The sequence below is a fragment of the Bos taurus genome, chromosome 11 (assembly GCF_002263795.3).
Source record: "Bos taurus isolate L1 Dominette 01449 registration number 42190680 breed Hereford chromosome 11, ARS-UCD2.0, whole genome shotgun sequence".
Taxonomy (NCBI): Eukaryota; Metazoa; Chordata; class Mammalia; order Artiodactyla; family Bovidae; genus Bos; species Bos taurus.
In genome coordinates this window covers 103655860-103719950 of record NC_037338.1, presented here as the reverse complement: position 1 = coordinate 103719950, position 64091 = coordinate 103655860, and the positions used below count along the sequence as shown (strand labels likewise).

At 59.9% G+C, this 64091-nt stretch overlaps 2 protein-coding genes and 1 long non-coding RNA gene across 5 annotated transcripts; 2 read left to right on the top strand and 1 right to left on the bottom strand.

The window, feature by feature from the left end:
- Window positions 1–3699: 3699 nt before the first annotated feature.
- QSOX2 (quiescin sulfhydryl oxidase 2) lies at window positions 3700–28648 on the top strand. Its single transcript, XM_002691616.5, has 12 exons — window positions 3700–4056; window positions 12808–12908; window positions 14289–14337; window positions 14861–14966; window positions 15101–15191; window positions 15932–16077; window positions 17261–17395; window positions 17634–17763; window positions 19956–20078; window positions 20991–21141; window positions 24260–24448; window positions 26359–28648. The coding sequence occupies exons 1-12, from the start codon at window positions 3723–3725 to the stop codon at window positions 26901–26903; spliced, it is 2100 nt and encodes a 699-aa protein (XP_002691662.2). The 5' UTR covers window positions 3700–3722; the 3' UTR covers window positions 26904–28648.
- Window positions 28649–29337: 689 nt separating this feature from the next.
- Window positions 29338–38752, top strand: LHX3 (LIM homeobox 3). Of its 3 annotated transcripts, none has more exons than XM_005213339.5 (6): window positions 29338–30134; window positions 34428–34599; window positions 35165–35367; window positions 36104–36255; window positions 36370–36541; window positions 37248–38752. In XM_005213339.5, the coding sequence occupies exons 1-6, from the start codon at window positions 30047–30049 to the stop codon at window positions 37664–37666; spliced, it is 1206 nt and encodes a 401-aa protein (XP_005213396.1). In that variant the 5' UTR covers window positions 29338–30046; the 3' UTR covers window positions 37667–38752.
- A 17760-nt stretch (window positions 38753–56512) lies between these two features.
- Window positions 56513–58139, bottom strand: LOC132346646 (uncharacterized). The gene is made up of 2 exons (XR_009496574.1): window positions 58014–58139; window positions 56513–56665 (listed from the first exon to the last, which is right to left on the bottom strand). It is a non-coding gene; the product is annotated as an uncharacterized lncRNA (long non-coding RNA).
- Window positions 58140–64091: the final 5952 nt, after the last annotated feature.

Genomic DNA, 64091 nt, shown 5'->3' with positions numbered 1-64091 from the left:
AAAACTTCTCGACATTTTACTCCCTTTGAAGTCAGCATCCATCTCACAAACCTGAGAATTTCCTCTGATACCTGCCGACCGCCTGGCAGCACAGACAATATGCCAGGTGGGTCTCAGTGTCCCGAGAGCAGGCACCTCTCCCGCCGGAAGGAGGGGCACATTGAGGAGGGTATGGGGTGGGGGCACCTGGCTTCAAGTGGGGAAGTGGGGCCTGGCTAACCCATGGACGGAGAAGGCAATGGCACCCCACTCCAGTACTTTTGCCTAGAAAATCCCAAGGACGGAGGAGCCTGGTAGGCTGCAGTCCATGGGGTTGCGAAGAGTCGGACACGACTGAGCAACTTCACTTTCACTTTTCACTTTCACGCATTGGAGAAGGAAATGGCAACCCACTCCAGTGTTCTTGCCTGGAGAATCCCAGGGACGGGGAAGCCTGGTGGACTGCCGTCTATGGGGTCGCACAGAGTCGGACACGACTGAAGTGACTTAGCAGCAGCAGCAACCCATGGAAGCCGGTTCTCAGACACAGCCCACCACCTCGTCTGAATGCTTCTGCGTGAGGCTGTGGCTGCATTTCGTAACCGAGGCATGCTTTTCCTAAGAACTTTTCATTAAACCAATTGCGTGCTGAGGATTGGAGACACTGGGGTGTTGTTTTCAAGGTCAGCCTCCCAGTGCTGGGCTAAGCCAGCACATATGCCCACTGGCTGCCCCAGAGAGCCAGGGTCCCAGAGATGTTCCCTCACCCTCCTCAGCACCTGGACGGGGGACACAAGAGCCCTAGAGGAAGAGCTGGGAGTGACAGTGGGATTTACACCTGGGGCTGGGAAGGGTCACAGTCCTTCCAGGGGACTTGGAGTGTCTGCTAAGGCCTGAACTGGATGGCATCATCGACGTAATGGACTTGAGTTTGAGCAAACTCCGGGAGATTGTGAAGGACAGGGAAGCCTAGCGTGCTGCGGTCCATGGGGTCGCAGAGTCAGACAAGACTTAGCGACTGAACAACAGCAGGGCCTGAACTGTGTCCCCCCCTCCACCCCACAAAGTCCTAATCCCGACGGGATGGCGTTAGGAGGTACCTTCAGGAGGCCATCACGGTTTGATGGGGTCACGAGGGTAGGGCCCTCACGATGGGGTCAGTGACCTTATGAGATGAGACCGTGGAGACCCCTTCTCTCCCCGTGCAGCACAGAGGAAGGGCCAGGTGAGCACAGGCGAGAAGCAGCTGGCCATCTGCAAGCCAGGAATTGAGTCTTCACAAAAAACTGACCATGCCCGCCCCTGATCTTGGATGTCCAGCCTGTGAGAGATATTAATAGATGCCCGTCTGTGGTTTAAGCTGCCTGGCCTGCGGTGTTCTCTTACAGCAGCCTGAGCAGACGGACGGGGTGTTCAGAAGCTAAGCCCCTCCTGCAGAGGGAAGCAGGTGTGCAGGTGAGCTTAGACTCCCTCCCGACATCCCAGCCTTGACCGCCTTTACCAACCGTGTGACCAATCCTGGTCTATCTGCCCAATAATCACCATGTGGCTTGTGGTCATGCCTGTGGTCAGTGGTTGGGAGGGAGGACAGGGAAAAAGAAGCCTGGGCCGCCAGGGAGCCAACCACCCTTGACCCAGACCAGGCCCACTCACCGCGTCCATCCCATCCTGGATTCTCGGTCTTGATCTCTGCGTGTCCTTCCTTCTCCCACTGCCCTCCCACCTCTCTGCTGCTCCTTCCCGCTCCCTCCTCACCTCAGCCCTGCATCTGGAGGCCCGGGGCTCAGCGTGTGGCCAGCCTTCTCCAGTCCTCACTTACCGTCTGAGCCCCATACTCACACAGCCAACCAGTGGCCTGGTGCCAGCTGCAGATGGTGCCAAGGTCTGCGGAACTCAGCAGGTCCAGGTGCACCCTGGCCTCCACTCTCAGCCCTGCATTGCCCTCCCAGCACCTCCCCTGCAGCCTCTCATCTCAGCGAGGGCGGCTGCACAAGCCCTGCAGCAGATGTGACCTCCCGTCACACGCCTGTCCCACCTTTACACACACGCTAAGTCCCGCTCTTCTCACCAGCACCGCCACCCCCCTCTCGGGGGAGCCCTGCCATCTCTCGGAGGGCTATGGCAGCCTCTCGGGGGCGCCCCCTCCCGCCCCTTCTAGCCGGCGGTCAGAAAGGCAGACCACACGACCCTGATCAAAACCCTCCCTCGACCACCTTCGCACTCAGGGCCAGGGCCCTCCTCTAGGGAGGCCTTGTGGGGTCCTGCTCTCAGCTGCTTCTCCAGCTCCATGCCCCGCTCCACTTGCTGTCCTTCCAGCACACGCGCCCCTTCTGCCTCAGGGCCTTTGCACGTGCAGTCCTCTGCCTGGGCTGCTTACCTCTCTTCTTACCTCTCACCCGCAGTCTCCCTCTCTGGGAGGACTTCCTGACCCCCTGTATACAGCAGCTCCACCCTACTCGACTGCTCTTTATAGCACTTATCTCCACCTCACAGGCTTGTTTGTTTTGGGTCTTTCTCCTGGCCAAGTGACACTTGGGCTTGGCTTTGTATCCAGGGCTTGGCGTGTAGCAGAAGCCCAGCAAGTGTTAGTGAAGAATGAATGAGGAGGGGGCACACGTGTCTGCACCAGGGGGCTCTAGTTTGGATCCCCTTAACCAGGGTTTTCTAACCTTCGAAACATAAACAACAAAACCCTTTTCAGACAAAATCTTACACACCATCCCACAATGCAAAGAGCAGAGGGGTGACTGCTCGGCTATCAAGTAGTTTGTGTTCAAATCGTATCATTTACGTATGTAACTGTCGATCCCCTGTGATAGCGAGGTGGCCTGGAACGTGGGAATCTGAACTTCCAGGCCCACAGAGGACGGATGCTGACTCATGTCCGTTCTGTGGTCCACTTCCTTTCTTTTCTGTTTTCGGTCACACAGTTCAGAGAAAATCTGATATGCACAAAACAATTAGGAATAGCAATAGAAAAAACAGGTCTCGCGTTAAATTAAGCAAACAAATCATAGGAAGCTTTCTTTCCTAGGTTTGCAGGGCAATCAGTCGTGAAGGTTCTCAAGTTTAGCTCTGTAACACATCCACGGGGTTTGTGCGGTAAGTTTTGCAAGTTTTCCAAGAGTCAAAAATCTCAGATTAAAAAAAACAAGGTCAGGGTTGCAGATCCTCCGAAGCCCCAGGTAGGGTTGCCAGATTTAACACAGGAAGCCCAGTAAAATGCGAATTTCAGTTGAACAGCGAAGCGTTTTTAGTCTAAATGAGTCTCATTAAATTTGCATTCCAGGTATGATACATATTTAGACTTAAAAACACCTCGCTGCTTATCTGAAATTCACATTTAACAGTGCTTCCTGTACCTTCATTTGCTAAATCTGGCGACCCTAACCCGGAACGGGGTGGGGCGACGGGCGGTTTGAGAGGTGTCTTAGCAGCCAGTGAGGGTGGGGGCGGGGGCGCGAGGGGGGCGGAGCCTGTGTCTCGGAGGCGGACGTGAATGGGCGGAGCCTGGCCTCGATGGGCGGGGTCGAGGGCATGGCCATGGCGGGGCGGGGCAGAGCCTGGAGCTTGGGGTCCGAGGCCGAGGGGCGCCTGGAAGGCGGGGCCGAGACGCGCGGGGGCGGGACCCGGCCGCCAGGGATGGGGGCGGGGCGGGGCGCTGGAGGCGGGGCCCGGCGCGCGCGGCGCTCGTGACGGCGGTTGCCAGGGTGAAAGGTCAGGCGCGGCGCGGCACTCCCAACATGGCGGCGGCCAGGACGGCGGCGTCGGCAGCGCGCAGCCCGGGAGCTCCGGCGGCGGCGGCGGCGGCCCGAACCCGGCGCCCGCCCTCGGCGCGGCCCGCGAGGCTGCCCCCGCTGCTCGTGCTGCTGGCGGCGGCGGCAGGGCCGGGCGCGGGCGGCGCGGCGCGGCTGTACCGCGCGGGCGAGGACGCCGTGTGGGTGCTGGACAGCGGCAGCGTGCGCGGGGCCACCGCCAACAGCTCGGCCGCGTGGCTCGTGCAGTTCTACTCCTCGTGGTGCGGCCACTGCATCGGCTACGCGCCCACCTGGCGGGCCCTGGCCGCAGACGTGAGAGGTGAGGCGCGCCTGGCGCGGGGGCCCGACCGCGGTCTCTGGCCTGCAGCCTACGACCCCCGGATTCTCTCCTCAGGTCCCTATCCCCTGGCCCTCTGGAGGTGCTCCGCCTCGGCGGCCGCTGGCCTGCACCCTGGGTTCATCCCTCGTATGACGCCCCCCGCCCCAGTGGAGATCTGGGAAGTCGGCTGTCAAGTCAGGATGACAGGAACCCCTCTCCCGCCACCGCCCTCGCTCAGCTGGGGACACAGAGGCCTTCCTCGTTTGTCCAGCCCTCCAGACCCTCTTGTTGAGTCTCTGAAAGCTTCAGCAACCACCTCCGCCCCAGGTCTTTATCCTAGCTGTGTCCTGACGTTCATCTCGTCCTCAGTAACTCCACCCGGCTGCCTGGAATCCCGGTTCTTTGAGGCTCCCGTTCCTGTCCCGGGCTGCTTTCCCTGTAGGTCGTTCTTCATTCTCCTTTGGTTTGGAGAGCTGAGCATATATGGTGGCTACTCAAAGAGGTCCAGCTGTGCTGGAGACTTCTCTGTGGAAGCAGAAAAAGACCTTCCCGCATTTCATTGGTTGGTTCCTTGTGCGTGGTCACGCAGCCTTGGACCAATCTGACACCCACCAGACTTCTGGTCACGTTCCCACACTTTATTGACGCTTGGCACTTTCTCATCCCGGTGCGAATTGCTAATCAGCCACTAAGTTCTTGGCGTGCTGTACATTGCACAGTTGTAGCCGTTTAAGGGTTTTGCAGCAGTCTTCCTACAAGCTGGCAGCGCTTCAGAAGAGAACACGAATTGCTCTGAAGTGGGGGCCTGTCCCCAACAAGAGCAGGGTTTGGCAGGACTTTGCTGAGGCTGAGCTGACCTCTAATTATATATTTCAGAGGGCAAGAGAGTAACAAATGGGCTCTTTTCCTGAATTGCAGTTTTACAGCCAACCCTGTTGGGATTTTCTCATATCTAGACAGATTCGTAAGGAAACTTAAAAAAAAAAGTCTAAATCGGGCTTTTGTATGTGATTGTGATTATCTTTAGCGGCTTCTCTTGCCTCAAGGTATTGGGACTTCTTGATTGTAAAGCGTCTGTTCTTTGATCTAGTGTTTTCTTGAGCCTTCGCCGCTGGTCAGAACTGAAGTCAGAGACTTCGTGAAATGGACGGTCTGCTCCATAATAGGTGTCCTTTAAGCCTTTGCTGTGCCATCAAGCAAGTACTTTTAATAATAAGAGGACTTGGCAGTTTTCTTTTGTCTTTGGGAGGCAGCAACAGATACGGCAATTTTCACGCTCGTCGCTCTGGCAAGACGCTGTCATCACTTGTTTTGCACATTTTGATTTTTTTCAGCTTAGTGTGTGAAATACAGAAGTTGTCAGTAGGATTTGAATATTGCAAACCATTGCATGGTTCAGCCAGCATGTGAGGAGCCTTGGGCATTGTCCCTGCAACTCAGAAGGGAAGTTATTTTTGAAACAGAAACTATTGGTTGCTGAAAAAGTTCATTCAGGTTTCTCTGTATGTTCCCAGACACACCTTTTGGCCAATCTGGTAGTAAAATCTATTACCTAGTGATGTGATTAGCCTAACTGTTGGCTAAAGAAGATTATCTTAAGAGAGTTGGGGGTTTCCCAGGGGGCACTCGTGGTAAAGAACCTGCCTGCCAGTGCAGGAGGTGTAAGAAACGCTCAGTCCCTGGGTGGGGAAGATCCCCTGGAAGAGGGCATGACAGCCCAGTCCAGTATTCTTGCCTGGAGAATCCCTTGGACAGAGGAGCCTGGAGGGCAATGGTCCCTAGGGTCGCAGAGTCAGACACGACTGAAGCAACTTAGCACGCACGCCAAGTTGGGCGTTCTGCAAGTGAAGGCAGGAAGAGCAGGCCTGAGACAAAAGGAGATGTGACTGAGAGTGAAAAACAGCTGTGGCTCCAAAGACGGGGGGAGGACGGGGTCCTGAGAGCTGGGCTGCCGGGGCTCCCTGAGCACGAGCTCTGACCGGAGGCAGAGCCTGGGCACTGCGCAGTGTCCACGTCAGGTCCCCAGAGAGAGCTAACCTGGAGACCTTGTGGGCCCAGGCTGGGCAGGCGGAAGCAGAAACTCTGGGCGTGAGGCCTGGCCTGTCAGCGTAAGCCCCAGAGGTGGAGGATCCCTGTCTTGAGGCCACTGACCACGCCAGGCACCTGCAGGAGAGGGCCTGAGGCTCGAGGCGGTGCAGGGACCCCACCCCCCACCCCCCGCCATGGCTGTCTGCACATAAGAACGCTCCGCTAGGGGAACCTGCTACTCGGATCCTGGGCTCCCGCCTGACTGACCCAGGGTCCTTCCCGTGCCTCGTCTCTGTGAAGTCCCTGAGGAGCGTGTTGAGAAGAACTGCCCACACCCTCGATGAGGAGGCTAGTACAGCCCCTCCGCCCAGCGCCTTGCTTCTGCCAGGGGCCCTCCCGCAGGGGCGGGGGTGCCCAGCGCCCACACAGTCCAGTCTGCGCGCAGTCATTGTTCCACTCTCACGGCTTCAGGCCCAGTCAGCCTTTTGTGAACAGGGGGTTCAGTGAGCCCCTGGGGCACGCAGACCTTGGCCTGGGCCCGTCAGATGCCTCTTCCCTCCCCTCTTGAAATGCCCTGTCCAGCCCACTCAGCTACTCTACCCTCCACTGCCACTCTCGACAGCAGCATGGCTTCTAGAAGGTGGCTGCTTACAGTACAGCCCCGGCTCCCTGACTTGAGGTTGCTGGCTGGGGCTGGTCACTGAGCTGGAGGAGCGCCTGCTGCCCCCCGCTCCAGCGCCTCCTGAGTGGCCTCCTCCACTTGCTCAGAGTGGGCAGGGGTCTGCAGGGGGCCGGGGCTCCTCCCCTTGGCGGGCCCTCTCTGTACACAGCGTCGGGGCACCTTTGTTTTCCTAAAAGATTTGGATTGAACTTGAGCTCTTTGCTGACATTTTTAAGATTTTGAAAATAATTGTTTTTCCTTCTATGAAGGTGGCTTAACAAACAAAAGAGGTACTGTGGGTGCAGCCAAACGTCCTTCCAGCGTTTGTGTAGATCTGGCTTAGGCCTGTCACTTCTAAGTCCTTCACAAAACAAACCCTGCTGTGCCCCTGAAAATCCTCTTGCCCGGAGCTGTGATGTTAGCGCAGTCTCTGCGCCACCTCCTTTTGAGGTGAGAACTGAGACACCTGGTGGGGGTGGGCAGCTGCCACCTGGAGATGCCTTCAAGACAGCCACGGAGACTTCCTCAAGGCCCGAAGTGCCCGTCGGGGCTGCCGGGTCCTGGGCGTCTGTCTCCCGTGTCTCCTCCGCTCCGTCTTGGGGGCACAGGGGAAGGTGTTCTGTCATTGGCCCCAGAATGGTTTTTTTTTATACAAGATCGTTCTTTTTTTAATGTAATTTTGTTTGTTTATTTCTGGCTACCCTGCGTCTTTGTTGCTGTGCAGGCTTCTCTCTGGTCGCAGTGCTCGGGCTCCTGACTGCAGCGGCTTCTCTCGTTGCAGAGCACTGGCCCTCGAGCGCAGGCTCAGTAGTTGTGCACAGGCTGAGTTGCTCCATGGCCTGTGAGATCTTCCTGGATCAGGGGTCAAACCCATGTCTCCAAGCAGGCACATTCTTTACCACTGAGGCACCAGAGAAGCCCACCCCCAGAATTCTTGATGAGAGACTCAGACGAAAGCAGGACCTGGCAGGCAGCACCACCGCACAACACCCATGTGGCCACGCCGTCGAGTGGCAGGCCGTGGGTGCCAGGGCCCCGTGGCACGCGCCTGGTGCATCCAGGGCTGGCCAGGCCCCTGCTTGCCTCCCACCCATCTCAGTCACCAGCTAGTCTCCTCATTCGCATGGCTGCAGGCTTCATGCACGTGAACTAGACCAGCTGATGGTCCCCACAGCCGCTCCCTGTCCTCTGGGAGAAGCCGGGGGGCTGAAGGGGGCAGGGTGCTGATGGAGCAGGACCCCACCTGGACCCTGGAGAGGCAGGTGGGCGGGGGCATGTCCCCCCACGGGGGCTCTGCCGCACTGAGATTTGTCTGTGAGACCCAGGCTTCACTGCAGCCGGACCCAGAGGGACGGCGCCGCCGCGTGCCCCTTGGGACACTGAGCAGAGGAGCCCTGCTGGCGAATGTTGCTGGCTTCACGGGCGGCCGGGGGACCCTGATCTCAGGGCGGTTCCCGCCCGCGGCCTGTGCTGCGCGCCCCCGCCCCAGCCCACAGAGCCGGCCAGCACTCCCACGTGTGCTGTTACACTGTGCGTGCCGCAAGGCCTGCGAGACCACAGACAGTGCTAGCTTAAGCACACCTGCGTGCAAACACACCTGCGTGCAAGCACAGGGATGAGACAGCCCTGAAACAGTCGCGGCCCTCTGCCCCCGGAGGCTGACGCAGAGCGTGACTCCAGGCTGCTCTGGGGGCTGCTGGAGAAGGCGCGCTCCTTAGCACGAGGCTTCCTCTCTGCCTGGGCCTGTGCGTCCTGAACTTGGAGCTTGCCTGAAAGGCCCTTTGCTCTGCCTGGAGGGGCCTCCCGGGGGCCAGAGCGCCCTCCAGTGGCGCCAGCATGGGAGCCAGCGTGGCCGCCTCACCCTGATGGCCGGCCCTCCCTCCCAAGGGTGAGAGGACCAGGAGGCCGCAAGGAAGCGAGGGGCGGGGTTCTCTGAAACCCGAGGGGTTAATTAATCTGAACTGTAACCGTTTTCTTCAAGTGATGGATGCTTTACCATAAGTGTGACTTGTATAGACGTTCTATTAGAACTTGCCAAGTAATGGTGGGAAGTTTAATCCTGTGAGGATAAATAATATAGTTACTTGACAAGGAAACTTGAGATAAATTGTAGTTCTCTGTGTAGACATGCTTAGTTAAAAATAGATGGGCTTGTGAGCGGAAGTGAGGAGTGGCCCGGAGCTCACCGCTGCTCCCTGTGGAGGCCCCCTGCCCGGCTGGCAGCTGGGGGTGGCTGGCGCGGGCCTAGTCCTGAAAGCAGGCGATTTGCATTCAGTTGAGGGCGCTTCCCTCCTTTGTGTGTGGAGTCCCGACAGGTGGGAGAGGCAGGAGGAGGGGAGGGCACCAGCTGAATGAGCGCAGACCCTGAAGCTCACCCTTTGAAACGGTTTGCATTCTCCCTGATAAAACAGACCGGCTCCCTTTTGTGCTGCTGTGAAAGCCGCCCATCTGCCGGGATGCCTGTGGTGGCTGTTGGTGCCCCCGTCACTGAAATCTCCCTCATCTGCCTCCTTCCTGCGCTGCACAGGCGGCCTCTTTCAAAGGTGGTCAAGGACCACGTGAGGCGTCAGCAGGCCGGGCACCTGGCCCTGCCCCGGGCCGCCGCCTGGATGGGGTGCACACGTGCGGACCCCAGAGTCCTTGGCCCAGCAGGAGCTGTCCTGTCCCCGCCAGCTTGCGGTGACCTGTGTGCGTCTCAGAACACTCTCTGCGTGCGTTCCCTGTCCGCGTGGACCCCGTCCTTCAGAGGGGAGGACAGACAAGGCGCAGGAGTGCCAGCGGTGTGAACAGCTGGACGTGGGGGCAGGTCCTAGGAAGGTGAGTGGGACGCTGGGGTTGGCGCCCGGCAGGGCCGCTGGGCGAGGGGCCCGCCACGTGGAGGGCCAGCAGGTGCCGTGTCCAGAGGGCCCAGCCCCGACGGCCACACGAGCTGCAGGAGTGGCTTCCAGCAGAGGCCCCTTAGCCTGGTCTCTCTGTGGAGTGTCCCCGGCTGCTCCCTGCAGGACTGAGGCCCAGAGACTCGCTGGCCAGTGGGGGTGCTTGTGGGGAGGGGAAGCACCCCGTCTCGCTTCGGTGGGGCGGGCGGGCTCTGAGGGGTGTGGGGGCGCTGGCTTTCCGGGACCATCGGCCGTTGAGAAGCTGGTGTCAGCTTGTGAGCAGGAGGGACAGCCCTCCGGCTGGCTTGCGCCCTGGGGCCGATGACCGGGCCAGGTTGACCCCGAGCCGTCTGGGCTCCGGGGACGCGGCAGCCGGCCCTAACCTCACAGTCGTGCTGCCTTCCAGGGCACTGACGTGACTGCCCCTGGCCGGTCACCGCCCGGGGGCTCGTTTTCTTCTCATTCTCCTGTTAGGACACATTTGAAACTTGAGCCGAGGTGGGGCTCGTGTCCTCTCAGTACCACACGGGCCTGCTCCCCAGGCTCCCCAAGCTGAGTCCCCAGGGCTGTGCCTATGTTGACTTTCGCTTCATGACCATTAGTTAAGGGCTCGGACCCAGGCTGCAGTGAACTCACAGACCTCACTGGGGAGCGACGCAGAGCGCTTCTGTGCAGCAGGAAAGGGAACCCGAGGGCTTCTTGCCCTCCAACGTCGGCCAGCTCTGTCCTGGAGGGCTAGTCCTGCTGGCCGTGGGCTCGGTCCTCTCTCACCCCAGCCGGGTCCATCAGTAAGCAGGTCAAAGGCGTGTGTGACTCCTCCTTCTGCAGTGATGAGTCATGCTCTTGGCTTTTTGAAAATTACACCCTGATGCTGACTTAGGAAGGACTCGGTGCAGGGAACCCTCACACTTGTAAATTTACGAAGTGTTTCATTTACTAGAGATGTCCCAGGAAAGATCAGTCCAGCGTAAGTTTTTCTTAAACACAGAGCGTTTCAGCGCAGTCGGACTGATGCTGGGGCCCTGCTGCTATTTCAGGGGACACCTCAACTTTTCACTGTTACCCTGGGAATAAGCAGGTGGTTAAAAACCTGGGGAAAGCCAAGGCCTTTCTTTTTGAAGCCACTGGCAGGTGTACCCTATTTTTAAGGGCAGGGCCCACCTACTGGGTGCCTGGGATACTTGAAGGAGTTTGGGAGGCTGGAAAAGCAAAGCTGGTACCAAGCGTCGCCCATTTCTGCTGCTCTGCCCAGGGCATCTGTGGCCAGGACCCGGCGGTTCCCGAAGCCAGGCTGTCCCTCCCCTCCTCACCCCGGGAGGAGGGCTGGGCCTGGGGGTCGGTTGCATTTCAGGAGGGGCGCCTGGCTGGGGTGGCCTCGTGACCCTGAAGAGGAAGGCGGCTGAGCCCAGGCCAGTGGAGTGTCCGCCCGAGGGGTCTGTCCTGTGCTAGAGCGGCGCGCGTCGTGGGGGGACTCCGGCTGGGGGGCTGGGGTGGGGGCCAGGCCCCCGGGGGCGGTTTGGAGGTCGTGGTCACCCCCTCACAGGCCTGCAGGCTGAGCCCGGGACGGCGGGGCGAGCCCCTGGAGCCTGCAGTGCTCCTTCGCGGTCGGGGGCTCTTGAACCAGAGCCCGGGTGAAGCCAGTGCCCTCTGGAGTCAGGAGGGCCGCGCCCGGGCCTGGGGCCTTCTCTGCCTGGCAGCCAGTGCGCCTGGCAGCCCCGATGGGCGCTCTGTGGCCTTCTGCCCCGGAGTCCAGGGAGGCACAAGCAGAGCAGGCCGCGGGCCCCATGGTGCACAGACGTGGAGCACACGCTCCCCACAAGCACCCTGAGGCTCCGTGTTCTACATTTCGTAAGTAGCGCATGCTTATTGAGAAAAGCCTGAAAAACAAGAACGTGGGGCCAAGTCCCACGAGAAAGCGGCACCGTCGTGAGCGGCTCTGAGTGTCTCCCGTCTCTCTCTGCCTGGGCCCGGCTCCGCGTGTGCGTGGTGTCAGCTCCTGGAGCCGTGTTCCGTCTCCTCTCTCTCTCGTCCTGGAACAGCCTTTTTTTTTTTTTAAAGATGGAGCAAAAGCTTGTCATGGAAATTCTCAGTAAGCCTTGATTCCCTGTGTTTGTGAGCTGGGAGGAGGTTGCAGAAGTGAGACGCTCTGGCGGGATGGACAGGCGCCGAGTGGAGAGGACAGGGCTCCCTGCTCACAGTCGGCCGCTGGGTGGGGCGCAGCGACCCGAGGCCGTGCGTCCTGCCCGCATCTGCGCTCCGGCCTCACCGATGGGACGAGAGCGTTGACTGTTCTTCCTTAGTTCCTTGTAATTTGAGATTCCAGAAAGACGTGACCTGTGGTTCAGGAGGGCTCTGTGATTTCTTCCATCCTTTCAAACGCCTTCAGGATGAGCCGGCTTCACTGCGGCCACTTAAGTGGAGCACTGTTCTGTCATCGGTCGTGAAAGGTGGAGCTGTGTGTCTTGTGTGTTTTTCACTTGATCTTTTGCTTTATGTTAATATCAGTACATACTTTTTACAGTTGCAGAGGAAGAAGGCACGTATTTGTAAGCATAAGTGTAACATTAGATGGAACAAAAGCAATCATGAGTTGCCGATGTATACAAGCCTTGGTGTCCGTGTAGTACTTAGGCTGGCCTCTCTCCTTCCTGGCCTGTCTTTACTGTAACTCTGAAGTCTTAGTCTTAAGCAGCACTCAGAGAAAACTCATTTGCCATGACTTGTAGCCAAGTGAGTGCTTTAGACTGGTGGTGTCTGTCAGAACTCACCACAGCTCAGGGACGGACAGTCACAGGTTCCCCCTCAGAAGTCACCTGACCGCAGGACGCGGTGAGCAGGGCTCGGCCCGGCCCGGCCCCTTGGGCTCGTCCTGCTCGGGCACTGCTCTGCTGCCCTGTGTGTGCCCGACCGCCAGCCCTCCTGCTTCCCCTGCAGGCTGTCCCCAAGCCCGCCGAGGAGCCAGCGAAGGTTTGGGACTCTTACTGTCCCGGAGAAGGGAGCAGGTCTTCCAAAGAGAGACCCTCACCTGGGGGTGTTGGGGAGACCCTTCCTCTGAAGCTGGCGACTGAAGGTGACCCCCCATCCTTACCCTCGCCCGTGTGAGCTGCGCTTGGGGTCTCCAGGGCTCAGCTCCCCCGGTCCTCGCCAGGACGGGGCCCCTCTAACAGTCTTGCTCCTGCTTTTCAGACTGGGCGGCTGCCATCCGCGTCGCCGCCCTGGACTGTGCGGAGGAGAAGAACCAGGAGGTGTGCCGCGCCTACGACATCCACTTCTACCCCACCTTCCGGGTGAGCGCCGCGCCTCCACCAGCCGCTCGCACGGCCTGGGGGCTTGGGGAGGGCGTCTCCCAGCTCAGGGGCTTCTGTGTGCAGGGGTCACCTCTCATTGCACCCCGTTGGATTGCAGGGTCACACTGGGACTGTGCACTTGCCTGCTCACACCCAGCGAGGCCTGCAGGCACGGGAGTGGCCGGCGCTGCCCTGAGAGCGCGTGCCCAAGTGAGGCGGGGCCCGCAGGTGCCTTGCCCAGGGGTGGGGGTCTGGTGCCTGCCAGCTGTGCCAGTAGCCGTGGCCGCCCTGCAGACCAGCCTGTCCCCATCTCTCCCGCTAGGGGGCGACTGGAACCTGAGCAGTGCACCCAGCTCTGTGTGTGTGTGTGTGTGTGCGCCTGTGTGTGCGTGCACACGTGTGCCTGTGTGTGTGGCCCCTCGCCTCACTGGAGCGCATCTGAGGAGGGAGGCCGTGCCTTTGGAGGTGGCCTCTGGGAAGCTTGGGGGCCCCCTTCCTCTCAGCCCTGAACCCGCGCCCTGTGTGCACAGCGCCAGCTGCTTCTCCCCGTCATGCTGACCTGGTGACCTCGTGTGTCCGTCTCTGGCTGGGCCCTGCCCACCAAGGCGCCCTCCCCTGGAGCGCAGTTCCAGGCTTGGGTCCGCTCAGCGCCTTCCTATTGGGTTTGCCTGTTGTGTCTCGGCTTTCCCCACAGGGTGCTGTGCTGCGTGTTCGGGGGCCCCCCCTCAGCTAACAGGATGCTGCTGGGACCCCCACACGCTGGGTGTGGCTGGGGCCCAGCCCTGGCGTGCAGTGCTGATGGGGGCCAGGGCGTGGCCTCTGTTCGGTCCTGGCCCATCTACCGCTGTCCCACCTGTGTTCTCCGGGCTGGTGTACAAGCCCCGTGTGTCTTCATCACGCCCCTTCGTCCAGCTGTGAGAGGGGGGTGTCGTCACCCCAGCCGTCACTTTCTCCATTGTCTTCACTGAGTCTTTCAGTGAAGAAGGTTTTTAATGTTCACGTACAATGCTTGTCCTCTGCCGGAAGACCCCTGTCGCAGAGCCTGTCTTCCTCCCGGGAGTCTGTGCACTGGCGCACCATGAGCCTGTGGGGGCAGTGCCAGCCGCGGGGGTCCTGTCGGGGTCCCAGCCCTGTCGGGGCAGAACCCCTGTGTGCCCGGGTCTGGTTGGTACTGAGCAGCCCTCGTGAGTCTGGAAGAAACACTGCCTTGCACAGAGGCCCGTAGAAGCGTGGTTTCATCATCAGTCAGCGTGAAGTTCCTGGCGCAGTGAGAGTGAAGCTCTCAGCCGTGACGGCCGTCTTGTTGCTTGAAGATGAGACGTTGCACAGGCGCCGGGCAGGGCCGCTCCTTACTTGTGTCTGTTGGTTTTCTCCCCTCAGTATTTTAAAGCGTTTACAAAGGACTTCACAACTGGAGAAAACTTTAAAGGTAAGGACACACACGTCGTCCTCCACTCTCCTAGACTCCTGCGTCCCTCACAGCGCGCCGAGGGCTGGGCGGGCCTGCCCTCCCCCGCTTCGGCAGGTTCGCCTTGAGGCTGTCGGTCCTTTCTTCCCCGGAAGGGTTAAACAGCCACAGTTTCAGCAAGAATGTTTGCTTTTGGCAAATACAGTGGTTAAATTTTTTTTAAGTAAACGTTTTTGAAAACAAAAGTTTGGAAAAGTGCACGCGTCACAAGGGCACCGCAGTGAATTTTTGTGAGTGACCCCCTGCCCCCTGCCCCGGAGCCCACAGGTGAGGTCGTTCGGCCTGCCTCTGAGCTTGCTGTGGATGGACATGTGCCTGTGGCCTGGCTCCACGCCGGGGGCGCTGGAGCTCAGCAGTTCCCACGCTGGTCCCGTGAGGTGGTCTGTGCATGACTCCACCGTGTGTGCCTCGCGCCCTGGGGGCCCTGGGATGGGGTGGGCGCTCGGCAGGGCCGACTCGCCTGTGACGGGGGTCCTCCCCACAGGGCCCGACCGAGAACTGCAGACAGTGAGGCGGACCATGATCAACTTCCTGCAGAACCACACAGACGGCAATCGGCCCCCCGCCTGCCCGTCCTTGGACCCCATCAGGTGTGTGCTTCTGTGGAAAAGGCAGCACGTTTCAAGTTGAATTTAATTTTGTAGAGTAGAGACGTGCATTGAGTGATGTGGGCACTGGTATGCGATGGCCTTGAAGACACTAAAAGGCTCTGTCTTCTTAAAAGGCCCAGTGACGTCCTTTCACTCATCGACAAGCGAGGTGACCGGTACGTGGCTGTGCTGTTGGAAGATGACAGCTCCTACGTCGGACGCGAGGTACTGTCTGCACCCGTCTCGTGTCGGCGCTGCGGTCAGACTCCGTGACAGTAGCGACTTCCGCCTCAGCTCTTGGAGTGTGTGTTCTGCACTCATTAATTCTCGGAATTGCCCATGTGTTATTCAGCAGACTCACTAGAGAAGGCTCGTTTACAGAGAAGACCGTTGGGACGGGTTGGGGGGCTGCCTCCCAGAGGAGACAGAAGCAACTCCCGCCTGCCGCCGCCTCCCCTGGGGGGCCAGGTGGGCTCACGGCGGACGTGGTCCCCGGGACACACAGCGTCCCTGAGGGTGTCCTCTGTCCAGTAGGCGTTATGGTCCAGACTCTCTCTGCTGTATTCTGGACTCCCAACTTTGGCAAATCCAGTGCCCTTCAGCTGGCTGACCGGGAGGGGTGCTGTCAGCCTCCCAAAGCAAGCCCTGTGGGTGGAGGGGAGGCTGGGGCGTGGCCCCCACTCGCCTGGGGGTGACCGGCCCCGTCTGATGGGGTGGGCTTTGGAGGGGGTGTGGGGAGCACAGTTCTGACCCCTCTCAGGGTCTGCACAGCTGCTGCTCTTCCTGCCCTTGCAGCCCCGGGGGCCTGAACGTGCAACACAACAGGGGTGTCAGTGGCGGTCGGCCTTAGGGAGCAGCTGAGCTGAGAGGCTGTTAGTTTCTGTAAGAAGGCACGCTCGTCAGCGTGGCGTTTCCTGTGGACCCCGCCACCCACCAAGAAGGTGACGTGCCGTCTCATCGCCCAGGTGATCTTGGACCTGATTCCATACGAGAGCATCGAGGTGAGGCGGGCGCTGGGTTCCGACACAGCCTTCCTGCAGAAGCTCGGCGTGCCCTCCCTTCCCTCCTGCTACCTGATCTACCCGAACGGGTCGCACGGACCAGTCACCGTGTAAGTAGCATCTGCTGCCCTCCCGCACTGCGTGGGCACTCACTGGTCTGGGGGGACTCACCACCTGGTCTCCAGAATAGAAAGCGAGGGGACCGGCTCTGGCCCCACACGTGGCGGTCGCCTTGTGAGACCCACAGAAGCAGCAGGATGCCGCTGGCCTCTGCAGTGGGGCCCGTGCACCGTGAGACAGGCTCAGCTGGAAAGGAAGTGAGTTGAGTCGAGGCTGGGAGGGCATAATGGGTGAGAGGGGTGCCTCCTGGAACTTGAGCTGCCTGCCAGGTCCCAGCCACAGCCAGTGGCCAGGGCCAGCCCCACCTGCGTCCACGGAGCGCTTGGTGAGTCACCATGTGGACAGCGCCTCCCCCGCCCCAAGACGTTCACTGGGGCACTGAGGGCACCCTACCCAGGAGCCTCAGGCATGTGTGGTTCCTGGGCTGTCTGGTATTTTCTAAAAAACAATGGAATTCAGGGTAAGCAAAGAGGTCTCTGGGGCTTGCAGAGCTGGGCACCCAGCTCAGCAGACCTCCTCTGAATACACCCCTGAATACACTGCCATCTCACTTCAAGGAAAAACACGTGTTTTACATTAAAAGTGTCTCTGTAACCTCAGAATGAAAAGACAATGGTTTTAGCGATAGCTGCTATACCTTCCCTTTGGGAATGAAAACAGGCTCTGGACCCTTCGGGTGACCCCTGAGCCACCTCGGGAGGGTGGAGTCCCACAGCAGATGGGTTGCACCGCTGTGCTTGGGAGCCCCTCGCTGCCGGACCCCAGACGCCCCGAGTGGAGCTGGCAGCCTGCAGGCAGAGGGTCTGAGGTCAAAACCCACAGGTTTGGACAAAACTGATCCTGGCAGGTGCTCATACCAACTGTCCGGGCCATCCTAACCTCTCCAGCAAACAGGAATGAAGCCTAGTGCTTTCACACCTGTAGGTCGGTGCTGTTTCTGGATTTGTCTTATGGTCCCAGGTTGGGCAGCTCCCTCAGGCCCGGGCTTTGTCACCATTCTGCCCGCCTCCTGCCTCAAATATCTGCAGTAAATGCTCAGAGAATGACTGGTCTGAGTGGACCACATCACCCTCGAGGGGCAGGGGGCTGCTCTGATCCTCTTGCCCTGAGACACCTCCCGATGGGCCAGGCCCTGGAGCCGGCTTGAGCCTGCGCCTGCCCCCCCTCTTGCAGTGGGAAGCCCCTCCGGTCGTTTTTCTCCTCTTACCTGAGGTCACTGCCGGGAGTGAGGAAGAAACCAGGTTCCCTTCCTGGGAGACCCAGCAGAGACGAGAGCTCGGAAGCCGTGGTCTGGAGGGACTTTGACAGGCGAGTGTTCTTCCCCAGGAAGCTGCGGGAGCGGCCGTGGGTAGGGGTCCGGGCCCAGGGCTCCTCTGGGTGGCTCGTTCAGAAGCCCACCGCCCGCCTGCTGGCCTCTTGGGGATTCTCCCTGTTGTCTGCTGGTGGGGTGTCCTGGGGGCGTCCCTCTGGGTGGGGTTGGGCTCAGGAACAGGGGGTTTCTAGAGAGAGGGGTGGGTTCCCCTGACCTGGCAGTGCTCGCTCCCAGGTCAAAGCTGTACACGGCCGACCTGGAGTCAGGGCTGCACCACCTCCTGAGAGTGGAGCTTGCAGCACACAGGTCCCTGGCCGGCGCCGAGCTAAAGACGCTCAAGGACTTCATCACTGTCCTGGCCAAGGTGCGTGGGCGTCTGACTTGGGGCAGGGCCCCCTGGCCACAGGGAGCCGGGTGTGCCTGGGGACGCACGTGGCAGGGACAAGAGTCCTGCTCAGGTGGAGTCCCTGTGTAGGGTGCTGGAGACGAGCGCCGGGTGGGGGCGTGTGGAGCAGAGAGGAGGGGATTGTGCGGGAGTGTGGCTCGGTGTGTTCTAAAGGGCTCAGTGGTGTAAAGGGCTTGGTGTGGTCTGAAGGGCTTGGTGGTCTAAAGGGCTCAGTGTGGTCTGAAGGGGGCCATGCCAGGCCAGATGTGAGTGGGCGGCAGGCAGCAGGATGAGAAGGGAGCACGAGGGGAGCAGGGAGTGGGCGGGAGGCCTGTGTGTCTGGGGGTCGGTGGAGATGGAGGGTGGTGGGTTTACAGGGAGGAGACGCCTGTGGCCGGTGCATTGGGTGGGCCCTGGGGGTGGGCCAGGTTGGCATGCCCACCTTTAGTAGTAGGTGGGGCAGGGGTGGCTTTGTGCTTGCTCGGGTCTAGAAGTGAGGAGCTGTCGGGCGGCATCCATTTCCTGCTGAGAACTCTGAGTTCCCGAGCTAAGAGTCCGGGCCCGTGGTCTGTGGGCACAGGTTCAGGCAGTCGGGTGTCCCTGCCCCCTAGGGAGAATCTGCACCCTGTTCTGCTGGCCCGGCAGCCCTGCTGTGGCCCTCTGCTCTCCGACCTCAGAGAGAGCCCAGGCCCTTGGGTCGCGCCCACCTGTTGGTCACCTTTGATCCTGCACTGCCTCGGGAGGAATCTGCTTCCAGAGGCCACTCTCTATAGCCTCTGATGTGATCTGACAAGATCTGAGATACTGTTTATTATTGCCTGAGAGATAAGGAGACTTAGTTTGAAATGATTCCTGTTGCCAAGTGTGCAGCCCCAACACATGCATGCACACACGCTCAGTTGCATCCAGCTCTGCGACCCCAAGAACCGCAGCCCGCCAGGGCCCTCTGCCCACGGGATTCTCCAGGCAAGATACTGGAGTGGGTTGCCATTTCCTCCTCCAGGGGATCTTCCCCACCCAGGGATCAGACTCGTGTCTCTTGCGTCTCCTGCATTGGCAGGTGGATTCTTTAGCAGTGGCGCCACCTGGGAAGCCCTGCTGACACAGTAGCTCCTAAGCGATAATTTGGCTGGTCAGAGTTTACTTAGTAAGGTCGTTTAAAAAAGTAAAGAGCTAGAACTTATGTTTAAGGGAATAGAAAGCTACATGGTGTGTTGCAAATGAATAAATGGAGACTGTCGAGACGGTTCTCCCCCCACATGACCTCAGAGGTCAGAGCTCTCGCGCCGTTCTCGTTCCTTTGAGAAAGTGCCCCCCTGGCTGCCCAGCTATTAGCGTGTCAAGATGGGGGTCTCGCTCTGCACATGAGTTCTTTGTCCTCGTCTTTTCTGGTGTCAGGCTGGAGGGCACGCATGGCCTATAAGATTAGCATAGCTTATTCTTAACAACTTTCTGAAGTTTACTTAACTTGAAATGCTGGTCAGTTGATACTGATGCTCTATAACCGATGGAGGAAAAACCCAGACTTGGCAGAGCTGAAGACGGGGCGTTTTTGGTCCCAACGCTGTCGTTAGGGCAGCGTCGGCCCTTAATTTGCACGTGTAATTGGCAGCATCTGAGCGAAGGTCCTCACAGGACAGCTGCGGGCTCCTTGCTCGAGGCTTCCCTGGCGCCGTGGTGCCGCCAGCATGGCCTGAGTGTCCATGTGCAGCTGAGCAGCGGGTGGCACTTGTTTGCACGGAAGCCTCGAGTGTGCGTACCTCTCCAGTCCAAGGGCAGAGCCGGTGGGGGGTTGGGGGCTGCTGGTGGTGGCAGGGAGTGAGGGGAGCAGCGGATGGGTGTAAGTTACGCTGAGGCACGCGGACTGAGCGAGTCGGCAGTGATTTCGGAGAGGCCCCCCGAGCCCTTGGCAGCGTGACGAATGAGGTCCTGGGTGGCCGTGGGCCTGTCGTCAGGTGTGAGGGCAGTGGTGGGGCTGGAGAAAGGGGAGGTGCAGCCCCCAGGCCGCCTTGTCTGTGTTCTGGAGAGACTCCCACCTGGTTCTCGGGCAGCCGGTGGGTCAGGTTGGGGCAGGCCAGGTCGGGGCAGGCCTGGTCTCGGCCCCTGGGAGGCCATGCCTGCCATGGGGCGTGCTCTCTGAACAGTCCCTGAGCGTGGTCCTTCCTGCCCAGCTCTTCCCCGGACGACCGCCAGTCAGGAAGCTGCTGGAGATGCTGCAGGAGTGGCTGGCCAGCCTTCCACTGGACAGGATCCCCTACGATGCCGTGCTTGACCTGGTCAACAACAAGATGCGGGTGAGGTGGCCCCTTTGTAGAGGGAAGTCTGCCTGGGAGCCCCTCGCCGCCCCTGTGTCCCTGGTCTGCAGTCCTGGTTTCCATGACGACCTCCCGTTGCTCCCCAGGCCAGGGTCTGGATCAGCTGACTGAGACGATGAGGGGTTTCCGCAGGGAGGCAGCGCTAGGGTTTCTCTTTCAATTTTTAGTAAACTCATCTAGATCTCACACCTGGAAAAGGAGTAAATAAAGACAACATGTCCGGCAGGGATGCCCTGGTTGAGCTGCCTGGCCGCTGCAGCCGCAGGCCCAGGGTGTGGGCTCCCTGGGGTCTGCTCTGGCCGCCTGACAGGTGCCAGTGTCTGGCCTGGCCTCCCCTCCATGGGCCCCAGGCCGAGTGACCGGAAGGTGGCTGAGAGCAGGAGCATGGCCCCGGGGCCAGGCCTCTGTGTCGCCTGCAGGGCCTGAGGGGCCGTTTGCAGCCTGCACTCATGGGCTGTTACAGGCTCAGGCCCATCAGCTCGCTGCTCGTTAAGTGAAGATCCTGTTTGTTCTGGCTGAGAATTGTCTGACAATTGAATTCCTTTATTATCATTATTAGTCTTCTGTAAATCTCATTACAACTAATTCTAACCTGAAACAATGGCGGGCGTCCTGCATGCTTCCTCTTGCTGGTTCATCACGGCCCAGGTGGATGCTTCCCTTCTCCCAAAGATGAAACAGTGGGCCACGGCTCCATGTTCTGAGAAGTCAGTAAAATAGAGACTTTTTTCTCCGGTTTGTTCCTGGATTTAACCGTACTCGTAGTTGATAAAGTTTTCAGACAGATACTCCCTGTGTAACCACCATGCAGTTGAGACAGGACAGTCACCAGCAATTGTTAATTTTAACAATTCAGTATCTCTCCTTCTCTCCACACCCCTCTCTGCCCAGATTTCTGGGATATTTCTCACTAATCACATAAAGTGGGTTGGATGTCAAGGAAGCCGACCGGAGCTGAGGGGCTACTCGTGTTCTCTCTGGAAACTGTTCCACACTCTGACTGTTGGAGCCGGGACCCACCCAAAGGCCCTGGATGGCACAGGTGAGCAGCCCCCCTGCCCTGGGTCACCTGCATGGGCACCATGCTGCCTGCAGAGGGTGCTGGGCCCTCGGGTGCCCGGGTCTGTGCCGAGGAGGACGGAGGCGTGTGTCTTTTCAGGAGCCCTGCTCAGCCCCTGCCCCAGCGCGGGAGGCACCCACACGCGGCCCGTCCATCTGCCCTGGAGGCTGGGGCCTGGCTGACCCACGGGCTGTGCGTCTCGGGGCTGGGCGTGTGCTGGCCAGGAACGCCTCTCGGTGTCGGCGCCTCTTTTTTTTTTTTTTTGGGCTTTAAGGAGTGTGAGACCCGTTTGGGGAGGTGTGTGGTGTCTTATTTATAACAGGTCGCCTGGAGCAGTGCGCACTTCGTACACACAGCATCTGTGGGCAGGCGCTCCGGTGTGCCCTGGCCAGGGTCTTCCGTCTCAGGTCCCCCAGAGCCTGAGGGCAGGGTACCAGCCAGGGCTGGGGTCTCCTCTCAGGGCTGGCGGGGGATGATGGAGGGCTGGATGCCCTCCCCAGGCTCGCGCCCTGCGTGGGTGGCGGCTGTCCCTCGCCGTGCAGCCTGCCCACGGGCAGTGGCTGTCCCGGAGCCCTTGGGGGCCTGTCTGTCACCTCCGCCGTGTTGGTTCATTAGAAGGAAGCTCCCAGGCCCACGAGGGGCAGGGGTGACTCAGACAGGGCGGCAGGAGGTGGGGCCGCGCTGCGCCCTCGGGTCACTAACAGCGTGCTGGGCCTCTGGATCCTCTCTGGACCGTGTGGTGTGTGTGCCACAGTTGGCGCAGGGCCCTGGCAGCCTTGGGGTGTCTGCTTATCTTGTGGTTTCGTTCTTTAATCATCACTGACATCTGTATTGAGTCAGAGTGGAGTCCTTGGATCCACATGGTCAATATTCTTTCCAGTAAGATTGTAAAATTATTTTAGAGTTCCCCTTTGCTGTGTAACAGACAGACCCCAAATGCTATGGCTTGAGCCCAGCACCAGGTTTTTGCTCCAGGTTCTGGGCCTCAGATCTTGGGACAGGTCACCTGTGGGCCTGCTGAGCGGGTGGGAGCTGAGTGCTCTAGACTCGGAAGCTGGGGCCCCGGGCAGTACAGCTCCCCTGGGGGCCAAGGAGGGGCTTCAGGGCCTGGGTGTCACTTCCGCCACAGCCTGTGGTTCAGACACCCCCGGCCCGGGCTGGGGGGACATGGCCCACCTGTCGGGCACAGCAAGGGGGCCCACGACCTCTTAAGGCATCCCTGCCCCTCCTCACTTCCAGGGGGCGTTGGACGTCTACGCCCCGGGGCTGGGGGTGGGGAGGTGCTTTAAACCATGGCTTCTCTTGAGAATCACACAGAAGAACGTGTTGGGTGCGTTCAGGAGGAACCTGGGGCTCCAAACAGCAGGTGAGCTCAGAGGCTTAGTGCTGCGGGCGGGCGCTGGCCAGGGCCCTGGAGCCTCCGCTGCCCGGACCTCGTGCTGACGGGGGACACTCCGCAGAGGACACGGAGGTGGTGACCAAGAGGGAGGCCAGCAGCCAGGACGCTCTGCAAAAACACCGCGGGGCCGCTGCCCATGGCCTGTGGGCGGCCGGGGACAGGCACACAGCCCGAGAGACCTCGGGCATCCGTCCCCTCGGTCGGTGTAAATGGAAGCAATATCCGAGGAGTCTGTCTCCCGCCGAAAGAATTGGGTCAGACTGAGACCCGGATTATGTCTTGGAAGGTTTTTCCTCTCCTTATTGCACGCTTAAACCCCATCGACTAAAAAGCCTGCCGCGCCTCTAATCCGCCCCAGGTAGGGTTTATGGTTCTTGTCCACTTTAAAGATTAGGGCGGCCCGAGTGTGCAGAGGTTCGGTGGGGACGAGGCGGGGAGGATTACCCGCCAGGCACGGCAGATGTCGGCCCAGGGCTCACGGCTGGGAGTGCAGCCCGGCCACAGTGAGTCCTCAGCCCGCGTGGGTGGCCTCGCGCTGGGCGCCCCCGCTGCCCACAGGAACACGGCGCCAGGCGGTGGCCACGTGCTGCTTGGGGCCTTCTCTTAGGGACGCACAGGACCTGCCAGGCTGATGCCCCTGGGGCCTCTCCCGGCAGGCTGGCTCCCCGGCTCCTGCCGGCCGTGGGGAGAGAGGGCTCCTGAAGGCCTGCTGTTAAGATGATTCAGTCTCCGTAACTGCATCTCCCCACCCCCCCACCCCCCACCCCCCGTTATTTTGCTGCCTTTCTTCTAATGCTGACGTCTAATCTGTTTTAATCTCACGGTCTCTTGTGTGCACTCAATCCCCCGCGTTAGTTGTCTGGACAGGACTCTGGTCCCGCCCTGCGGCCACCGCCCGGGGCTCCTTGGGCTCGTCCGTTCAGCACGGTGCGTGCTGCACCCTGATGTTGTGGGGTTGTTTTCTTCAGATGGACTGCCCCCATCCCCAGGGCCTTTACGCAGGCACCGGGTCCCATTAGGGTCTATTGACACATGGGCGAACGCCGTCTGTGCGGCTGGTAGATAAGAGGGTTTCCTCACACCGAGAGGCTCGGGCTGTTTGAATGAGGGCAGGCCTACACTGGCCTGCTGCCTGGAGGCCCGCTGCCTGGAGCCCGGCCGCTGCTGACCCATCCGGGAAAGACTGGCCACAAAGACCGGGGCTGGAGTCACGCCTGGAGGCACTTCTGAGGCCATGTCCACACTCGGGCTTGCATCTAGCAAGGATTTCAAAGCAAAACAAACGAGATTTTGAATGAGTAGCCGCCCCGGCGCAGGCCCAGCCTTGGGGGCTGCTTGTAGGGCAGGAGGGATGGCACACGGGACATAGACCCTGGCCTCTGGGCTGGTCTTGGGGCTGGGGGTCCTGGTGGACGTGGCCGCTCCAGGCTTCTGGCTTGTTCCCTGGGGACCAGCATGGGCCTTGGAGCAGGTCCAGCAGCTGGACACAGGCGGCCGCCTGCCCATGGGGTGTGCACGTTTGGTGCAGTGTCAAGAGGGTGAGCAGCGGCGTCTGGTGGCCATGGACACCTGGGAAGGAGCCAGTTTCTCCCTGGGGGCTGGCCCGCGGCCCACGTCAGGCACTCACTCGTCCCGGCTCCCCTGACAGCTCTGCTGACCCTGAGGTGCTGGCCACCGTCGGGTGCCTTGGTCCCTCCACAGGTCTCGAGGACGACCCGCAGGCTGTGCTGCAGACCATCAGGAGGTATGTCCACGTCTTCTTCGGGTGTAAGGAATGCGGCGAGCATTTTGAGGAAATGGCTAAAGAATCAATAGATTCCGTGAAAACCCCGGACCAAGCGATTCTCTGGCTTTGGAAGAAGCATAACCTGGTCAACAGCCGCTTGGCAGGTGAGCAGAAGCCACTGGGTGGCCCAGCCTGCGCGGGGCCTGGTGTGGGCGGCGGGGGCTGCCTGCCCGTGGGGCCACGGCCGGGCCGTCTGTGGGATCAGGTGTCAGTCTCCTAGTGACCTTGCCAGCGGCTGGCAGGCCACAGCCGTCCCCAGCTCCCGTCCCCAGCTCCCGTCCCCAGCTCCCGTCCCCAGCTCCCGTCCCCGGCTTCCCAGACGCTCTCGCACTGCAGGGCTCCCAGCTGTGTGGACGTGGACGTGCCCTTGCCTTGGGGAGCCCACTAGGCCCCCAGTAAACGCAGTGGTGGGAGACTGGGAATACAGTTCATTGTCAACAAGGGATTTTAGTGTCATTAAAATCTGCCCTCAGATCTTAGACCAAACTCCTCAGAGTGGTTTTGTTTGAAGAAAAACTGGGGCGCACATATTTTCTCAGAGTTAAGTAACTCAAACTGTTCCTAAATCACTGGCAGATTAAAATTAGGCTTAAATGTAATCCGCCGAGAAATAAGTCTTAATAGAGATGAATAGAAAATGCCACTCAACTGTTGGTTTTTATTTAATCCACTGTATTATAAAAACATATTACAACTAAAGCACTAAAGAAAATTGGTTTTTCTGGACGTGGGGCTGAGGGGCTGCGGGTCCGGTCACGTGGGAGTCGTGCCTCGCCCACGGCTGTAGGTGGAGGCCCGTCCGCCATGGCCCTGGTTCTGACGGCTCCACGTCCAGGGCGTCAGGGCCCTCCTGCCCCGGCTGTCCCCGCCCCCCTCCCTCACAGGGGCCTCGTCGTGACCCCGTCGTGGCAGCGCTCAGCCCTGGCGCAGTCGGCGAGGCCCCAGCCAAGCTGCCCTGAGCAGGCTCAGTGTGCCGTGTGCAGTGCTGTGTGAAGGCGGCCTGAGATGGGGTCGCTCCTGTGACTCTGTGTGTCCCCCAGCCCCTCCGTCCCGCCTCTGGGGTGAGGTCTGTGTGGTTCTGTGGAACACGCTCTAGCAGCCCCTCTCTGTCTTGGGGGGTGTGTTTCCAGACCCCAAAGGGGAGCGCCCGGGCCGTGAGGCCCTCATGGCCCTGTGGCTGCTGCCCAGCGCAGCCTGTCCTGAGCACCCCACTAACGAAGTGGCTCCTTGACGTGTGTGTCCAGAAGGACTGGGTGGCAAGGCGTGCCCGGTCAGGTCAGGGAATCCTGGGAGTCCATGGGGCATACTTGCTGCCCCCTGGGCCTGTGGGAGCCCCGGGGTCCAGGGCCGTCACTGCGTTGCGAGCGAAAGGGAAGCGGGGGCTCATAAGTGCGGCTGTGCGTGCGGGGCCGCCCGGCTCTGCCTCCAGGGCCGCCACTGCACTGCGAGTGAAAGGGAACCGGAGGCTCATAAGCGCAGCTGTGCGTGCGGGGCCGCCCGGCTCTGCCTCCAGGGCCGCCACTGCACTGCGAGTGAAAGGGAACCGGAGGCTCATAAGCGCAGCTGTGCGTGCGGGGCCGCCCGGCTCTGCCTCCAGGTCTCGCCCCCAAACAACGGCTGATGGCCCAGGCCGTGCTCTGCCCGCGTGTGTGCTGAACAAGGGAGCGAGTGAGCCAGAGGGAAGGTGTAGGAGAGGGTCCTCTTGGAGGTCTTTGTACCCATGGGGCACCTTAGGGAAGGGAGGACCGCACCTCGTCACGGGCCAAGGTCAAGGGCGCTGAGCCGGGCACTCGCCCAGCCCCTTCTGGGTGTTTGGGGCAGGGTCTGGCTAGGGGAGTGGCAGTGCCCACATGAGGACACTTCCTGTGCTGCAAGTGCTTCAGGGAAGTGGGCGGCTGTGCAGGGTAGGGTGGGAGGGACAGGGTGGTGGGCGAAGGGGGAGGCGGGCAAGGCCCCCAGGGTGCGGGACAGGCGGCCGGAAGATCTCTTCACCGCGGCCCTCCTCCTCCTCTAGGGCATCCGAGTGAGGACCCCAAGTTCCCAAAGGTGCCGTGGCCCAGCCCAGACCTCTGCCCAGCCTGCCACGAGGAGATCAAGGGCCTGGGGACCTGGAACGAGGGCCAGGTGCTGCTCTTCCTGAAGCAGCACTACGGCAGGGACAACCTTGTGGACACACACTCCGCGGACCTGGGGGGCCCCGGCGAAGGCGCCCCGGCCCCGGGCGAGAAGCAGGAGGGCAGCCAGGCTCCCCCAGAGCAGCCCCCCGCAGACCACGGTGCCGAGAGCCTGCGTCCGCCCAGCCTGCTGCCCCCCCGGGCTCACCTGTCTGAGAGGTCGCAGCCAGGCCTGGACCTGCTGCTCGGGAGCCGGGCGGGGGGCGAGGGCCGCCGGGGCGCCGAGGCAGCCGCGGCCTTCCTGGGCATGGGCTTCTCCAGCCTGGACATGAGCCTCTGCGTGGTGCTCTACGTGGCCTCGTCCCTCTTCCTCATGGTCATGTACTTCTTCTTCCGCGTGCGCTCCAAGCGGTGGAAAGTCAAGCACCACCATCCTTCCGTGTAGGACGTGGCGAGACTGCGGAGCCGCCTCCAGCGGGGCTGCCGCTTGTGCTCTTCAGATCAGGGACGTTGTCCACACTCCGGACCTGGCGGCCCCTCGAGGGGTCCTTCCGCTCCCCGCCTGCGTGGCCCAGATGTGTCCCCTACAGATCCTAGAGCAAAAAGACTTCACTCTTCCAGGTCTGAAAACGGAAGTGGGTGGCCAAGCCCCGGAACAGGACTTTGCACCCGCTTTCACCTCAAGTTCCTTGACTGCAGGGCCTCGCTCTGGGAGTCGGGGAGAAAAGCCCACACCCTCCCCCAGCCGCCGGGGCCCACTGCCCGCCACCCTCTGCGGCTCTGTGGAGCCGGGCTCAGCGATTCCCTGCGTTTGCGCCTCTCAGATGCTGGTGGTCTCTGGGGCGCCGAGGCCGCTCAGGACCAGGGAAGGGAAGCCCCGAGTGTGGGGGGTGTGGAGGGGAGGCGGGCCCTTCGGGGGCGCTGTCTTTGTTGGCCAGCCTGGTGACACGAGGCTGTAAGGGGGTCCTAGTCTGTCCACCACGCGGACCCAGAGCGCTGAGCCCCACTGTGGCAGGGGGTGCTCTCTGGGGCCTCCGGAGGCACCCTCATCCTGTGCGGTCATCCCCTGGCACATACAAGTCCCCGCGAGAGCCCTGCTGTCAGTGGGAGGGAGATGGTGGCCCGCGGCGGGGCAGACTGTGGTCTTGGCCAAGCTTCATTTTCTGGAGCTGTTTCACCACAGGCTCCCAGGCTTTGATGATTTAATTGTCTAATATTGAATGGTTTTAACACATTATTAAAACCCAAAAAGCTTAGAAGTAAATTTGCCTCTGAAAATGTAAACTAAACAGAAATGACCACAGCAGGGAGCATTCCCTTTGAGTGTGAGTGGGTGTGTGCGTGTGACACTGGTGGGTGTCACGGTGTCTCCCACCACGCCTGTTCTGCACTCCGGTTCCTGTGTTTAGTGAGCACCCTGACCGTTTGACAGTTTGGGGAAGAGGGGTGGCCGACTCCTCGGACAACTGCCTTCAGCTCTGTGGTCCCCTTCAGTGGGAGGTGTGACCCGAGGCCTCTGGGCAGGGAACGCTCCCCTTCTCTGCCGAGAGCTTTCTTCTGTTGGACACTTTTTAATCCTTGGAAGCCTTTGTGTTTTAAAAGCCACGGGCTTGTCTTAGTGGCTGAGCTGTGTGCCTGGGTTACTGAAGACACCTATTGTTTCTTTTCAACTTGAAAACTGGGCCAGTGTACACACAGCCCAAAGGAATATGCTCAGAACCATTAATTAAACTGCCTTTGGTTTGCGCCAAATGTCGTTTTCTCCCCTAAGTACATTTTCCCAACAGCAAGAGTTGGGACGGTGCTGTGGGTGGGCGGTCTTGTGTACCTGACAGAACCCAGTGACGGGCGACATCGGCGTTCAGGGTTCCTGACAATATTCCAGGTTGAGGGGCGGCAGGTCAGGGTGGCCGCGGCACTGTGTCCCGTCGCTGCTCAGAGCTGGACGCTCCCTTAAGGCAAGGGTTAAGTTCCGTTTTCTAAAGTTGTAAGTATTGAGACTAATAAATATGATAGTTGAATAATTTAAATGTATATTTATTTTTAATGGAAGGATTTGGATTAAAAAGAAGCTAATTGACGTGGAAGTGTCACTGAAATTTCTTACCTGCAAGAAAAATAAACATTTTGTATTTAAGTAAACTCTAATGTGCACATTTTAAAAATAAAGAAATCCGATATTTGAAAAAATTGTAATTGTTTAGAAGTAAAACTAGCTCTACCAGTGATGGGGTGTCTGGCAAGGGTGTATGGACTGGACCTCTGAAATTTCACAATGTCCAGTATTGAATCAGAAACTCTTTGGAAGACAGCTCAGGGATAGGCAGAAGGTGAAAGACGGGAAGTCCCCAATAGTTAATCTTCTCAAGGCCAAGCTGGACTGAGGGAGAGCGGGACCACAGCCCCTCTCCCGCAGAGGGGAAGAGGGAGGGGATGGCGACTGAGGTGCCTGGGAATCCTGCTCACAGGTACCGCAGGCGCCAGTTCCAGGGAACCTTGAGGACCCGCAGACCAGAGTGCCCAGCAGCCCCTCCCCTCAGCTTTGCCCCTGCACCTGCTTAGTGCCCCCGGCGCTGAACTGTTGATTCTTTCTACCGCCTCCCACACCTTGTTTTGTGGTGGAGAGGTCTCCAGTGGCCAGTGTAGCTTGGGGGAGTCCTGGCTAAAGTTTCTGTCAATTCGCCTTTCCAGCTGGGCAGCAGGCTCAGTCGGGGGAGGTGGGCGGCCGCGCCTCCTTCAGCACCGCGGACAGCGCCTCCACCCACCCACCCCGCCCTGAGGGTATGGGCAGCCCCCTGGTGTGCCAGTCGGACAGGGGTGTGAGTGACCAGCGGACACTCTGCCCCCCCCCCCCGCCCCAGCCCGGGTGTGTGTGGTGCTGGTGCCAATGTAAGTACCATCAGGTACCCCTGTCACTGGGGTGCCTTGGCACTCTTTGCCCGTGGGTCCTTCTGAGTAGTTGCTGTTCGAGGCGCCCTTCCTCAGGCTGCCTCAGGGGAGTGGGAGGTGGCTGCGGCCTGAGACCTAGGGGCATTGCATGCTGGGGAGGTCGTGAGTGCAGAAAGTTCCTCAGGCCCGAAACAACAGTTGAACAGGGCAGTTCCTGAGGCCAGAGCCTCAGCAGGAGCCTGGACTGGAGGCCGATGGGGGTCTGAGGGTCGGCGGCCTGGACGATGCTTCCTGGAGGCCGCAAGCGGGAAAGAGCAGGAACTACAAGGTGGAGCACCCGCTTGGGGCGAATCCCCGGCCTCAAGGCAGGACTGGAGCTCAGGATGGAGCTGCCCAAGGCTGCCTCCCAGGGACGGGCGGGGGTGGGGCGAGCGGAGGCCCCGGGGACCTGGGAAGGTGGGGCAGCGGGACGTGGGGGGAGGGCGGGCAGGAGGAGCTGAGGGCGGCAGGCGCAGTCGGGGGAGGTGGGCGGCCGCGCCTCCTTCAGCACCGCGGACAGCGCCTGGCCCAGCGGCTCACTTGTCTGACCACGCTCCGCGCACCAGGACACGGGGAGGGCCCAGCCTTCCCCGGGGGCGCAGAGGAGAAGGAAAGAGCGCTGCCCGGGCCGCTTGGGTCCGGCCTGGTCCCGAGGCCTCGATGCTCCTGGAAACGGATCTCGAGGACGACCGAGATCGGCCCCGGGCCCCCGCAACCGCCGGCCTCTGCACCTTCGGCGGGACCAGGGGTAAGAGCCCCGCATGGCCTCCTGCAGTCTCCAGACTGGACAGGAAGACCCAGAGGGGAAAGCGGCACAGATGGGCAGAGGCGAGCAGAGGGACGAGGGAAGGAAGGCGTGCAACACACTAAGGGCAGGGCGGAAAGAGTCTGGGGAGGCTTCTGGTGGGTCCTGAGATGGGAACCTGGGCAAAGCTGGCAGACCCCTGAGTAAGTGGAAGGCCTGGAGCCCCCTTGTGATGGCCTGGGAAGCCTGGACCCATGCTGTAGGGCCTGCAGCTTTTCACAGAGCGCCTGGAGGACAGAAGGGACCTCGCAGGCATGTCTGGTGGGGAGGGGATGGGGCAGAGAAAGAGCTGCCAAGAAAAGCCGGAGACCCCACGCCTCTCAGCTCCCACACAGCCCAGTCCTGCCCCCCCTAGCCAGCCCAACTGCACAGCGCCACAGCCCTGGGTTGGGTCTCCTGCCCAAACTGCACTCCCCAAGGGCCATTCGGTCACAAGGACGTTGGGAAATAATGGAGGCATTGTTGGCCAGTCGGCCAGATGCCGAGTGCATAGGCCCGCCCGCCCCTTCCCCAGTCAGACCACACATGGCCCCTCTCAGGCAGGCCTCCACAGCAGCTGACACTCAACGGCCGACACCCCTATGCACCCAACACCCGCTCAGCTCCCTGGCTTGGACGCCCTTGTCCTGTCCTGGGGAACAAACGTAGCACAAAGTGAAGGGGCACCTTAACTTTGCCCGCATGGGGCCTTTGCTCAAACTGAGATGTGGGGTCCGCTCGGAGCTCAGAAGGGGCTGTGTTTCTCCTACCCAGGTCCTTCCATACCGGCCTCCAAGTTAAGTGTACAGACCAGGCCACTGGAGGCCAAGCAGAGGCAGGGTACTATGGGGCATCACTGAGGGGCTCCCAGGTGGAACCTCCTGGAGGATGGTACCAACCCCTAGTCCCCCAACACTTTCTGGAGGCCCCCTGCTCCCGCCAAGCTCTGTACTGCCGGGACCCACACTGCTGTGTGCTGACTGTGGGTGACGCAGGGGTGTGGCCTGGCCTGTGGTGGGCACCCTCCGGGGTAGGTGTGTCTCTACGTGCAAGGGTGGTGGGTTCCTGCAAGCTCACCTATTTGGACTGGGGGTGGGGGGTAGAAACGGGAAATGGGGAAACGGTCGCCAGGGCTTCCTCCGGTGCTAGCGGGTGTGGAGGGAAGAGAGTGGATCCCGGCATTCCCAGCTCCGTCCCTCCTGACCTGGAGCCTTGGCTGCATCGTGGAGTCTGAGCCGAGGACTCTGGGTTCCCTCCGGAGACTCGCCCTGCTTCCCCACTCCCACTTCTGGGCTGCAGTGCCCAGGATGGGGCCCAGAAGCTGCTCAGAGCAGGAAGGCCTGAGGTCGGGTCCGCTCCTGGCGGCTTCCCTGTGAGCCCGTGGGCGCCACACTCACCCTTTCTGGGTCTTGGGTCTCGCACGTGCCATCAGGCACTGTGACCAAGCCTCCCAGCTCGGAACCTCTCGGGCCCGAGCCTCAGCGGCGGTAGGATCCAACTCCCTCCCTGATCGGCAGGTTACCCGTGGGCTTTCGCGCCGGAGCCCAGGCCTCAGCCCCCAGCCGGCGCCGGGGCAGGAAGCTTCGGGGCCTGGTCAAGCGCTATCGGGCAGCGCTGACACGGCTCCTCCCCTGCGCGTCCCTATCCCTGGGCCGGGCACTCGGGGCGGTTTCCCCGCACCGCAGTTCTCCCGGCAAAGGCGCGCAGAGTCCGCGGACGCCAGCGGCGCGTCTCCGCGACCCCGGCCCCGCCCCGCGCCGCGGCCCCGCCCCCCCGCCGCTCCGCCTCCGCGCGGCCCGAGGCTCCGGGCCCCTGGGCGGCCCGCGGGCGCAGCGCCCAGCAGCGCCGGGAGTCGTGCAGACGCCAGCCCGGGGCCACTGAGGCCGTGGTCTCGCCGAGCCCCTGGAAAGTTCAGGACCGGAGAGCCTCGGCGGCTGGCGGCGGGACCCATGGAGGCGCGCGGGGAGCTGGTCCCGGGCCGGGAGTCGGCGGGCGGCGACCTGCTGCTGGCGCTGCTGGCGCGGAGAGAAGACCTGCGCCGAGGTGGGTGCCCCGGCCGAGCGGCTGCGCCCGGGAGGGCGGACCCCGTGGAGACTCAGCGGTCCTCGCTTCCTTCTCAGCCCGGCCACGGAGGCGGCGGGAGCTAGGGAGCGCGGGCGGGAATGGGTATGAGGGCCCCAGCACTGCGCGTCCCTACCTGAGCATCCCAGCAGCGGGCTCGCCTCTGGGCCCCTGGAGCTGTGTCGTCGGGCGTTTCGTCGCGGCGCTGGTGCCTCCCAGGCTGGGGGCCCTCTGGGTCCCAGGACTGGTTTGGAAAATACTCTTCCTTTAGGGAGAGTGTGCAGAGAGCAAACGTGTGTCCCAGTGTCGATGGGGTAGGAGAATCTCCATGAAGGCTGCCTGCACCCAGACCCGCCACACTTTCCAGGCGAAGTCAGACACAAGGGCCAGCGTGGAGCTGGACCCCGGTGGCTGAACTCCCTTAGCTGGAATCTTGGTGTCTGCACTCACATGCACCTGCTCCATTGGCAGGGCTGGCCCTCTTGCAGGAAAACCCCCAGCTCACCCCCAGCGCCTTGGCTTCCCCGTGAACTGGGATGGTCCTCCACGAGCTTCCAAGCAGGCGGGAACCGCAGGATGGGATGGAGCTGGCCCTGGAAGGGTGGGCAGTGGCGGGGTGAGAGCAGGTGGGAAAGGGGTTACATCCAGGCTGTGGGGGTCTCCTCCGTCTCCTACTTCTTTATTTATTTATTTTCCGACGGTTCCTGGGAGGGGTGGCCACGGGGGCTGGGAGGAAGGGGTGGGAGGGCGAAGAGACAGGAAGGGAGGGGCGCGCGGGCTCCGCGTGAAACGTCTCAAGAGAGCCGGAGGGGATCGGGCCGGCAGGCAAGCGCAAGGCTGTGCTGGGCCGCCAGCGCCGAGGGTAGGAGACCCCGCCAAGGCTGGAGTCGCCATGCAGCGTAAGGCCCGGGTCGCCAGGGCTTCGCGAGAGCGCGAGGGGCGCGGCGGGAGAGGCTTTTGCTCGACGCGGGGCTCCGCGGGTAGCGCGCTCCGGGAGCTGTCCGGGCCGCGGTGCTGAATCCGCGCCGCGCGGGCCTGTCCAGCCACCAGCTCTAAGACGGGTGTCCTCGCCCGCCGCCCTGCCATCGCCGCCCGGGGTTGGGGAGCCAGGGCAGGCAGCAGATCCTCAGGCTCCGCACCCAGGGCCGCGGTTTTGCCCGACGCGGGATCCCGTCCTTCATGGTGCCCGGGGCTGTAGGAGGGAGGTTGATTCCCTCTTCTCTCAGCATGGGGCAAAGGAAGGTCCCTCGCTGGCCCTTTCGCCGGCTGCCAGGCCGGCCTAGGGCTGGAGGGGGTCCACTGTCAGCGAGGTGAGTGTGCTGAGGTGGTGATATATTTAAGTAGGTTCCAGCTCCTGCTCGAGGCTCTCTGCCCTCGGGAGACTTTTTCTAAATTAACAGGTAGTCCTCATGCCCTGAACACCCTGCAAAGCACCCCCATGGACCTGTGCCTCTCAAAGGCAGGCCTTGCATTTCCCCAGCCTGGTTCCCGCAGAGGCCTGCAGCCCCAGGGGAATAGAACACAAGTGTCTCTGTGGGGAAGGCAAACTGCCTACTGTGTGTGCTCAGCCATCGATGTTTGAGCAAGAGGACAGAGCATCCATACGTCCAGTCTACACACAAGTACCCCCAGGGCCGCCCAAAGACAGGCAGGGCATCAGTATTCATTTTGGTAGCCTAGGGACAGGGCCACGGGGCTGGGCAGCCACACCTGCCACAAGTCTCTGGCTACCATGGTGCCTGATTGTGCGAGGAAAGAGGGCCATTGGGTGGTGGATGCCCCATGGCCCACGTGTGCCGGGCCCCTGGTGATGGTAAGGACCCGGTTTCCAGCCCAGCCTCTGAGACAGCCCTGGGGGCGAGGGTTTCATTTGAGCTCAAAGTGCATCCTTCGGGCACTGGAAACGTTTTGCAGTTGAGGGTATCTGAGGGGGTGGCCTGGGTACCCTCCTGCCCCTGGGTATGTTTCTAAGCCTAGCTTCAGTTGTCCTGGATTTCCGCTGTGGGCCAGGCACGGACTTCCAAGCCACACTTTCCCTGAACTCAGGGGAGCTGGGTGGCCACTCAAGCTGGCTAGGGACGAGGGTGTGCCGGGAAGGGGGCCTCCTGGCAGCCCGGTCCTGGGAGCTGGGTGGGATGGGGAGGCCTCCGGCTCTGTGCGGCGGCCCTGACCGCGGTGGCTCCTCCCCGCCTGCAGAGATCCCGCTGTGTGCCGGCTGCGACCAGCACATCCTGGACCGCTTCATCCTCAAGGCTCTGGACCGCCACTGGCACAGCAAGTGCCTCAAGTGCAGCGACTGCCACGCGCCGCTGGCCGAGCGCTGCTTCAGCCGTGGGGAGAGCGTGTACTGCAAGGACGACTTCTTCAAGTGAGCCCGCCAGCTGCCTGGGGCGGGCGGCGCACCCAGGGGAGCCCCGGGGCCCTCACCGTAACCAAGTCTGGAGCCCTGAAAACCCCCATCTCCACACCCTTCCTTTTCCCCAAACAGGGCACCCCCGGGGCCTCTCTGTTGGCGGCTGGGCTGGCCCACTAACAATCTTTTAAAGTAATTAATTTTGTGAGTCATTGAAGCAGTAGTTAAAAGGATAACCCCAAATTTGTAACGCTCTACTGGACGTGCTCCCTCTTCGTTTTGGTCTTGTATTCGTGCTTAATGGTGGGGATGGGGCTCCTACTGCACGTCGGCCCCGGTGGCCAAGGCCCTGCCCTTCCGAATTCACCTCCCCCATCCGGGCACAGAGGACAGCTGTGTGCCCCAGAGCATCTGGATCCCCTTCTCGGTAGTCCCTGAGGGTAGTCTCTGCGACCAGGGGCAGGGCCCGGGACGCCTTCCTCCAGGAACCACCCTGCGCCAAACCGCGTTAGCGGTTCTCCGACCCGCTCCGGGCGAAGGAGCGGCGGCCGCTCTGAGCCGCGCCCTGTGCGTCCCGCAGGCGCTTCGGGACCAAGTGCGCCGCGTGCCAGCTGGGCATCCCGCCCACGCAGGTGGTGCGCCGCGCCCAGGATTTCGTGTACCACCTGCACTGCTTCGCCTGCGTCGTGTGCAAGCGGCAGCTGGCCACGGGCGACGAGTTCTATCTCATGGAGGACAGCCGGCTCGTGTGCAAGGCAGACTACGAGACAGCCAAGCAGCGAGGTCAGTGGGAGGGGGCGACGGTCACGGGGCTCGGCCTGGGCACGGCCCACCCTCCCCTTTCCTTCCCTGCAAAGAGGGGCTAAGGCCCGTCCGGGTCGGGTGTGGAGGGATCCTTCCCTCCAGCGTCCCCGGCGAAGCGCTCACAAAGCGGCGAGAACTTAAGCGTCTTCTCTCTGGGCGGAGGCGTTGGGGAGCCCCCGCCTCCAGGTCTGGGAGCCCGGGACAGTTAGCAGACCCGCTCTGAGAAAGCCGGGTCTGGGGTCTTAGCAGCCGTCTTCTTCCCGGGCGCAGGGAGATTGGCCTGAATTACGTGGATTAGCTCTGCGGGTCTGAATTATCGTCCTAAATCCTTGACCGTGAAGATCCGATCCTACCCGCGCCCTTAGAACAAAGAGGAGCGAGGGAGGGTTGGGGGCGGGCAGCGCTTGTCAGTAGGGGGCCAAGGCTGGAAGCGCCTGCACCCGGATCCAGGGCGGCTGGGTCCTTAAAGAAGGCCGCCGCAGGGCCGCCCCTGGCTGGGCCGGAGCACCGCCCAGCGCGTTTCCTCCATCGCTCCGGGCACCCGCGTCCCGCAAAACCCTTTGGCCTTCCCGCCGCGGCGGCGAGGCTGGCGGTCGCAGCGGCGGCGGCGGCGGCACCGGCACCTCTGGCCCCGACGTGCGCGCGCCCCGAGGGAGGTGGGAGCGCCGAGCGGCCGGAGGAGCAGGCCCAGCCTCACGCCTCCCCCGCGGTGCAGAGGCCGAGGCCACGGCCAAGAGGCCGCGCACGACTATCACAGCCAAGCAGCTGGAGACTCTGAAGAGCGCCTACAACACCTCGCCCAAGCCCGCGCGCCACGTGCGGGAGCAGCTCTCCTCCGAGACCGGCCTGGACATGCGCGTCGTGCAGGTCAGCGCCCCGGCGCCCCCGCGCGCCCTGCGAGCCGCTGGCAAACAAGGGCCACCCCGGGTCCCAGAGCAGCGGCCACTTATCGGCCCCCACCGCCCCCCACCCCACCCCCAGGTGTGGTTCCAGAATCGCCGGGCCAAGGAAAAGAGGCTCAAGAAGGACGCGGGCCGGCAGCGCTGGGGCCAGTATTTCCGAAACATGAAGCGCGCCCGAGGCGGCTCTAAGTCGGACAAGGACAGCGTCCAGGAGGAGGGGCAGGACAGCGACGCGGAGGTCTCCTTCACTGGTACGGGCGGAGTTGGGAAGAGCGTTGGGTTGATTGACTGCCGGAGCCTGGGAATCAATCCCCGTCTCTATAGACCCTGGCGCCCATCCCCAAGCCCTGTGGTTTGGCCACTCAGGACCATTGCCCTTCTTCTGAAGGGGGACAGAAACCCTGTGACCTGCATGCGTGTCCTTGGCAGGCTTTGTCCTGGAGGGAGGGTCTGACCATGCTCCCCCCTGCCCCCACCCAGGGCACTTGGCACTTACAGTGATTTTTTAGGGAGGCAGCAGCACAGTCTTGGGGTGATTAAAGGTCCTAGCTGCTTGGCGTTGGAGGAGGGTCCACCCTCGTCTCTGGAACCCAGTTACCTCCTTTTTCCAAAGCAGAGAGCCCCTCCCCCACCAGCTCTTAATGTCCATCCTCAGAGAGTTTGTTTAGGAGATTGTTTGGCTGCATTGTGACCTTAGGCTACTCACCTAGCCTCTCTGAGCCTCAATTAACTTGTCTGCAAAATTGGGTAGCCTTGGGATCATACTGGATCCCAGCACAGGAGCCCACAGTTTCATAGGAATCAGGTGGGATGGAGCTGAACAAACTCAGGGGTGAAAGGGTAAGAGATGTGGGCTGACCCGCCCTGGTGGGGCACACGGCGCCTGCAGGGGGCACCGAGGAGCACCAGAGGTGGCAGCAGGTGTGCACTAAGCAATGCCCTCTGCTTCCACCGCAGACGAGCCAGCCATGGCCGACATGGGCCCCGCCAGCGGCCTCTACGGCAGCCTGGGAGAGCCTGCCCCGACTTTGGGCCGGCCCTCGGGGGCCCCGGGCAGCTTCCCGCTGGAGCACGGAGGCCTGGCCGGCCCGGAGCAGTACAGAGAGCTACGCCCCGGCAGCCCCTACGGCGTTCCCCCTTCGCCTGCTGCCCTGCAGAGCCTCTCTGGCCCCCAGCCCCTCCTATCCAGCTTGGTGTACCCCGATGCCGGCTTGGGGCTCGTGCCCACGGGAGCCCCAGGTGGGCCCCCACCCATGAGAGTGCTGGCAGGGAACGGACCCAGCTCCGACCTTTCCACTGGGAGCAGCGGGGGCTACCCCGACTTCCCTGCCAGCCCCGCCTCCTGGCTGGACGAGGTGGACCACGCTCAGTTCTGACTTGAGTCCCCGTTCCCTCAAGCCTCGGACGTGAGGAGTCTGGGCAGCAGCTCTCCTGCCGGAGGCACGAACTTCTGCAGGACGCGGTGCCACGGGGAACAGGATGCAGGCTCGGGAGGGTCATTTCTGGGAGTGCCCTCTCCCACCCAGGCAGAGGGACTCTCCGGGTTCGGGTCTGAGAGGCTGCTGCTGCTCAAACTGGGGGCCTCTCGGCAAGCCTTGTTTTGTAAGCAGATTTTTCCCTTTATCGACCAATTAACCCAGTGCTTGCCACCGTTTCCAGACAGGAAATGTCACCCCAGGGAGGCCAAGCCTTCACTCCCTTCAGGGGCCTCTGCCCAGACCAGCACAGCCCTCAGGCTGGAAGATGCTTTAATTTCCAAAATTAAAAATAATTCTAATTGTGCTTTTGTTTCCCAGGTTCTATATGTCTGAGTTCTCTAGCCCCCTGCTCCACCTCCCCCCCAACCCCCTCTTTAAGTCAGAGATCAAGCTGTCCGTCCAGGCAGGAGGTGGCTGCGGGGAGGCCACACCTGAGAACTTCCTCTTCCTCTGGGGGCCTCCCTGCCACCAATTCCTGTCTTCCCCGGGACCCTCCCCACCCCTCCCCTGGGGCCACTGGCTCTAGATCTTTCGATCCTTCTGGACCCCACTACCGTGGGGGGAGGGGCGGACTCTTGGAACGCTTAAGGAGCTTCCTCCAGTCCAGACTAGGTGTTCGTCCCTGCACCCCCTCCCCTCGACCTGTCACAGCTGCCCTCAGAGCTCAGGCCAAGCCCAGCCCACCGATTTCCATTGCCAAACATCCCCCAGCTCCCGTTCTCCCTGTGGGCTCCGACTGCCCACGGATTGGACGCCCCACAGGCAAAGGAAGGCTGGGGCGGGGGCTCCTCCGAGCTGCCTCCCTGCCAGATGCTTCTGCCGCTGGCCACCACGGACACAGAGGCCGGCCGCGTGTGGATTCAAGTTATCCCTCAAACCTGCATCCCCGGCTACCTGTTGTTTCTGTGGCGTTCCCCTGTCTTTTATTTATTCTCTGACCATCGGGTCTCTCCCAGACTTCAATAAATTCGTCAGTTACAGTCATTGGAAGGCCTGTATGTTCAGTGAGGCTCGGGGTTGGGGGAGGAGAGGGCGTTGGGGATGGAGATGGATCTCTGAAAGCTGGAAGCCCCGTTGGAGTAGCTGTTGGCTTCTTGCCAGGGACACCTGGTGTGGATCAGGGCCCCTTTGTCCCGAGATCTCCGCCAGGCTTCCGAGCACTGGACGGAGACTTAGGAGAACAGACGGTCCAACCGTGGGTGGAGGGGCTGGGCCTTCCCACTCTGTCCCTGGGAGAGGCGGGCGCTGGGGTGGCCAGGTGACAGGACCAAGCAAAACTGCTTGGAGCAGGCTTCAGCACGGGGAGGGGGACTGCGGGAGTCAACTAGTCTGGAGATTCAGGAACGCGGTCACCGGGGGCTCTGCAACTAGGATTCCAGTCCCAGCGACCTGCTAACTTGCTGTGAGAAGCTGAGCAAGTGACCTGGCGAGGAGGAGGGGAGCTCCGCAGATGTCCCCCCTCCCTCCCCGACCGCCAGGCAGCCCAAGGGGCTTTGGTCAAGCCACTCGCCCCCCAGTCCCGCCCACCCCAGCATGGTCAGCTCCCTCACCAGCACCTGCTGTTGCCCTGAACCCAGAGCAGGCCCGCCCCTCCCCCCAAGAATGTTGCTGGCAGCCGCCAGGAAGAATGGCAAGGAATGGGGGAGGCCCTCAGGAGGAAATTTGGGGAATCGATGGGAGAAGTGGCCCCATCACCCTTCAGTTTGGGGGAGCGCCCAGGGAAGAGCATGGCTGAGCAGAAGTCGGGGTGGGTGGTACTTCAGCGCCCGGGTGAGCAGAGGCCTAGTAGCTGGAAGTGAAAGGTGTCCCAGGCTGGCCTGGGGGTTGGTGGTCCGAGATCTCAGCCTCCCAGGGGTGTGGCCGAGCTGAACGTGGGGCACGGTGCTGGAGGGAACCACTTTGGACTCTGTCCTGCAAGGGGCGCCCTCGCCCTCGAGGGGAATGAAGGCAGCCTGTCTGGGTGGGATTCAGCTTTTGGGGAGGGGGCCTGGCTGAGGTGGGACCAAGGCGGCCACCTGCGGCAGCCCAGGGGGAGTATAAATCCTCCAGTCGCCCCGCCGGGCACCACCCCCAGCCTGGAGACCTCCCCCCAGGCCGCCTGGGACCTTTCAGGCACTGACAGGTTAATAAAGTGCAAAGTGTGCCCGAGGGAGCCTCCGCCTGGTCGGGGGCTCCCAGCTGGCGGCGCGTCCAGGCGGCAACCGGGCCCCAGACCCCAGTCCTGGTTGGGGTGGGGGAAGAGTGGACCCCGTCGGGGCCGGCCCGTCGCGTCCCGGCCGGCCTTTCAGGGGAGCGCTCAGCTGAGTGGGGCTCGCGGTCAGCCGGGCAGTGGACAGTGCTCGTGTGCACACCTCGCGTGTCTGTCTCCCCAGTTGGGCGGAGCGCCTGGCCCCGGGTGACCACCTTCCCGCGGCCCCGAGCGGGCAGACACACGGGCTTCCAGGTACCGGCGCAGCTCAGTCTGCGGACGTGACCCTGGACTGGGGCGGGGCGGGGGGGCAGGGTGCCAAAGCCCGAACCAAGGTCCAGTGAGGACGCGGGCGGGGCCGATCTCAGGCCGGGAGGACCTCGGGCGGGTCCGCAGAGGAAAGTGGACGCCCATCTTACGGGCCCCTGCGGGGGTCACCTGGAGACCACGACGACTTATTTCCCATGATGGACCCTGTTAACCAGGCGGGGCATCTAGAGGCGTGTGGGTGTTAGCGCAGGATGCGGGTTCCGGGCGCCCTGTCTCCCCGCGGATACAGGCGATGGGCGCCCAGCTCAGAGTCCAGGGGCGCTCCCACCAGGGGTTTTCCCGCCCAACCGGCTCCTGACAGCCAGGGCCCTGCGAAGCGGGTGGGCGCAGGGTCTGGGGGCGGGGCCGGGGGGCTGGGTGGGGCTGCCTTCCGGAGGCTGGAGCTGGAGCCGGGTCCGCCCCGGACTCCCTCCGAATTGCGGCCAGCCGGGGTGGGAGGGGGGCTCGGGGTGGGAAGCACCCTGGCGGGGAGGCGGGACACACCTCAGCATTTTTTTCCTGAGGGGCTAGGGCTTGTTCACTTTTGAAAAACAGTAACCTCTGTAACGTAATACTTAGAACTTTAAATTTTAACATAAGCGGAATACTCATCTTGCCCGTGTTATCACGTTCTTTTCATTTTTGAACCCGACGATCGCATACATTATCAAAGGTAAACACCTGAATGATAAAAAACAATTTCGACCAGTATGTAAAAGGACTTCTTTCCTTTTAAATATAAAATTTGCTCAGGGCGGGTGAAAGCTCTGAAATCAGAGACACCCCTTCTTCCCCCCACCTCTCCTGGAGACCTGGGGACCCACTGGCGTCTCTTCCGCCGGCAGATCCGGCGGTTGTGTCTTGGGAACTGGCCCCCGCCTGGGGCAGGAGGGGGTTGGGGTCCCAAATCCCAGGAGCTTGCCTGGTTAAGTAGCAAAACGATAAATCAGTGGGTTTTCAAAGGACTCAGTCGGGAGCTCTGAATCCCAGGGGTTGTAATGATCAATTCTTTAAGCCCATAATTGTTCAAATTACTCTGAGCAACATAAAACATTAATTTTAAGAAATTTAATAGAAAAAAGCTCTTCAAATCCGCAACGAGATAAATGACACCCAGCATTCCGACCTTTTTCCATACCTTGGTGACATTGAATAATCTGAAAGGTATTTACATTTTCATTCTTCGTGGGAAGTGTTGACAAGCTTTTGGCCGTGGGCGAGGTGCTCAGTGGCACGCGGGCCCCCCTCCCCCCTAATTAATGGGGGAGCAGCGACTTCATAAGCAGAATTTTCATCAGTCTGCCTGGGTGACCTGCGGTGACGGCTCCCACCCCCCGGCACTGATGCAGCGTGGCTCATTTTTTACCATAAAAATATTCCCTTCTGACCAGCAGAGCCCCCCTCGGCATTCAAAAAGAGATAGGAGCCTAAGAAGCAGCTGTCTCGGAGGGCATTGCAGGAATGCAGTCCAAGGCCAGACCTGGGAGAGAAGTATGCAAACTGCAGACTCCAGAGTCAGGGAGGCACACGTGTGCGTGTACGGGAGCGTGCGTGTGTGTGTGTGTGTGTGTGTGAGAGAGAGAGAGAGAGAGAGAGTGTGTCACAGCGGGTGCGGAGGCCATCCCCGGAGGAGTGGCCATAAGCCCCCAGATGCTCACACAGTCCTCAGTTCCACATGCTCCCAAGAGCCCGTCCAGACAGTGGGACGTGCCCACCGGGGTCACACCTGCAGAGGTGGGGCTGGAGTCAGGTCCCGGGGAGCATGAGGGACACAGGATGAGGATGCCCAGGGCTCCCCTGAGCCCCACGCCTGTGGTTAAGGACCTGGTGGAGCACACAGGCTCCAGCTAAGGGACCTGGGACCCTCCCCTCCATTCTACTTAATTGCTGCAGCTCTGTGACCACAGGTGAGCTGCTCACCCTTTCTGAGCCTGAGGAGTAGCACGTATAACCTGCTCTCCAGGTTTGCTAGGACACTTTCCAAGGCAAAGCCGGAAGCAGGCACCACTGAAGCGCCCCCGCGCACCGTTCTTAGGGCAAATCCCATTGACCAGGAGGTGGTGGGACCCACCAGACCACAGGGAGCCGCACACACTCGGGACTCGGGACACAGAACTCTGTGGGGCACGGATGCACACGCCAGCGACACTCCTACGCACACACCTTCACCCCCTCTCCACACAGCTCACGCTCAGCCCCCTGTGCACCCATGCTCTCTGAGAGCAAAGGCTCGTGAACCAAGGTCGGATGGGGGGATCCCAGGCTGTTGTTCCAGAGGTCAAATGCCCGCCTCGGTCAGGCTTGGATCAGACCTGCCCCAAGGCAGGGGCGTGGACAGGGTCGCCCCAGGACCGTTCCCCTACCTTGTGGGTCTGGTTGCTGTGAGGGGAACCCCACTTCCCTCTCAGGTTCTGGAAGTCCTATGGTTCCCTGGGATGCTTTTTTTTTTTTTTTTTGATGTGGACCATTTTTAAAGTCTTCATTGAATTTCTTACAACCTGAAGCTCTGTATTCCCAGTCCCGAATCTGTGCAGCTCCCTTGGGTCCAGTGGGTACCACTGCCTCCAGGTCAGTGGGATTTAAAACCAAAGCAGGCTTTATGCTTTGTTATTTGAGGCCAGAAGGCATGTGGCGTCTTAGCTTCAGGACTAAGGATTGAACTTGCACCCCCTACATTGGAAGGTGAAGTCTTAAACCACTGGACCAGACTGCCAGGGAAGTCCCTCTGTGCTTGAGAATGGAGGGGCGGGGAAGCCAGATGGAGTCAGGGGTGGCTCACGCCCATCTGCCCTGCTCCGGTCAGTGTCTGCCCCCTTGCTCCGATATGGAGTCAGGGGTGGCTCACACCCATCTGCCCTGCTCCGGTCAGTGTCTGCCCCCTGCTCCGGTGGCAGGCGAAGTGAGGAATGGCTGGAGGAAGTCCTTGTCCACTTGGACCCCATCCTAGAACCTGGCGGCGTCCGTGCTGTCTCAGATGGTAAAGAATCTTCCTGCAATGCAGGAGACCTGGGTTTGATCCCTGGGTTGGGAAATCTCCTGGAGAAGGGAATGGCTATCCACTCCAGTATTCTTGCCTGGAGAATTCCATGGACCGAGGAGTCTGGTGGGCTATAGTCCACGGGGCTTCAAAGAGTCAGACAAGGCTGAGTGACTAATACTTTTGCTTTCACACTTCTCACACTAGAACCTGAGGGCCGGGAGGGACGCCGTGGCCCAGCCCCACATTGTGGTCCCTGCTCAGCACAGCGGCAAGCCCTGTGTCCTCATCCATCAAAGGGATGATCCTGGTCATCGCGCCCAGGAGGAGGTGCTCACAGTCCCGGCTCCAGGGAGACAGGGATCAGAGCCCTGGAGATGCTGCTCCACTCGGTCAGGATGCTGGGAGGGGAGAGATCAGAGCCCCGGGCACTGCTGGTGGGAATGTCCACAGAGCAGCTGAGGAGAACTGCTTGATGGATCCAGAGATGGAAACCTCGAATCACCACGTGATGCCGCCGTTTCACTCCTAGGTCAAATCCACAGGATCCAAAAACAGGGACTCAGACAAGCACCTGTGCAAGCATGTTCACTGCAGCCACAAGGCGGAAGTGGCCCAAACATCCATCCATCCGTGCGTGAACGCTGACAGTGGGCCACCTCTACCGTGGGGTGGGGCACAGACTCGCTGCAACTCGGGAAGTTAGAAAGGCCGTGCTGCCTGAAGGAATGAAGTGAAAGTCGCTCAGTCCTGTCCGACTCTTACCAGCCGAGCCACTAGAGAAGCCCAAGAATACTGGAGTGGGTAGCCTATCCCTTCTCCAGGGGATCTTCCTGACCCAGCCAGACACAAAAGGCCACACATTGTATAATTCAGTCTCTACCAAGTGTCCAGAACCGGTGAATCCATAGAGACAGGAAGTGGATTCGAGGTTCTGGAGTGGGCGGGATAAGGCGTGACTTGTCCCGGGTTTCTCTTCGGGCAGGAGGAGGAGCTTTGACTCAGGTGGTGGCTGCACCTCGTAGACTTTAAAATGGGTCATTTTATGTCGCGGAGATTTCACCTCAGTTATGCAAAGGGTGCCCACTCACCCTCCCAGGCAGGGCTGGCTCACAGCTAACACGAAGAACAGGAAATCGTGGGATTAGGAGAGCAAGGGGGGCCACGTTAGAGCCCCCTCCCCTCCCCCTCCCCAGTCCAGCCGGCTCCTAGGATCAGCATCAGGGTCCCACCCCTTCAGGAGCTCCCTCTCCCTCAAAGGCCCTCCCAGAGCCCCTCCCCTCTGCCCCCTCCCCTCCAGGGTGGCGCACACAGAGGGTCCTCAGCACCGCTGCGGGGACAGGGGGCAGTGTGTCTGTGCCCTGCGTCCCCGGACCCCACCTGCAAGATAGCGGCCTGGCCGCAGGGGCACGCTCCCCAGCTAAGGACAGCAGCCTGCGGTCACCAGCTTCCAGCAAGTGATGAGAATGGATGCTAATGACCTGTTCCCCCTCCTGGAAAGGGCTTGTCAGGACCAGCTCGGAATGTGGAAGACCACACTGCTAGGGGGAGGCCTTCCAGGCCTGCTGGTCATTCAGGGAGTGGCTCACTTGTGTCCCCTGGCCATTGTCCCCAAGGCAGCCTGCCCTGACCGCCAGCCTAGTTTGACCTCCAGAAAGGTCAGAGGTTAAGACCTGTGATGTTCCCGGGTGATACCGTGACATGGTGACACAGATTCTCTTCACATTCTGCCCCCCGCCCCACTTTCTTTCTTTGCTGGGGAAACAAAGCTGGCTGAGGCTGGGTGAGTGGCCAGTGCTGGCAGTGGCCGCTGGGCTTCTGCACTCTGGAGGGCAGGGGAGGCCAGCAGCCAGCCACGGCCAGCTCTGAGCTGCGGGCACGGGTCCCCAGGTGATCGCAGGCGGGTGAAGGGAGGGGTGACGGGAAGGAAGGAGTCCTCAAGCCTCCACGCTGCTTGGGCACCTCACATGACACTTACTCCTCCCAAAAACCTGTGGCTGGAGTGTCAAGCCTACAGACGGGGCCCCCAGCCTCATTGTGCCTGGCATCCGGATGGGGTGTGGAGAATGCGTTCCCTCCACGGGGGGCCTTGGAATCCAGGCTCGTCCTGGGGCATGCATGCTCAGTTGCCTCATCCATGTCTGACTCTTGTAACCCCGTGGACTGTAGCCCATCAGGCTCCTCTGTCCATGGGATTCTCAAGGCAAGAATACTGGAATGGGTTGCCATTTTCTTCTCTGGGTCATTTTCCCAACCCAGGGATCAAACCTGCATCTCTTAGGTCTCCTACATTGGTAGGTGAGTTCTTTACCGCTAGCGCCACCTCGGACGTTCCTGACCTGGGACAGGAGTTTCCTAAACCTTCCGGAAGATTCCATCTTGGCTGGTCAGCCAGAAGCTGCTGAGGCAAGACCCTCAGCTGGCCTTTTCTTGCAGGGAGGGGGGCTCCCTCTCTCCATGACAAATGCTCTCTGTTCAGAGCTGGGCTAATCTTTAGAATGACAAGGTTTAAAGTTTAATTAGCAAGTTCCTCTTATGCAAACTCTCCTCATTAAACTAAGTGCCCTATTAGTTAAAAGGACACCCGGTGGGGGTGGGCTCTAAACACACCGCTGGCAGGGCTGAGGGGGACCAGGAAGCGAGGAGTTTTACGAGCTGCTGCGAGCTGCGTGAGGCCTGAGCCTGAGCCGGGTGGTAGCTGAGGTGGGCGGAGTTCTCCCCTCAACCTTCAGGTGACACCAGGCTTCAGAACAGAGGGGGGTGGGGAGGGTGGCTGGCTGGCAGGGAGGTGAAATACGGGGGCATGGGGTACCTGACTGCCTGGAGAGATGATGTCACCCGTGGGGACCACCTAGCCCGGGGCCCTCCAGGGATCTGAAAGACGGCCGGCGGGTGAGAGCTTCTGGGGTCCTCCCTGGGGTCTCCTGGGGGCCCCTGGCCTCCTGGCCCATCTCCTAGGTCAAGAGGGCAGAGGCTGCCCCCCGGGCTTACAAACGAATGCCGATGGCTCATGCTGTGCTTAGGAAAGTGGTGTGTGCTCATCCTCAAAATTTGACAAATGTAGAAAAACAAACTTCACTCCACCCTCCCAGTGCCCTGAATTCCTCTAACTGAAGATGCCATGTTGGTGTAGCTCCGTCCAGACTTTGTTCACTGTGGCTCGTGTGTCTGGGGGCTGTCGCAACCATACACAACTGCTTCGTGACCTGCTTCTTCTCTTTGGTGTCACAGCCTGGCCGTTTCCTGGGCCACGAAGTCTCCTTTCTGAGTTGTGTCTGCTGATGGCCTTATCTGAGGTCTGACTGGCCAATCAAGCCCCTCCCGTTGTTTGTACTGGGCTCCTGGGGGGTGTCAGCTCCCGGCAGAATCGACAGGGTCCAGTCTGGGCAGGAGGGGGCCGCTCGCCAGGCTGGCAGGGCCACCCTGGCACGGCTGCCCCTCCCTGTACGTCTCTGAGTCCAGGACCCACCGGGGAAGGGTCAGCCTCTTCCTTCTGCAGGGGCACCTCCCTGACTGAGGGACCAACCCTGTGCAGACTTCCTCTCCTTTTCTAGAAGGTTCCCATACCAAGGCTACTCCCATCCCCAGCTATTAATATAATCTTCTTGTCTCTGATGGGGCTCTGAGCACCGTCTGGGGGCTCGCACCCACTCCCAGCTCTCTCCTCCCCCACCGGGGGTCCCTGGCTTGGTCCCGCGGAGTTTCTCCACCTTCAGTCCTGGGACTGCTGTCCTCAGAGGCTCCTGGGTGCTCTGCACAAGCATGTAACTGTGAGTTGTGCCAGTGTGGTGGCTCGGGCCTGGAGGTGGGTGAACATGGTTGTCGGCTTGGGGAGGATCTCGGTTGGTAAGGGGCGGGTGCTGAGAGGAAGCAAGGCTTCTCTCTCTGGGAGCAACTGGGTGGACTCCTCCCGGTCAGAGGAGGTTCGCATCTGGGGTTAGACTTTGGGTTTGGGCAGCTTTCAGCCACGGTCTCCGGAGGACACAGAGATGGAAGGGGCGCCCTGGGGACCAGCTGGGGAGCGGGCAGGAGGTGGGCCCAAACCAAGAAGGGTGGGGGTGCAGGAGAACCATGAGGCAGCCCAGGACCAAGCTGCTGCCGCTCCTCCGGGTCACTCGTCCATGCGACGCCATCACTAAGATGGCCCTCACCTTTCCACGTTTCCCCACCTCCTGCCATCCTGAGTCCCATGGAGTTTTCCCCTGCTGGCTCCCAGCCCCTCCTCCAGCCCAGACATACGGGCATACGGCCTCCCTGCTGGCTGATGAGCTGGGGCCTGCAGTGGGTCTGGGAGCCCGTGCAACCCCTCACCCATCCCGCAGGCCTGTGCCGTCCACCCCTCATCTGGCCGTGCATCTTGTCCATCTGGCGCTTTGTGCGTGGGCTGGAGGCGGCCGGTGGGTGGGCAGGCGCCCCATGAGGGTCTAGGCCAATGGGAGCCCCCTCCCCAAGAGGCCCGGCCGGCCCACCTCCTGGCATGTCCTTTAACAAACACTCTGAAGGATTTTTTTCAATGGAACTGTCTCCTAGCTTCCCCCAGTCGCTGGCGATGAGATGAGAGGGGTTAATGTTCACGAGGTTGGGGTCAGGGGGCAGCTGTGGGGGTGGGGGAGCCCAGGCAGCCTTAAGGGGCTGGACGAGGCTGCCTCCTTCCTCCTGCACCCTGCCGTCCTGGGTCCAGCTTCACCATCCCGGGGCCGTCCGGAACAGGGGGACAGAGACCCAGGGCAGTGGCTGAGAGACGGGGGGCCACCGCGGAGCCCACGGGCTCACCACCTGTGTCTTCAGGAAGGGAGCAGCTTCAAGCCAGGAAAATGCAGATTTCCATGTAGACTGCTTTCCCGATTGGGCTTCAAGGAATCTGCTACTTGCTATTTTCTGGTTTTAATCTTGGCCCATCAGTCATCAACCAGCTTGTGATTCCAGCTGATATGTTTAATTAAATGATGGATTCAGACTTTTAGATCAGTCTCTTACTGACTTTGTAAACAGCGTTGGAAACCTAAGAAGACATGAGTCACCCTGTTTCTTAGTTTACTATGTTTTTTATTTTTTCTTTATTTTATTTATTCATTTTTGGCCACATGATGCACAGCATGTGGGATCTTAGTTCCCTGAACAGGGATCGAACCCTTGCCTCCTGCATTGAAAGCACAGTCTTAACCACAGGACCATCTGGGAAGTCCCTGCTGTGATTTTTAGATACATGATGGTTTATGCTTTGGGGAATTTTTCTGTTATGTCCCAAAACCAAAGTTATGAACAAGGAGATAAAATATTAAGGCTGTAAGTGGAGTTTAAATGTTTGAGGGAATTTCTTAGAGTTGTAAAAGTTTCTTAACATTGTTCTCAGAATTTGCTATGCTCCATAATAGAATCATATTTGTAAACTGAATTTACAACTTAGCAAACAGCTGGAGTTTTGGTTAATTGAATATTTGAAAAACCAAATTACACTGAATCATCTTTTCTATGGAAAAAAAAGCATTCAAGAGCACAGAATAAATCAAATTTTTGTTGCCCAGCTTCACTCTCAGGCTATTCCTTCCTCTGAGTGTCCTCTGTGTGTGAGGTGGCAGATGTCCCCCCCACAGCTGTGGGCTGAATCATGTGCCCCCAAAACAGAGGGCCACCTCCTACCCTCGGCACCTGTGAATGGAACCGTATTGAGAAACGGGGTCTTTGCAGGCGCGACCGTGTTGAGAGGAGGCAGGTGGGGTGGGCCCTGACTAGTGTCCTTCAGAGATGAGGGAACCTCGGACCCAGGGACGTAGGGAGACCAGTGGGAAGATGGTTCTGGCGTCTACAAGCCATGGGGGGCCAGGGACTGGGAACCCCACCAGAAACTCAGGAGAGGCCTGGAGCGTAGCGTTCCGTCCCGAGGACTCGGGCACGTCAGGCCTGTGGCTTCCAGGGCTGGGGGGGGCACGTGCGTGCGTGCATGCATGTGTGTGTGCATGCATGCGTGTGCACGTGTGTGCGTGTGTTACTGTGCACGTGTGCGCGCGTGCGTGTGTGTACGTGTGTGTGTCCTCAGGGCCCTGCTCACCCCGGGAAGCAGGGAGAAGTGAGTCAGCTGGGAGCGGGGTTGGGCCCCGGGCACCTACAGGGGCCTCTGACTTTCCCCCACCTGGTGCCCGCCTCCCTGCCCCTGCTTTGGCCACCTGGCCTGGGTGGACATCTGCAACCTCACCTCCTGCCCACCGGTGCCCTCGACTCCTCTGTCCCCTTGTTACAGGCAAAGGGGGTTGGAAGCAGGCCCCTGGCCACCCCCTCTTTCCCCAAAGGCCCCAGCAGCCCTGCCCAGCCCTCCCAAATCCGCCAATGTTAGAAAGGATTTGTGTCCCCGATAAATAATGCAAAGTTAAATTACATCCGCTCCGGCTTAAATTTTCATATTCCTACGTCTCATCTCCATAAAGAAATTCTCCTTGCTGGCCTCGCAGGGTGGTCTCTGCCAGCTGCCAGGGCTCCTAATGAAATTGCTCCTCCAGGCTGGGTGCCCAAGGGGCGTGGGGGCAGCCCGCCTGCTGGGGGAAAAGGTAAAAGGCCAGAGTTCAAATTATTTATCTCCCTAATAACCAAGCAGATCGCGTGCCTTCTGTGGTGGAGGCCAGAGCTGCACGCGGGGCGGGTTGGGCGTGATATATGAGGGGGCGGACGGGGGAGGGCGTGGCATCCTTCCACGGCAGTGACCCCACCACAAGGGCACAGCAAGGACGTGCCTTTTCAGCATCCCCAGAGCCAGGGGGACCCACTTTCGGTGGGGGGAGGAGAGGTGGGGTCAGCCCGCCCCTTCCAGGGCCCAGCACATAAGCACTGACCCCATGTGCCCTTTGTAAAGGGTGGGGTCGGGGTGAGGGCTGGGTTTTGCAGACCTTGCATGGTTTTCCCCAGCGTGGGACACAGTGGGTTCTTTGAGGCGTTGGGTGTACAATGTCACCCAGGGGCCTCGAAGGGGCGCAGGGAGGAGGGATGGCCTGGCCTACCTCGAGGGGCCAGGGGTCGAGGCAGAATGGACTGGAACCCCAGGCAGGGCCAGAGAGGCCCAAATGGTTGGCGTCCATGGGAGCCAACCCTTGTGCGGCCTGAGTGCGGGGAGGAAGTGGCTGAACAGACGGTCAGACAGCTTCGGGAGACCCTAAAACAGCAGGACAAAGATCTGCAGCTGGGTCTTGAATCCCTTGTTACAATTAAAAACAACGGTGCCACACAGAACCCATTATGCAGAGTGAAGTGAGTCAGAAAGAGAAAAATACCGTACTCTAACGTACATATACGAAATCTAGGGAAATGGTACGAAGAATCTATGTACAGGGCAACAACGGAGAAACAGACAGAAAGAATAGACTTACGGACATGGGGGCGGGGAGGAGAGGGTGCGATGCATGGAGAGAGTAACTGGGAATCTTACATTACTGCGTGGAAAATGGGGAGCCAAGGGGATTTGCTGTGTGGCTCAGGAAATTCAAACAGGGGCTCTGTGTCAACCCAGAGGGGTGGGGTGGGGAGGGGGGTGGGAGGGAGGGTCAAAAGGGAGAGGAGAGATGTGTACCTATGGCTGATTCGTGCTAAGGTTTGACAGAAAACAGAAAAATTCTGTAAAGCAATTATCCTTCAATAAAGAATAAATTAATTAAAAAAAACAGGTGCCCCCTGTTCCCCTCAAGTGTCCTCTGCCTTCCCCACCTCCGAGGGATCGGGGTGGGTCAGGGGCTGCTCACCCAGCTGAGCCCCATATTCGCTCTACCCAGGTCTCACCCAGCTGAGCCCCATATTCGCTCTACCCGGCTCTAGCACCTCTGGTGACCCCCTGCCCCCAGGGCCCCGGAAAGTCCCAAATGGCCAGGCAGCAGGCCCGGTCTTCAGCTGCCTCTCCGCCGGCCGCCCCCACACCTCACATTTATGGCCACTTAATCTGTGTGAGCCGCCGGCCCCCAATATATCTCCAAGTATTGATCAGCTTTAGGCTGATAGAAGTTCAAGCTCGTGGGGTCCCGCTCTTTGACCCCCAAATAGGGTATGAATTTCAATCGAATAGACTGGGATCTACACGTGGCTTCTCCCCGGGCTGGGAGCTGCGGGGAAAAAATCAATGAAGCGTGCTAATGACTCACGATTTATAGAACACCTGCCATTTTAATATCAGAATAAATGTTATACTGTGCAGGGAGGGGGACGCAGGGGGTCTCCAGGAAAATATTTCTTAGCCTTTTCTGCTGGAAAATGATGTGCGTGGAATTTTATGAAGTCAAATTTATGGACCTCATTTAGGCTTATAATTTAAAACTCCTTATGAGAAAGACATTAAGTAGAGTGCTGGGGGTGGGGGAGGCAGGGGCTGGACAAGTGGGTGGTCCCGGAGCTGTCGGGAGGGAGGCCCAGGGTGCGGCCCTGCGGGGTGGAGCAGCGGGTGGGGGGCCCGCTGGGAGGACCAAGTCTTCCCCTCTCCCAGGGGTCTCAGGACTCCGGAATGTAAGGCCTCGGGTGCCTGGTGAGCCCCCTTGCAGGCATCCGCACTTGCCCAGGAGTGTACACACGCTCTCATGTATGCGACTTTGGGCCCATGCTGATACACGTGTACACGGCCACATCGTGGCCACTCATGTGCCTGGGAATGTGTGCCTGAACATACATGCCCGTGGTGCACACCCCCAGGTCCGCACACGTGAGCACCCAGGCACACGCACATCCCCTCAGCCTCCCCACCACCTCCTGCTTTAGAGCCGCTTCTCCATTTTCCCTGCTGGAGGGGCTCAAAGTCACCGGGGTCCCGGGCTGGGCAGAGGGCAAAGGGACACCCGGCACGCTGTCATTTGGATAAGCCCTGCTGGGTGACTGGGGGGCGTGCACTGTTTGGTATAAATGGGTCCTGATCAAGGGCAGAGCTTCACCCCCAGGGCTTAGACCACGGCCAGAGAATGTGCACAGCCTGGCCAGCAGGCAGGGGCTACCCCTCATGTCTGCAGGGGGCCAGGGGACCAGGGCCAGGGCCTCACAGGGTCTCTGGAGGACACTTGTCCCGTCCCGGCCAAGGAATCACCTACAGTGGTCTGTATGTCTGCAGGGGGCTGCTCATGGCAGAGGGAACCCCACCCGCTCTGGGCCTCAGTTTCCCAGCTGTAAGTGGAGAGGTGGGAGTCGGGCAGTCTGAGAGCCCTTGACTCCTGCCAGGGAGCACCAGGATCTCAGATCTCCGGGAGGCCTGGCCTGGGAAACGGGCATTTCCTGAGGGCGGATTAAGGCCGGAGGGGCAGGGATTAGCTTTTCTCTTTAGGCTGTTGTCTTCCCAGACAGGAGCCCTCGAGGTCAGGGGCTTTCCACTGAGAGCCGGGGAGGTGTTTCCAGGGGCAGGGGGGAGCAAACGGAACCGGGCAGGGGGGGTCGGGGAGCCCCTGCCCCATCCCCCACCCAGGCCTGCCCCTTCCTGGCCCGTTCCAGCTCCGGGCAGCTGTCACCTAAATCATGGACACCAGCCGTGGCCTGGGAGGTCCCCTCTGCCTCTCTGAGTCTCCCCGGAAGGACGGGGTGACAAGAGGCATATGTTACTTCCCTCCATAAACTCATGGGCCGCTGCCCACAGCGCCCGGCACCCGGGTGGGATGGGTGTATTTTACATTTTCAACTTTATTAAAGGAGCGAGTGTGGCTTGGGGATGTTGCCTTCTCTCCGTGGTCAATTCCACTCCTGGAGGCGATAAATCTCCCCGCCTGTGATTTGTGGCTCCGCACTCCCAATAAATTAAATCTTTCTTGATGAAAAGGTTGGTGCTCCCGGCTGTGCTTTAGGTCACAGTGTTTGTCCAGAGTTAGTGGCTGAGGAGGGGCGCCGGCCGGGCACCCCGCTCCCGCCAGCCCCCTTCCCACCGCCGGGAGCAGGGCCAGGAGATGGTGCGGGAGCCTGGGGCACCAGGCAGGGAGGACCCGCCTGGTTGCGGTCCAGCTGGGTACCCACCCCTCCCCCCACCGCAAGGACTTGCTCCCAACTCATGGCCGATGCCTTCTGGTCCTCCACCCCAATGGACATGTTGGCTTTTGGTCAAAATTTTCTAGAAACCTCTGTAATAATAAAGGGCTTGTCCTTCTTGCCCTTCCCAGAGGCAAGGTTGCAGGTGGACAGGGGCCATGCTAGCAAAGCCCCTCGGAGTGCTTCCCGGCCCCGCACTGTCGGGCAGCCTTAGGACTGTACCAGGTGTGACCCTCCGGGTGTCCCCTGTCGCTAGTGGGGCCATCGGGGGGAGTGGGACGGACAGAGGCCCTGGGATCAAACTGGGGGCTCCCGTGGCCTCCCTTGCCTGCTCTCCAAGCCTCATCTCTCATCTAAGGGATGAAGATACAGCCACTAGAGAGAAATGGCGTGGCCCTCGCAGGCAGGGAGCGTTCAGCCAGCTGACTTGCTATTATGTGAGGACTTGCGACTATTTCAGAACAGATAGGGCTGGATCGTGAATGCCAACCCTCCACACGGCGGCTTCCAGAACCATCGAGGAAAGTGATACCCCTGCCAGCTACTCTGGCCAAGATTGGAGGGGGCACCTAGGACGATGGCCCTGGGCAGACGGAGGCCTGTGTCCTCTCGGACCAGGAGGGTGGAACTGGGCCTCGACCCCGGGAGGGTCCTTGTTGGCTGTGGTGCCCTCGGAGAGGGGGACGGCAACCTTGCCACGAACGAAATTCACCAACTCATCTAGGACTTTGAACCCCAGCCCCGGGATCCCTGGTCTAGTATGCTGCAAATCTGTGTCAGAAACCAAAATTAATGAGGTCTGAATTTTGGAAGAACAAGACTTATGGCCTTGGTGAAGAGCTGATCCCAGGGAAAGTGCTAAAGAAATTGCTGGGCCGCAGAACAGAATCCCTCAAAGCTGGGGGGATCGGAGTCGCCCGAGTCACCGGGGCAGAGGCGTTGGGTTTCGCTTCAGGTGCTCCGCTGGGCCCACATTCCTGCCGGGCAGGGGCTTAGACGCTGGCACCTGTGACAAAGCCCTAACCCGGCCTCCAGCCTCGCCGCAGAGCCATTATGCTGATGAATGAATGTTTCCCAGGCACTCAGGCCTTTTTGGCTGATTGCATTTGGACAGCCCGTTCCTCCAGCACCCCCTCGGAAGCCCGTCTATTTATTTTATTTAGTTTTGGGTTGGGAGGGGGTGGGGTGCCATCCCTGGGTCACTGGGAGTGGGGACGGGGAGGCCGGCAAGTCTCCACCCATCTGAACAATAGTGTCTCTGTTGAGCCCAGGGAGGAAAAGGAGGCAGGAAGTAGCCTGGGCATGGGTCAAGGGTCAAGAGGCCCTGGGGCCTCCTGCTTGGGGCCTCAGCCCCCTGCCCCGCAGAGCTGCCCTTGGCAGGGAGGTCAGTCCTCAGGGCCCTGGAACCCAGGCACCATGGGTCTGCCCCTGGCACGGCTGCCTCACTAGACAGCCTGGGCGAACTCAGGTGGGCAGGAAGTCTGGACCAGCTGCCCAGATAGCCTGTGGGGCCTCTTGACTGGGGCTTTTGGCTGCCCAGGGGCTGCCCAGAGTGGTGACCTGGAAAGGCCCCTCCCCTGGCTTCCACAAGGGTCTGTTCACACCTGTTACCTGGCTCCCAGGGGGCCCCAGGCCTGCCCTGCCCTCAGGGAGCTCTCACCGGGAGCAGGTGTGCCAGCCAGGGGCAGCCACTAGGTCCCTGAGGCCAAGAGATGAGAAGGGACTGGGCGGTCCCGGGGCTGGGCTTCTTTCCTGTCCTCCACCAGTGCTGGGGACAGCGACCCACCTCCCACACCCTGACTCCGCCCCGCTCCACCCCTGGGACCCGGCTCCTTCTGAGTCTTCAGCCTCAGGACCTTTGCACCTGCTGTGTCTTCCGGCTACACACTTTCCACCAGCTCCCCGGTCCCCTTCCACGTGGCTGACCCCACTTGGAACCACTGGAGGGTGGTCGAGGCCTTTGCTGGAGAGCTGGGTGCCCTTGGACCACAGTGGGAGTGTCCGAGGCCTGTGAGTGGATGAGGGACTGAGCAGGAGCCTGTGATGGGCTTCGGGACACAAACCCCAAAATATAGCACCTGGGCTTATGAATGTTAAAGCTGAAGGAGCTGGAGAAAACTGTGGAAGCAGGAAGGTCGTTCTGACCTTTCCCTACCTTCTTTTTTCCCTCATCTCCAAAGACCGGGCCCCCGAGTGGAATCCTAACTGGCAGGCCTTGCTAAGCTCCCCGTTTGCTCTGCTTGCCTGACACTCCTGCCCCTCCTGGTTCTCCCAGGACTGCCTGCCCCTCACACCCAGTCACCCCCAGGGCTCACTGCCTCTCTGGATGTTCACTTCCTCAGCAGGAAAACTTACACGAAATAGGTTGTTGGCTTTTCTCTGTTGAACCATCTTTGTCATTTCACTGTTTAGATCCGGCCAGGGGTCCTAAGATGGACAGGAAACGCCCTTCTCCCCCGATTCCTGCGGCAGTGGGTGGGGGAGAGGGTGGGGTGGGGGTGGGGGGCTGGAGGAAGCGGGGCACAGATGCTTAGTCGGGATGCTCCTGCCCCGGGTGCAGGGAGGTGCTGTGGCTCAGTGTCCCTGATCCCTGGTAACAGATGCCACAGGCTGGATGGTGGAAAACAATGGGAACTGACTCTCTCCCAGTTCTAGGGGCCAGAAGTCCTAAAGGAAGGTGTGGGCGCAGCTGTGCTCCCTTCGGAGGCTCCCTCCTGCCTCTCCACCTGCTGCTGGCGGCTCCAGCTGTCTCTGGCTCTCGTCACTAAGGTCTCTGCTCCCCCTTCACACAGCTTCTCTGTGTCTCAAATCTCGCTCTGATTTTCTCCGATGAGGACAGCAGTCACTGGATGTTGGGCCACCCGCGCCCAGGACCACCTCAAGCTCCTGGGCTGATCACTTCTGCGAGGACCCTGGGTCTGCCGCTCTGGCTTCCATGTGCCTTCTGGAAGGGGATGTAGCTGTCCTCCCTGAGAGCGGGGACGCCAAACTCAGGGCTCACTACAAGGCCGCCTGCCCACCTACGTGGACTCGGGACCCAGAGGAGTGCCCTGGGTCAGCTCCCTGTGCACCAGCTCACTCAGGGCTGAGCTGGTGATTTCTGCTCTCCCAAGGGAAGGATTTCGGGCTTCCCTGGTGGCTCAGCTGGTGAAGAATCCGCCCACAATGCCGGAGACCTGGGTTTGATCCCTGGGTCGGGAAGATCCCCTGGAGAAGGGAAAGGCTTCCCACTCCCGTATTCTGGCCTGGAGAATTTCATGGACTGTGTAGCCCATGGGGTCGCAAAGAGTCAGACACGACCGAAGGATTTTCACTTTCACTTTCAAGGGAAGGATTTCAGTGTCAAGGGTGTCTTTACTGACGTGTGTTTCCAAACGTCCCTGGATGCCCCTGGGTCCAGCTGGCGGGAGGCTTCTCGACCAGTGAATATCCATCTGTGCTTGAGCTGTTGAGGCGTCTGTGTGGAGGGGGACGCACGATCTCATCCACAGTGACGCCAGGGGGTGTGCTCCCCGCCTCCTGGGTCGTCAGAGGGGCTCAGGCAGACTCCGTCTGCAGGAGCCAGAGGGCCCTGCCCTGGCCGCATTCCTGGTTCTCACATGTGGGGTCTGGATGGGGGCCCGAAGCTGTGCTCAGGCCCCGCCCTCACCCACCACCGCGGGAGGGACATCACATGCCTGGCCCAGCACTTCTGACCCCAGCTGGCCCACCATAACCCCTCGGCCAGTCTAGAGGCTGAAGCCCCGAGGGGCTGCGTGGTCAGCACTGGAGCAAGGCCAGTGATGCCTCCCTGTTGGTGTGGGCGCCCACCCTCCAGCACTGCCAGCGGTACCAGTGTGGGGGTCCCCTTCCCGCTCCCGAAAACCCCCCCGCACCTGGGGGCTTCTCAACTCCGTCACTATGACCACCGCCACCAGGCACAGCTTCCGGCCAGGCGGCCAGAGGCGGCCAGCACCGGGGTGTGGACGCCTTGGCCAAGCCTCCTGACAGTCAGCGCCCGGGGCCATCACCCCGGCGACTGGTGAGTAAACTGAGTCTCCCAGAGGGGAGGTCCTCAAGTTTCCAAGTAGCTTCAGGGTGGGGTTCCAGGGGGTTGGCCAAGCCCAAGGCTGTGACCAGCTCATGTCAAAGACACGCTGCCCCCTTGCTCGTCTTCATGCCCTGCAGCCCCGTGGGAGCCCCAGGGTGGCCAGTGCCTGCCTAGAGGCCCCCACCAGCCAAGCCTGTGCAGTGGGGGTGGCGGACAGGCTCCTGGGCATTGCCTGGGAGCAGATTCCAGGGGCCCCTTGAACACTGTGTGCACGAGGAGGGGGCCTTCCACAGCCCGGAGTGCACCCCCAGGGACCCCTCCTCTTGTCTGACCACCCAGTACCTGAGGGGCTGGGGTGGGTGCTGGGCAGGGTGGGGGCGGGTGGGGCGCTGAGCGGGGGTAGGTAGGGGTGCTAGAAGGAGTGGGTGGGGGTGCTGGGTGAGTGGGGGGCGGGTGGGAGAGCTGGACAGGGGTAGGTAGGAACGCTTGGCGGGGGCGGGTAGGGGAACTGGGCGGGGGCATGTGCAGATGCCATGTCCCATCAGGGGTGGCTCTGCCAAGAACCGTCAGTGCCAACCCCAAGTAGGGGGACTGTCCCCGGTTCCCAGGGTGGCATTAAATTGCACAGGATGGAAATCAGACTCCAGGCAGCCCACACCTGAGAAGGGACCTTCTTTGTCTGCTCTTGGGGGTAAATTCCGGCCTCCCAGCACCCCGACTGCAATTCTGTCCACTTAATTTGGCTTTTGTCTGGGTGGCCCCCAGAGGGGATTACCCAGGGGTCCTGTTACAAGGCCCCCATCTCAGCCACTAATGAGTTCTGGGGCGGGCGGCAGGGGCAAGCTTGCGGCCTGTTTCCACATCGTCCTGGTAACCACGGGCGGCCGCCGCTCCCAGGGCAGGGAGGGCGGTCAGCCAGCAGGCCACGGACGTTCCTGTGCTTGCGGGGTGGAAGGTCCGCACGCCGGGAGATGTGTCAAGTGGTGACAAGTGCTGTAGAAAAAAAAACACAGGTGGGGTGAGTGTCCCCGGGACAGGAAGGAGGCCGCCCACGTGGAGGACAGAGGACAGAGGGAGGTGAGAGCCGGGAGGGCAGGTCAGAGACAGGCGACTAGATGAGGCTCTGCGGGGGGGTGGGCAGGCTTGAGTGGGCTGTACTTCATGGAAGAGGAAACTGAGGGTCAGAGCGGCTCAGAGGCAGTGCCCTGGGGTCTGTCCAGCTGACAGGAGTGGGGCTGGGTTCTGATCTTGATCCTGGGATTTCAACCTGCTTTCATGACCGCTTTGGCCTGAGTCCACCCTTCCGGTGGCCCCTGACCTGAGCAGGAAACCCCATCGCAGGTTCAGACACAGGACTCCCGAGGCAGTGGGTTCCCCGGGGAAGGCACACAGTGGGGTCTCAGCCCCCGCCCCCTGTGGCTGGCTGGCCTCTGCTGCCCCCTGGCTGCCACCTTGGCGGGGCCACGCGACCCCATCGTGTATTACCTGGAGGCTCCAACCAGCGCCCAACCTGGGATTTTGCAAACAGGTTCACCAAATTGTCAATTAAGTGAAAATCAATCCTGAGTCATTCATCACAGGCTGCTCGGGCGGCGCATGGGCCTCCATCGATCGGGGCCCCCGGGGAGCGATTGAGGCCAAGTGCAGCCCCGCACCCGCTGCCTCAGGGCAGCCTCTGCGATCCATCATCCAGAATGGCCCTGCCCCCCACCTGGGGCTCAGGGCCTGCCCGGGGGATGGCCGAAATGGGCCCAGGGCCCTCTGCTCCAAACCCGGAGGCTCGTCTCCCCGTCAGCACCCCGAGCCTTGCCCCACCCCCCTACCCAGCCTTCCCTGGGGACCCAGCCCCTCCCCCCAGCACCACTGCTCCAGGACGGCTCCCCTGTCTCTCCCTGCTGGCCCCCGCAGCCCTGCTGTCTCCTTCTCCCAGCACCTGGGGACACTGGGGTCTCCTCCTCACGAGGGGCCATCAGGGACCAGGGGAAATATGCAGAGGAGACCGCATACCCCCAGCCTCAGCCTCCTGTTTCTAGCTGGCCTCCCTGCACTGGGCATCCTGACCTTGCCCCCTGACTACTGCCCTCCCTGCGGCAGGGGGCTAGGACTCGCCTTCAATGTGCTGAGCTGCGCTCCAGGCCCCCCTGTAGGGACAGAGTCCAGTGGGGTGCCCGCCTAGGGGCAAGTCCCCGGATAGCAGGCTGGGGTGCTTCTCATGACACCAGAGCTCCTGGATTGCCCCGTGGCTCCCTGCGCTCAGCCAGGAAATCTGCAGGTCCAGAAAAGCCTGAACCATAATTCCTTTATAATGCAGCACTCAGGCCATCATTTTATGTCAACAGGAAATAAAGCTCCTTCACCCCACCTGCAAACAGCCTGTCCCCAGCCTCCTCTCTCAGGAGCTGAGCCCAGATTTCTGGAGCCTCCCGGCAGGCACTTCAGGGCCTGAAGAGCTAGGACTGAGATCCTGTGCAGCCAACCCGTGGGGGCTGGGCACCCTGCCCTCTGAGTCAGTGGTGCCTCGCTCGAGTGGAGGCCGAGCATGTGACCGGGATGCCCTGGCTGTCCCCACTGGGCAGAGGAGCACAGGTTGAGGAGAGCTCCCAGCCCTGCTTCCTGGGCTTAAGGTGGAAACCAGCAGGCCTCACCACCACCCAGAGCCCCTCCTCACCTCCCCTCCTCCTAGAGCACAGAAGTCCAGGCTGCATGTAGGGATCGTTCCAGGGGTTTTACAATTGTCCATACTGGTTGACATTCCAGTTGCACTTCTGGGGGTCAGTTCATAGCCAGTATCCCTGCCTACCTGGGTCAGACGTCCCAGCCCTCCTGGAGCTGAGGCAAGAGCAATCAGCCTAAGTAGGAGGAAGGTTCTCTGCTCAAAGGCAAGCTCAGAGCATTACTCATTCACTTATTCATTTAATCACCTAGAAATATTCATTAAACCATTGGAGGACTTTTGCTTCTAACTATGAAGGAGTAACGGGGACTGAAATGTCCTTCATGTGGGGAAAAAAAGAAAAACCGAGAGCAAAATATGTAAAATGTGTAAAACAATGGTTGTCCAACACTGGAAGGTAGGCATTGGCAGATAGTGATCCCCAAGAGAGGGGGAGCAAGCAAGGTGAAGGCTCAAGGACCAAGCACCACAGAGGTGAGGGCTGTGTGGAGAGTAGGGGAGCCCCAGAGGGCCATGTGGAGAGGGGGGGAGCCCCAGAGGGCCGTGTGGAGAGTGGGGGAGCCCCAGAGGGCCGTGTGGAGAGTGGGGGAGCCCCAGAGGGCCGTGTGGAGAGGGGGGGAGCCCCAGAGGGCCGTGTGGAGAGGGGGGGAGCCCCAGAGGGCCGTGTGGAGAGTGGGGGAGCCCCAGAGGGCCGTGTGGAGAGGGGGGAGCCCCAGAGGGCCGTGTGGAGAGTGGGGGAGCCCCAGAGGGTTGTGTGGAGAGTAGGGGAGCTCCAGAGAGCTGCAAAGTGGCTCCTCGGGCCCCAGGGGAACTGATCAGCACATGGGCATAAGGAAAACACTCAACCCTGGGAAAGAGCCACGGGAAAGGAGCACGAAGAGTAATCCTCGGAACTCTCCCTGGGAGTGGTTTACATTTCCACCACCTACGGTGGGAAGGTCCCGCAACACACGTGACATCTGGTGGGGCACTCGAGCGGGTACTGCCTCAGGGTTGCTGCAAAATCATCCCCAAACTAACAGTGTTCTCGTCAAACTGACTAACAGAGCTCAAAGGCCAGCCTCCAAAGGGGCAAACTCTTCCCAATAATGTAAGCATACGCCGGGAGAAGCTCAAGAGGATCTACAGGGACACAGAAATATCCAACACACAATGTCTGGCACGCACGCAAAAATTACTAGACACGCAAGGGCAATGTGACCCACGACGGGCAGGAAACTCACTCAGCAGGAGGACTCGGAAATGACACAGATGAGTCACTGGACACGACCATTAAGGCAGGTGTTATCCTGCTCCCTCCTTGCAGAAGGGAGAGGGGAGACTGAGCACGCCATGGACCAACTTGGATGATATAAGAAAAGACCCTCATCAAACTTCTAGACATGAAAAACACTGGATGGGATTAATAGCAGAGCAGGCACCAAAGAAGGAAAGATGGCAAGTTAGCCTGACGACATAGTGAGAGAATCTGCCTGAAATGAAACGCAGAGGAAAGCGACCAGAAAAGTGGGGCTGCTGCACCTGTCACCGGAGCCCTGCGAGAGAGCAGGGGGAAAAGCAGGCACGTGGAGAAAAGGAAGTACGTGGAGAAACAGTGGCGAAGCGTCTCCAGAACTGATGAAACTCGTAAACCCACGGAGCCCAAGAAGCTCAGCAAACCTCAAACACAAGAGATAGGAAGAAACCTACACTGAAGCACATCGTGTTTCTTAAAACTGACGATGAGGGATGGGCTCCCGGGTGGCGCTGGTGCTAAAGAGCCCACCTGCCAACGCAGGAGACGCAAACGACGCGAGTTCCATCTGTGGAAAGATCAGGAAGATGCCCTGGAGGAAGGCACGGCCATCGACTCCAGGATTCTTGCCTGGAGACCCTCATGGACAGAGGAGCCTGACGGGCTGCAGTCCATGGGGTCACAAAGTCAGACGCGACTGAAGTGACTTAGCACAATGATGAAGGTGACATTTTAAGAGCAGTGAATGGGGAAAGCACATAAGGGACAAAGGAAGACAGATGGACAGACAGCGACTCTCCAGAAGCAAGGCAGGTGGCTGACAGTTGAGCAGACTCCTTCAGGCTCCGGAAGGAAGAGAGGGTCCATCGACGCTGAGTTTCTGTGACTGCTGACGACTCTCGCAAAAGTGAACATGAGAAGCTTTTCAGGCAGACGAAAGCTAAAAGAATTCATCACCAGCAAACACACTCTACAAGAAATGTTAAAGGAAACCCTTCAGACAGAAAGAACATTATTCCTGATGGAAAGAGAGGTCAGCACAAAGGAATGACGAGCTCTGGAAACGGCAACTGCATGTCCAAGTATAAAATGCCTTCTTTCTAGTTAAAAAAAAATTAGAAAGGAATTGATTGAAATAGAATAGAAATAGAATAGAAATAGAATAGAAATAGAATAGAAATAGAATTGAAATAGAATAGAAATAGAATAGAAAAAAATTGTGGTAATGCATTATGGGGGTTTGTGACATAACATGAGAGTATGGAAATGGAAGTCTACTGCTGTGAGGTTCCTATGTATACCTGAAGGGGTTTAGCATCATCTGAAGGTAGACTGTGATAAGTTAAAGATGCGTAATTCTTAAAGGAAGCGCCAAAAACACAGAATAAAGAGTGACGACTAATAAGCCAACAAAAGGGATAAAATGGAACAGTGAAAATTCTTAGTTCACCCACAGAATGATAGAAAAAGAAGAAAAGGGGAACAAAGAGCTGCTGGGAGGAAGATAAAATAAATAGCAATAATGATAGCAGTAATCACATTAAATGTAAATAGTCTAAACACCCAACTCAGACAATGATTGTGCTATTGGGTCATAAAAGGGCGTAACATTCTCACATGGGCTAAAGTTGATGAACCTTGAAAACATCATACTAAGTGAAATAAACCAGATATAAAGGCCTTATATTGTAGGATTCTATTTATATGATATACCAAGAATAGTCAATTTTATAGCAACAAAAAGTAGAAAACAGTTATGAGGGGTTGGGGGAATGGGTAGTGAGTGTTTAATGAGGACAGGCTTCCAGATTGGGGGATAAACAGAAGGATAGACTTCCAGGCTCAGTTCAGTTCAGTTCAGTTGCTCAGTCGTGTCCGACTCTTTGTGACCCCATGGACTGCAGCACACCAGGCCTCTCTGTCCATCACCAACTCCCAGAGTCTACTCAAACTCATGTCCATTGAGTCGGTGATGCCATCCAACCATATCATCCTCTGTCGTCCCCTTCTCCTCCAGCCTTCAGTCTTTCCCAGCATCAGGGTCTTTTCTGATGAGTCAGTTCTTTGCATCAGGTGGCCAAAGTATTGGAGCTTCAGCTTCAGCATCAGTCCTTTCAGTGAATATTCAGTGTTGATTTCCTTTAGGATGGACTGGTTGGATCTCCTTGCTGTCCAAGGGACTCTCAGGAGTCTTCTCCAACACCACAGTTCAGAACTTTCAGGTTGGAGGGATAAAAATGAGACTTCCAGGTTTGGGGGATAAAAAAGTTTTCAAAAGAGAGGTGATGGTTGCATGACATAGTGACTAATTAATGCACTTGAAGATAGCTAAAATGGTGAATTTTATTTTAGTGTTTTTGAGGCATCCTTTTTTTTTTCCCGTTTTGGCTATGTTGGGTCCTCGTTGCTGCAGATGGTTCTCTAGTCGTGGTGAGGGGGCTGCTCTCTAGTCGCAGTACACGGGCTTCTCACTGCAGAGGTTTCTCTTCTTGAGGAGCGTGGGCTCTCGGGGAAGAGGGTTTCAGCAGTTGCAGCTCCTGGGCTGTAAGCACAGGCTCAATAGCCACGGTGCACGGGCTTAGTTGCTCTGCACGCGGGATCTTCCTGGCTCAGGGACTGAACCTGTGTCTCTTGCATTGGCAAGCAGATTCTTTACCACTGAGCCACCAGGGAAGCCGTGAATTTTATATATATACATATATATATGTATACATATATATATGTTACCACAATTAAAAAATCAGTAATGTAATACGACAAACCTCATGGAATTTTGCAGTTTAAATGGGTGAATCGTACAGTATATGAACTATATCCCAATGCACTGTTTAAAAGGCAATGATTGCCAGAGCTGATTTAATTTTTTAACACATTTTTTATTCATTTATCTATTTGGCTGCACTGGGTCTTAGTTGGGGCATGCAGGATCTTGTTCCCTGACCAGG

Excerpts from the sequence above, each read along its gene's own strand:
- LHX3 (XM_005213339.5), top strand. The coding sequence starts at position 30,047 with ATGCTCCTGGAAACGGATCTCGAGGACGACCGAGATCGGCCCCGGGCC. Across the intron at positions 30,135-34,427 it reads CACCTTCGGCGGGACCAGGG|AGATCCCGCTGTGTGCCGGC; the intron begins GTAAGAGCCCCG and ends CCCCGCCTGCAG. Across the intron at positions 34,600-35,164 it reads TGCAAGGACGACTTCTTCAA|GCGCTTCGGGACCAAGTGCG; the intron begins GTGAGCCCGCCA and ends TGCGTCCCGCAG.
- QSOX2 (XM_002691616.5), top strand. The coding sequence starts at position 3,723 with ATGGCGGCGGCCAGGACGGCGGCGTCGGCAGCGCGCAGCCCGGGAGCT. Across the intron at positions 4,057-12,807 it reads CCTGGCCGCAGACGTGAGAG|ACTGGGCGGCTGCCATCCGC; the intron begins GTGAGGCGCGCC and ends CCTGCTTTTCAG. Across the intron at positions 12,909-14,288 it reads ACTTCTACCCCACCTTCCGG|TATTTTAAAGCGTTTACAAA; the intron begins GTGAGCGCCGCG and ends TTCTCCCCTCAG.